The following is a 69,435-nucleotide window of genomic DNA, read 5'->3' as shown; positions in this document are numbered from 1 at the left end:
GAATGTTCTCCTGAAGCTGTTCCACAACTTCTTCTTTAAGAGTGCGTGTGCTCAGATCCCTGAAAAATGCTCCAATGCCTTTTATATTCAAAAAAAAATTAAACACATTGTTAGTCATATATTATTTTGTAAATTATTGTGATATAATACACTACGTACCTGCAAGTGCTTCATGTACGTTTGTTGGAAGTAGCTCCGCAAATGCAAAGGGCAGTAGTCGTTGCATAAATACATGACAATCATGACTCTTCATCCCGGAGAACTTTTGACCCTTTTCAACACATCTAGAGAGATTCGAAACATACCCATCGGGGAACTTCACTTCTGATGCCACCCAGTTGAACAACACCGACTTTTTTTCTGAAGATAATCTGAATATCGGAACGGGAACTTGTCCATTGCTTTTAATATGTAACTCGCTTCTTGAGCAAATATCCGGCAAGTCCAACCTCGATTTTATGTTGTCTTTTGTCTTCCCTGGGACATTCAATATTGTATTCATGATGTTCTCAAAGAAATTCTTCTCTATATGCATCACATCGAGGTTGTGGCGCAGAAGAAGATCCTTCCAATATGGCAACTCCCAAAATATACTCTTCTTGTGCCAGTTGTGATGAACACCGTAAGAATCTGGCATATTACGAGGGACATGCCAATTACCACCCCAACGAACTGTTTCGTTAGCTCCGTAGTAGTCGATTTGCGCTTCAATTTGTTCTCCAGTTAGATATGGAGGAGGAGTGTCTCTCACAACCCTTTTGTGCCTAAACAAATTCTTGTTTCTTCGGTAAGGATGGCCAATGGGAAGAAATCGACGGTGACAATCAAACCAACTTGTCTTCCTACCATTCTTCAGTTGAAACGCATCTGTCGTTCCATTACAATATGGACAAGCTAATCTCCCATGTGTAGTCCATCCAGACAACATCCCATAGGCAGGGAAATCACTTATGGTCCACAAAAGCATCGCTCGCATCGTAAAATTCGTCTTCGTTGAACAGTCATACGTCCTCACCCCTGTTGACCACAAATCCTTCAACTCTTTTATCAGTGGTTGTAGGAAAACATCCAGGGACCTTTTTGGATGGTTCGGACCAGGTATTAATATGGTCAAGAATAGTAACTCCCGTTGCATGCACATCTCCGGTGGCAGGTTGTATGGAGTAAGAAAGACTGGCCACAATGAATATTGTCTCCCTGACATTCCGAACGGACTAAATCCATCTGTGCATAATCCGAGATACACATTTCGGATATTGCTAGCGAAATCTGGATGTACTTTGTTGAAATGTTTCCAGGCTCTTGCATCTGATGGATGAGTCATCTCACCATCCGTCTGAGTATGCTCGGCATGCCATCTCATCTTTCCAGCAGTCTGCTCTGATTGATACAATCTTTTCAATCTGTCTGTAATTGGTAGGTACCACATCCTTTGGTACGGTACCCTATTATGTCCCCGTCCTTGCGGCTTGAATCGTGGCTTCTTGCAGAATCGACATTCTTCTAGCTTCTCATCATCTCCCCAATAGATCATGCAGTTGTCGATGCAAACATCTATCATCTCCGAAGGCAACCCAAGACTATAAACCAGTTTCTGAATCTCATAATAAGAATCAGCAGACACATTGTCTTCCGGCAAATACTCTTTAAACAAGTCCGCCCATTCGTTCATGCAACTTTCAGGTAGATTGTGATCAGTTTTAATATTCATCATTCTAGCAGCTAACGACAATTTAGAGAGACCTTCTCTACAACCACTGTAAAGTGGTTGATTCGCCGCGTTTAACATTTCGTAAAACTTTTTTGCATCTATATTAGGTTCTTCATCTTCATCATGAGCTACGAATGCATCAGCTACCATATCATGAACCCTATCATAATCTACCATCTCCTCCTGATGGTAACTATGTTCATTATGCAAATGATGATCAACCGGTTCTTTTTCCTGAAAATTGCTATTACTACTACTAGCTTCATTCTGATCATAATTAAAACCTTCTCCATGTTGAAACCAGATATAGTAATTTGCCGTGAAATCTCTATTTATTAAATGCTTCCAAACATTTTCACGGTTTGCCAGTTTCGAATTGTTGCATTTCCGACAAGGACAGAACATCTTACCACTTTCTTGGGCGAGCGGTGTTGAATCTGCTTGATGCATAAATGTCTCCAGACCCGCAAGGTATTCTTTCGTCACTCTCCCGTTAGCATCTCTATTCATATACATCCACTTCCGCAACTCGTAAATAGTCTCGGAGCCAGCAATTTTTTTTCTTTCACGTTTTTTGTTGTTGGTGTGTTTAAAATGATGTTCAAACATCCATATTTATAGGAAAATTCGAATCTGGTAGTTGTAATTTTGCTATGAATTTACGACGAAAATTAATTAGGTGGGCAAAAAAAACGTGTAACACCTATGAAGTTGGTGGATTCAAAAATTTCCTCGCTAAATACACGTAAATTATTCTCTCGTAAATACCACGCAAAGTTTACGTCGTATTTACGAGGAAATAGTTTTTCCTCGTAAAATACTCGTAAAATTACATCCACTTTACGACGAAACAGTTTTGTCGTTACGTTACGAGGAAATAACGATGACTTTAGTTTTTCACGTAAATTCGTCGTAAACTCGACGAAAATTTACGAGGATTGTTTTTCCTCTTTAATTTTCGTCGTTAAGCATGTGTTTTCTTGTAGTGTCCATCGGTGAAGTCAAAGACAGGACTAAAAAAAAGGTAACAACTATTTTAAATAACAACGATTTTTGTAGTAATATGATGACTACTTTATAAATACTAATATTATACCTATTTCATTTACTTCTTTGTGTGAATGTATATCTATTAATCTTCTGCTCGTCCGCGCTAAACGTTTGTTTATATGTTACAAAATATTTTTCAGCTCCATTCGAGAAAAACAAATCAAATGAATTCGTTCCACTAAGGTTCATAGTTGAGGACCATCCTGAAGGTAAAAAGTATTTTTGATTTATACATAGCAGAACATTATATTCATGGATCATATGTTTTGACTATGTCATACACTTTTTCACGAAACTTATAATAATCGATATGAAATGGACAGTGAGTCTGAAGATGAAAGTGAAGATGAAAACAATCACACTTACACTACCTATCCAGCTGGAGAGTCTTTCAGAAACCCATCACCACAGCATATCCCACAACCAACTAATCATACAGTTTCTGTGGCCGTTATCATCGGGATACAAAAGAACGGTAATGACCTGAAAATAATAAAATGTCTGTTACAAATAAATAACTACATATTAGTTTTTTTTGTGAAGATATTTCTTACACAGGTTATTACAACGATGGAGATCCAATTTGGAATTGTACGTATTGTGCAGCCTATATGTGGTATGGTGAAAGAATTGGAAAACGTCGTCGTAGTTCCAATCCTGTCTTCACAATGTGTTGTAAACGTGGTAAGGTTGTGCTTCCTCGTCTTGCAAATCCTCCGTTAGAGTTAATGGCTTTGTTATGCAAAGGAGATGAGTTAAGCAACTATTTTTGAGAGTTCATACGAGCTTACAATATGATGTTCTCTTTCACATCTCTTGGGGAGAAGATAGATTATTCTATTAACAATGGCCGTGGACCATTTGTTTTCCGAATGTCTGGTGAGAACTATCACCGTATTGGTGATATAGTCCCCGAGCCTGGACAAGCTCCAAAAATTTTCCAGCTATATATCATTGATACTTTAAATGAGATCAAAAATAGGCTTGACGCTTATGCCAGGTAATTTCTACTACTTTTTAAACTTACTATGTTTATATTATACACACTGCAGTACAAGATATAAGTCTTTTTCAAGTTTTAATTTTTTAAATATTTAACAGTTCTGATAGAGCCAGTGTGCTAAGAAACTAAGAGAAACAGTTGTACAGCTTCTGAAGAATATGCTAGATCAGTGTAATCCTCAGGTTAAGGCATTTAGGTCTGCAAGAGATAGATTTGACGTAAAAGGATCAACAGGTTACAGGATGAGGTTGATTGTCGACAATCTGATGGACGGACCCATAATCTTCCGACTGCAAATGAAGTGGCTGCTTTGATACCTGGAGATTTTGTTTTAAATATGGAGACACGAGATATTGTCCTCGAGAGTACAAGTGGAAAGTTGCAAAGGATATGTGAATTACATCCAGCGTATTTGCCTCTGCAATATCCTCTGTAACAGTGCGTGAGTTCTTTGCGTTTCGGATTTTAGAGAGAAAGGGGGGAGCAAAATTTTTTAACCTATTTTGTATTCGATAAAAAATTTAAATTTATAAATTTTTACATTTATTTGTTTCTTCTATTAACAGATCAATAACAGAGATAAAAGATCGATTGTAGTTAAATACAAAGCAGTTTTCAGACTATTTTGATAATAGTATGTGAATTTAATATTATTTTATGTTCAATAGAATTTAGAAATCTATCGAATTATTTTATAACGTACAATTTCTAACAAAATTTAAATTTTTTTTTGCAGGTTTCTATTGGATTTTTTAATCAAGAATTCTACTTATTAATTTATATTACTTATGGATTATGTTATAACCTTTTATCATATTTTTTTAATGTCACTGTTTTTTTAACAAAAATATGAAAAACATAAATATAATAATTAAACCTAAAATATACAATAACAACATATATACAACACAAATTTCACTTTCTGACAATGTACAATTTGTAACTTCTAAAACTATACACCATTATTGTATATACATATTTTGAATATTTTTATGTCTGCACAGTCACCTAGTGATATTTACAATCTTAGCTGAAAAAAAAATACTTAGAAGCAGCTGTTGTCTGTCCTGTTTATTCAAAACTCCTATTGATAGTTGGCTGAAATATATGAGGCCCAGACGAAATAAATTCGAAAAACTGCTACATGGTACTATTTTTTATGAGAAAACTGTCATTTAAATACTGAACTTTCACGAATTCACCAAAACAAATACATAGTTTACACTGATCCAAATAAATCACAAACTTGGATTGACGGAGCCATATTGGATACACTTTTGGTCAACTATTTTTATTATTAAATATTCTTTTATTGATAACAGAAGTTTCTAATGGTAACTTTTCTAAAAGAGGATTAAAGTCTAGTATACAAAGAAAAGAATGAAGCCGATATGGTAATTAATGCTTTAACTTGATTATCAATAACATATCTACCATTCAACTTGCAATAAAAATGCGAAATATGCGAAATATGCGAAATTTAAATTTAGATCAACTAGCAATAAATATGCAAAATTTAAATCACGTCATGATATAATAAAAACGTTTACTTCTTTATAAGTTATACCTAGATCCTGATCTGCGCGCCAGCGAGGTATAAATTTTCAGTTTTTAATTATTTCTTTTATTAAAAGATGTATTTGTAAAATTCATTCATATTATATTCATTAAGTAATTTTTTTTTTTTGCATCTTAAGCTATCTATTTTTTTACGAATGTGTGATATCATATAAAAAATATTAAAAAATGAGTATACATAGTTAATTAGATAATTGTAAAAACATAAATTTTTCTTTCGTTTGCGATATCATATAAATAATGATCCGCCCAGTTAACAAAAATCATGATTTTTTATGTGTAATTGTTTTTATTTTGACCATTTCCTTAAAACTATATTAAATTTTACATATTTTAATTATAATATTTTTAATATCTTTACCTTTTTATTTGAAATGCAACTCAATATTATTTTTAAAAATTATAACCAAAATATTTAAAAAATATTTTTAGAATTTGTTTGCAAAATATGAAAATTACATTTTAAATTAAAATTATCCTAAAATATGATAAGTTTTGATGTAAGCGAAAACTCAAATTATGTAAAAATAATTATATTCATTGATAATAACAATTTAAATTGACTATTTTTAAAAAAATACATTTACAAAAATATTGTTTGAAAGAAAATTCACCTCTTTCAAATATAAAATGAAAATATTATAATTAAATAATAAAAATATAAATAAAAACCACAAATTTAGCAAATGACAACTGAGTTATATTATGCTAAAATTTTATTTCTAACAATTTAACAAATGACAAATGAGTTATGAGCAAATAATACCATATAATTTTTAAAAACATAGCCATTCTTAAATATTTTTTGAATAAATAAATATTTTTTAATTTAATCAACTGAAAATAATATCCGTACAATTGTGTTAGTCAAATTCTAGTTTTATTGATGCATGTTATATATTAGTATTGTATGTTTTAGGTAACATTTTAATGATGCACGTTTTTTAAAATCTCCATTATTAAAAGTATGCACGTAAGGATAACTCATGAATTTTTTTTTGTTGATTAAATGACATTATGTCCAAATTTATTTAAGGATATTTCATTAAGGTAACTGAAAAAGACAAACAATAAAATAGGAAGGTTAAATTCATTTAAGCATATTTCATTAATGTAACTGAAAAGACAAGTAATAAATTAGACAGTTTTATTCGTTTTATGATATTTCATAAATGCAACTGAAAAAGACAAGCAAAAAAATAGGGAGTTTAATTAATGAAGTAAGAACATTTTCAAATGGGTACTTCTCTTTTAATAATATAGATTAGTGGATATTCTCTCCTTTTCGTCGACTCTTAAGCGCATTTCCAAAAAGATACTTAATTCTAAAACTCTATATTTGAAGTTTAAAAATTTTTTTCTACAAAAAGTAAAATTTCAAATTTAACTTCAAAAATATTTGTATTTTATCTTAGGATCCTTATATTTGTCATAATTAATTTAAATTCATAAATGTTTTGTAAATAACTAAGTACATATATAAAAATATTACAACAATATTAACTAATAAAGTGTTATATTAAAATACAAATTTTAAATAGAAATAAAATAATTAATATTAAACTTCAAGAAAAATATCATATTATTCCATAAAAATATTTTTGTAATGCATATATGATCAACTAGTGTATTTCAAAGTAAAAATGATTCTCTTTATTTTTAATTTGTAGATCACAAACTAAAAGATGTTGAAATCAAGTGATATTAAACTTGTAAAAAACTCAACAAGAAAGTAAAAGGGAAAATAAATATTGCTAAAAGATTAACTTCTATCAGTGATATTAAAACTCAATGAATACATTCGATCTGAATAAAAAGGAATCGTACGAAATAGACATCAAAACAACAACTATCTTCGGTTACACAAAATTTGCTTGAGCATATTTTGGAGATTTTGGAGGTTCTAGATCAAATATACATGACTACTAGTATTTTAATATTAAAATTTGTGTAATATTTATGTCTTCATGTAATTTTTGAAAAAAAAATTGTTTTTAAGTTTCTTTTGTATTGTTGTTGTTTAAATATAGTTTTAAAATATTTTAAATCTTATTTTTAAGTTTTAATTTTATGTGTAAAACTTAAATTTATAAAAAAAATTGAAATTTTTATGAGATATGAATTTTTTTAGGATTAATACGATAAACGAGAAAATATTTAAAACTTATAAATATGATGTATAATTGTAGGGACGAAAATGCAAATAAAAATATGAAACTTTAAATTTGAAATTTTTAAAAGTAAAACTTCAAATATAGAGTTTCACTCCTCAAAAATTTGAAGTTTTGAAAAAAAAAAAACTTCATATTTGAAGTTATAAAGTGTCTTTTGGAGACGTTCTAATAAACGGTTATTGAGGCCCTAATGGAAGTAATTAGGGTCATGGTCGGGACTTAGGAGGACCATAAATTCAGGTTATAGACTAATTCACTTTAGATTATTATGTGGTTTATAAAGTGTTAGTGGAAAAAATGAAATAAGAAAAGGATAATAATAATTGATATATGGTGTTTCTAATACCATTATATGTGTGCTTTGTGTTAATTCTCAATCCTAATTCGTGCTTATTTGATATCATTCTAGGTTTGGAGCAGGTGAAAGAGCAAATAAGAGAGTTCCATGAAGAAAGATGTCATTTTGGAATATCCGACGCAGAACAGCCAGTCAGACCAATCCGAAGGTTGTTCCCGAAGAGAACAAGCGTCTGAATGTTCCCGATCACTAAGGAAACTTCCAAGATTTCGAAAGTTTGCCCTAGATTCGATCTCTTTTCTCTTTACCACCGGCACCTCCATATAAAAAGCCTATCCTATCATTTCTAATTTAGGACGCTAGTTTGGCAAGAAACCTAGAACTATTTTGGCGATTTAGCAACTTGTAAAGGGAGAAGGCTTCATCTCTCATTTTCACGAGAAGATCATCCTGAACCCTTGTCTTTCTATTTTATTTTATATGCAGTATTATTCAGAAATCATGTATGTATCACTTTGCTTTATGATTGAGTAGTCGGCTAAGCTTGCTTAGGGTTTTAGGGTGTCAATCGCATGAGCTAAACGCAAATAAGTGATTTTAACTGTTCTTCATTCATATTGTTCTTACTGCTTGCATTGAATTGATCACTTAATGTTCGATCTCTAGTTTAATCACCTAGCTAACCGCTTAGGAGATAAATTGACATATATTGAATGAGCTTCATATCCCTAATCAACGAGAGTAGATATTAGGGTATTAAGCGAACTAATCGGACCTGATCTCTAAGGCTTGCTATCGCGTCTTGTTCCAAGTGAGAGCTTAGGACTCAAGACCGATCAGCAAAGGGAACAAGTCCACGATAGTGGATTGTTCTAGCCGAGTGATCCGAGTTCTAGACTGCACCTCATTGCACTTGAATAGTTGTTTGGTTCCGCATTGAGACCCGATGAAAAAAACCCTAAGCCGGCTTTCATTTAAATCGAATTTGAATCTCTAGGTATTCTAGTTATTTGCGTCACCATTGATTTTAAAACTCCACTTGTTTCCCAGCTTAATATTGAACTCATAAGAATAAAGAGTAAACTGGTCCTCTAGATTGAATCTCAAATATTACAATTACCACTGTTAACTTGACAGTAGCAAAGATTCATTTTTAGTGTATCAATGATCATAGATCATCAAAAAGTATCACATTCACATTTAAAGGTATGAATGGTAACCAATGAATTACGAGGAATGATACATTTCCTAACGTTCATAAAAAAAATTACCATTCACAAGGAGAATAATTTTTCTTTTTCATTCTCTCTCATTCATTTTTTTAGAAAAATAAAGAACAAAATTATTCTTTGCTAAATTTAATAAGGAACAAACCATTCTTTTTCATTCTTGTTATTTTATTCTTCTACGTTTCTTTCCTATTTGTTAATCTTGTTTTCAGAATGGTCTCTGATCCTAAGTGTTTAGTTTTGTCAATCGACGGTTTAACTCAATCTTAAATGGGACGTTGGTGTGTATGGATGTTACGTCCAAAAATGGTATGGTGGTATGTAGAGGTGGAGATATCAGATATTGTAGTTAGATATCTAGAAGGCAACTTATACTTTTCTATATAAATTATTATCATGAATATTTTGTGAATAGGTTATTTTTACCAACATAAAATATAACTTTACATATTGTTTAATTTTTTAGGATTAGTTTTTTTTTTTTGTAAATGTTGGATAAGCTTGGATCTCAAGTTTCCTTTTTCCTATATGTTTTATGATTATCTATAGTATTAGAAAATATGATTTATACTAATACTATTTGAACTAGGAGTTATCTATTCATATATATGGAGATGCATAATGTGTTGCATAACATATGATTTGTGATTTGTGATTTGAGAACTTGGTGATTGAATAAGAGAAGGACTTCTTATTACTTGTGATTCTATATTTGGTATCAGAGCTTAAAGCAAATAACCATGAGTGATGATAAGAATGAAATCGTGTTACACAAAGATGGTGGACGTGCTTCTATAAAATATCCAATGCTAACTTCTTCAAACTACACCGTTTGGGCCATGAGAATGAAGATAGCACTTAAGGTCAGCGAAGTATGGGAAACGATAGATCCTGGAAGTGAAGACACAAAGAAGAACAATGTGGCTGTTGCACTGTTGTTTCAATCGATTCCGGAAGCCTTGATACTCCAAGTTGGCGAGTTGGACACAGCAAAGGCAGTTTGGGATGCAATAAAGGCGAGACATGTTGGAGCCGAGCGGGTTAAGGAGGCTAGGTTACAAACCTTAATGGCAGAGTTCGATAGACTCAAGATGAAAGATGGAGACACAATTGATATCTTTGCCGGCAAGCTCTCCGAAATCTCTTCAAAATCTGCTTCTTTAGGAGAGATAATAGAAGAACCTAAACTTGTGAAGAAATTCTTGAAAAGTCTACCAAGAAAGAAATTTATTCACATGGTTGCATCCCTTGAACAGATGCTTGACCATAAGACAACAAGCTTTGAGGATATTGTCGGGAGATTAAAGGCGTACGAAGAAAGAGTTGCAGAAGAAGAAGAAGATTCGCAAGATGAAACCGGAAAACTAATGTATGCTGACTCAAACTCTGAAAGTTACGGTCGAGGTTGAGGACGTGGAGGTAGATCAAGCTGGAGAGGAAGAGGACGCAGTCGCGGGACTTTCCAACAACAAAGAGAAGAATATCGACAAGGTCGAGGTGGAGATGCATCTCATATCACTTGTTTCAAGTGTGATAAGCTTGGACATTACGCGACCGACTGTCCCGATAAACATCTAAAGCTTCAAGAGGCTGTCGAGAAGAAAGAAGAAGATACTACTGAAGCCGATACCCTCATGATGCATGAAGTCGTCTACTTGAATGAGAGAAAAGTAGATCCTAAGAAGTTTGAGGCAGATTCAGACTCTATTGACGTATGGTACCTTGATAACGGCGCTAGTAACCACATAAGTGGTAACCGTATGTTCTTCTATGAGCTTGATGATACGGTCACTGGAAAAGTGAGGTTCGGAGACGACTCAAAGATCGACATAATGGGCAAAGGATCAATTAGATTCATTGCCAAAAGTGGAGAGAAGAAGGTGTTGAAAGGTGTTTGTTTACTACATACCGGCGTTACGTAGTAATATTGTCAGTCTAGGACAGGCTACAGAAGTAGGTTGTGAGGTGCATATGAAAGACGACACGCTAAGCCTATATGATCGAGGAGGACAGTTGATGGTAAGGACAACGCGAGAAAAAAAATCGATTGTACAAAGTGACTTTGGTAGTTGATCATGTTCAATGTCTACAAGTTGAGAGTTGTGGAGAAGATAACTTATGGCATGCTCGGTTAGGTCATGTTAACCGAGAAACGATGAGAATGATGGCCAATAAGGAGTTAGTTGTAGGCTTACCTTCTATAAGCCGAAGTACTGAGACCTGCGTGTCTTGTCTGAGAGGAAAATAGACGAGAAAGCCCTTCCCGCAAGCATCTCAACATCGAGCAACGGCACCTCTTGAACTGGTACATACTGATCTTTGTGGTCTCATTACGCCATCAACGCCAGCCCACAAGAGATATATCTTTGTTCTGATCGATGATCACACACGTTACATATGGACAGTACTTTTGAAAACAAAAGGCGAAGCCTTCGAGAAGTTTAAAACCTTCAAAGTACTTGTTGAACAAGAAACACACACTAAGCTGAGAACCTTCAGAACAGACAGAGGAGGCGAGTTCACTTCTCATTACTTCCATGCCTACTGCGAGAAACATGGGATTAAGCGAGACTTTACGGCACCATACTCACCCCAACATAACGGGGTGGTAGAGCGACGAAGCCAGACTCTTTTAGAGATGACTAGGAGTGTTTTAAATCACATGGATATGCCGGATCATCTTTGGGGGGAAGCGATAAGGCATGCTACGTATTTGATAAATAGAGTTGGAACAAGAACGTTGGAAAACATGACTCCATATGAAGCTTTAAGGGGTAGAAAACCAAACCTCTCTCATTTAAAGGTGTTTGGGTGCACGTGCTACGCAAGAACATAGTCGGTTGGAAGAAAGAAACTTGATGATAGGTCTAGAGTTCTGGTCCATCTCGGAACAGAACCGGGATCAAAAGCATACCGACTAGTTGATCCTCTGAGCGAACGTATTGTCGTTAGTCGAGATGTTATATTTGAAGAACATAAAAAGTGGAATTGGAGCAAGAAGAGCGATACAAAGGATCATGAAACAAGTGGATTTGAGTTGAGCCTGAGGCGCATAAGCAACAATGATGGCGATGAAGAAAGCTCTGTTTCAGAAACAGAGCTTAATGATGAGAGTGGCTGTGATGAAAGCGATGGAGATGACGATGGTGACAAATATCTTGGTGACTCCCAGCCACTTCCTAGGCGATCCACGAGAACATCAACCCTGCCTTCCTACCTCGATGACTATGTGCTTCTATCTGAAGTCGAAGGTGAGAGATTGCTGATGATTATAAACAATGAACCATGGAGCTTTGAAGATGCTAAGGAACTGAAAGTGTGGGTTGAAGCTTGCAAGGATGAAATATTCTCAATAGAGAAGAATGACACATGGGATCTTGTTGAACTCCCTGCAGGTATCAAACCTATTGGACTCAAGTGGGTGTTCAAAATGCCGACGGTACCATAAGTAAATACAAAGCGAGGTTGGTAGCTAAAGGATACGTTCAGCGACATGGCATAGATTATGATGAAGTGTTCGCTCCGGTGGCTCGCATTGAGACAATCAGATTGATTATTGCGTTAGCAGCCTCTCATGGGTGGGAAATACACCACCTTGACGTCAAGACAGCTTTTCTTCATGGAGAATTAAAGGAGGACGTCTACGTTACTCAACCGGAATTCATAGTCGCTGGAGAAGAACATAAAGTCTACAAGCTTAAAAGGGCCCTTTATGGCCTACGTCAGGCACCAAGGGCCTGGAACTTAAAGCTTAATCAAATACTGCGAGGCTTAAAGTTCCAACGATGCTCAAAGGAACCCTCTCTCTACCTGAAGGAAGGGAATAAAAAAATCGTTCTTGTGGTGGTTTAGGTAGATGATTTGTTGGTTACAGGGTCCTCTCTTAACGCCATACTTGAGTTTAAGGCAGAGATGGCATCCAAATTCGAGATGAGCGATCTTGGAAAGCTAACATACTACTTGGGAATAGAGGTTGTGCAGCACGAAGGCGGAATTGTGCTCAAGCAAGACAGGTACGCACGCAGGATACTTGAAGAGACCGAAATGGATCTGTGCAACCTAACTCATGTACCAATGGAGATCAACGCGAAGTTCTCTATTGCGCCTGATGAAGAGAAGATCGATGAGAAAGAGTATCGCCGGTCTATAGGATGTCTTCGTTACTTGATCCACACGCGACCAGACCTGTCGTTCTCTGTTGGGGTCCTTAGTAGGTACATGTAAGAGCCAAAGGCTTCTCACGTCGCATCCTTGGAACAGATACTAAGGTATCTTCGAGGTACCTGCACACTCGGTCTTCATTACTCGCGTGGAAAAGAAGCAAGGTTGATGGGGTATAGCGATAGCTCCCATCCCATAATGTTGACATAGACGATGACAAGAGCACTTCAGGTCATATATTTTACTGCGGTGAGAGTCCTGTGACGTGGAGTTCAACGAAACAATAAATAGTACCTCTATCGTCTTGTGAAGCCGAGTTTATGGCCGCAACAGAAGCTGCGAAACAGGCCATTTGGTTGCAGGAATTGTTAGGCGAGGCACTTGGGGAAGAAAGCAAATGTGTGGTACTTAAAGTCGAAAACAAATATGCAATCGCACTTACAAGAAATCCAGTGTTTCATGGCAGAAGTAAGCACATCCACAGGAGGTTTCATTTTATACGAGAATGTGTCAAAAACGAACAAATCAAAGTTGAGCACGTCCCGGGAAGTGAACAGAAGGAAAACATTCTTACGAAGTCACTTGGGAGAATTAAGTTCAGAGAAATGAGAGAGCTTATCAGAGTCCAAGAAGTGTGTGAAGATAAGTTCAAGATTAAGGGGGAAATTGTTGGATAAGCTTGGATCTCAAGTTTCATTTTTCCTATATGTTTTATGATTATCTCTAGGATTAGGAAATATGATTTATACTAATATTATTTGAACTAGGAGTTATCTACTCATATATATGGAGATGCATAATGTGTTGCATAACATATGATTTGTGATTTGTGATTTGAGAACTTGGTGATTGAATAAGAGAATGACTTCTTATTACTTGTGATTCTATAGTAAAATGACATAATTTTTAGGATTAGTTCTTTTAGGTAAATTCGTAAAAGCAAAGTTATTTGGTATACTAAGAAAAACTGGTTAGGTTCGGTATTTGTTTTTATTGTAACAGTTGCAATGTCTTTATAATTTTATAAGTTTACCATGTTCTAATAATATACAACGAAATTTACATGATCTTAAAGTAGTATTATAAGTAATGTTTTAGAAAAAAAGATTAATAAGTACGTAATGTTTGACATAGAGGAACATCATTGTCGTGTTGGGATAAGATAATTTGAAGCAAATTAAGGCTTCATAGGAGTACTTAATAAACCGGACCTATGATCTCAATGAAAACATTACGCGATAATTTAATTATAGCTAGCGAATATCAAATATCGAAACACTATAACACACTAAGTAAGGGTTATTGGTTGTTGTATTTTAATGGATTTGAAAATCCGACCAAAATCTAGTGTTATTGGTTCTATGATTTTCAAATCTGTATTAAAATCATGTGTTATTGGTTTAATGATTCATAAATTCTGTATCAAATCAAGTGTTATTCAATCGTACGGATTTACTAATATATTTGATTTTATAATGGATTTGAATGGATTTGTTTGGATTTTTTAGTTAAAAATACAAAGACTCAAATCCGAGGAAAAACCTCCGGATTTGCATATTTTACTTGGATTTATAAATACTATATGGATTTCTAAATCAATCAAAATATATAAACCAATAACACCCCCTAATATATTTGTATAGTGGTGCAAATGATTGGATTCATAAACGAAGAGCTGACAATCCAAATGATTAGGAAATTGAGAAAGATTCCTTTTATTTCACCTTGGCATGCCTTTATACCAACCTGCACATCTAAACGGAATCCTAATCCATTAATCAATTTCTAATTAGTTTTTTCAACTGTTAGTTTAATCGTTGATGGTTACCTTTGTTATTTCTATTTTGAATTTTAATATTAATATTGATTTGGTAAAATTGCAAAATGTGAAATCGTTCTACACAAAGGTGATGATTCCATAAAATTTTGAAACACAAAGGTGATGATTGCATAAAAATTTTGAGGTGACATACTTGATTAGTTATTACTAATTTATTCCTTCTTCTGTTTCATAATAAATGTCATTATAACATTTTTTTTTTTACATAAAATATGTCATTTTAGAAGTCCAATGTAAATTATATTTATTTCCATCTGAAAATTAATTGCATACTGTATTGATTTTATAAATAATTTTATTTATCTCAAATACTATTGGTCAAATAGGTGTAATTAATAAAAATTTAAATATATTTTATTCACTTAATTAATATGTGTGGAAAATGTCAAAGTGACACTTAATAAAAATTGGATAGAGTATATTTTAATTAACATCCATTCGTTTCAAAATTATTTTGTTGAAAATATAAGTTCTAAGCAAATTAAAGCCTTAGTAAATTTGTAAAATGATTAAATGGCCAGAAAAGTTTTAGTTTTGTATAATTATATAATGTTTTGTTAAAAATTAACAAATCATGTAAGAATTCGATCATTCATGGGTTATCCATCTGTAGTCAAAAGTATTGAATCGGCTTAAGTTAGTTAAATTCTAAAAGAGCAAATTACATTCAAATACGTGGGTGCATGAATACAATTAATATTTTATGGGTTCAGATAGTTGGATCGGCTGGAGCGGTAAACCAAAAATTAGAGGTCACAATCATCATCTTCTAAGGATTCTAAGCGATTAGTTGATTACTGTTTTCATGCCATACCCGTAAATTATACAAATGAGTTTTATATGGACCGCGATGGTCATTGCTGATGAAGTTTGCTTGTCTCCGCTTCTAACCCAAAACAATTATACTATAATAGGGACTAATATATTTATACATATTAAAGTTGGATGCCTTAATTTTTATTTTTTTAATTCGTCCCTTTATAATACGAAAGATATAACCAATTTGTTTATTTAAAGTCAGAGGCGATATATATATATATTTTTTTTTAATTTTTTTTGTAACTTAATATATATATATTGCAGTTTTGTACAACTACACTTAATATATATATGCTCCAGATGTCTGGAGAAAGGGAGAAAATAAGAAGATATAGGAAAGAGAGGGAGAGGAGATGAAGAGAAAGAGATACGATATGGAGAAGAAGAAGACGGAACTTCAAACGGCCATAGAAGAGCTCTCTCTCTTTATAATAACTAAACCTGTAGATAACACTGAAACCACACATATTCCCTTGAGGCCTCTTCTCTCCTTCTGCAACTTAATCATTCAAGTGCTTGGTATCATATTTTATTTTATTGGAGACTATTCTTCATTAATTATTTCATTTTTAAAGTTCCCAAACGAATCTGGATTGTCTCTAATGTTCATATTGAGCATAACACGATGAGTTTCCTGAGATGTTTGTGTTTTGGTGTTTGCAGATAAGATAGGACCGACAATGGCTGTTCTTAGACAAGACATCGATCAAAATATAGAGGTAACTAAAGATAATGTTGTTAACAAAAAAAACTAAAGATAATGTAACTTCAATACTGCATGCATATAAAGACAAGACAAGACCCTTTACATTATTTTAATTTCTCTCTTCTTTATTGATTGAAAAACTCATCAACATCATGTGTACGTAATTACGTATGTATGAATGGTGGTCTCTTAAAATTTTAATAATCTTTGCAAAAAGACTGTTGAACTTTATGGTGATAAGAACACCCAATCGTTTCATAAAAGATATCTTCAATAATTCAATTTCAGCCTTGTAGTTCCTTTTTGGTTGCTTTCAAGAGGACTTTAGTCAATTTTGAAATGACTTTCTATAAAATGGCTAATCTTGTATCCCTCCTTTTCTTGCACTTCAAAATATCAATTACTTATGTTTTTATTATTTGTTGATCTGTGTGTGTAGAGATTAGAGAAGGTTTGTGAAACAGATCCTTGTGTTTACTCCAACTTGGTTGAGATTCTTAAGAAAGAAAGGAACGAGGGGACATACAAGATGGTTGCTAGTTGCAGTAGAGCTCTTCTTTGGCTCACTAGGTATTCTCCTTAAATGAATTATTTTATAATTTCATCAACCAACTATAGAATCACGTTACAAATAATAGCCATGCACATCATAATTGTAGTCTAACTCTTTGTACTATATACAATATAATACTTAATTCGTCCTTCCTGCGTATCCCCTCTCTTATTACTACTTACAAGTTTGGACTCATAAAGTTAGAAAAATATATGGTCTTGTTGTTGTCCTTAACAACATGCATCTTTGTAAAAAATATGTATCAAGTGTGTCTTACATATGTTTCCGTACCCAAGTAGTCATCTCAATATTTATTGAAGAAAATAAACTGATGCGTTTATCAAATTATTGTTTATCAAACTATTGTTATTATCCTTTTATTAGCAAAAAAAAAAACTATTGTTATTATCCAATTTCTACCTATATCTTTGAAAAATTTCTTAGGATATCAATTTTTAATTTATTTTCATAAAAATAGCTCTCAAAGAAAAAAATAACCAAAAAAATATTTATTAAAGAAGAAAAATACATTTATATCCTATGATTAACTAATCTAGATTTATAGTTTAGAGTTACGAGGTACGGTTTTGAGAATAGAGTTTCAAATTTAAAAAATAAAAAAAAAAATATTAAAAATTTCAAAATAAAAAGAAACTATTTTGGTCATTTTTTTCATTGAGAAATATTTTGTGACAAAAACTTAAAAATGGCTATATGAGAAAATTGCTCTATATGTTTTATAAAATTAATTAATATATTCTTTAGTAAATAGACTTATACTCTTTGTTACTATCCTCTACTACATAGGACAATGGATTTTACTGCGGGTTTACTACGACTGTTGTCAAAAGAGATGTCGTCAAAAATGGAAGAACTTGTAGAAGAAACCTACTTGGCGACTTTAAAACTGCATCATGGATGGATCGCTTCTGCTGCTTTCAGAGTATACAGCATGATTACTCTCGTTCTAGCTAAATCATACTTAAAACATCATTTTAGTATATATCCCACAAAAATTTATTAGTTTTTCTTGGGTTTATAGGTTTTGATATTGTGTTGAAATGTAATAATGAAGGTGTGCTTGAAGCTAGTGCCTGACAATAAAACTTTTATGGACGCGATCGGTGGACGAGACGAGAGCTATGAGACCCTTAGAGAAGATATTGAGACATTAAGCTCATTGTTGACACCTATTCTAAAAGAGATTTTCATTGTTCTGGTAATTACCGTTATTATAGATTTATCTTATTATTCACAACTTGTCTGATATCACTCAGTAAAAATAGTCTTATTCACGTTTTCAATTTATTTAGTTGATAATTATTGATTATGTGTATGGTGCTTCACTTTTTCTTTCAGGAACAATTCGGATTGAACAGGTTAAGATCGATGTAAAAATGGATTCAGAAGTAATCTAATTATTTGATGTTTTCGGTGAACTTAAAATTTTATATCATGAAAATGAATATATCTTTATATGTATATATCAGTTCTTATACAATTTCTCTTTTTTATTTAAGAATCCAAAATTAAAATTATTTCTCCCTTTTAAATAGGAATGTACTCATTGCATTCACATGTCAAATTAATATGAATAAAATTTCTTCTGTATATCGGAGGTGTTTTAATTTTTTCAATGACTACTACGATATATTCTATCTGTTTCTGAATAAGTGTCACTTTAACATTTTTTTCTTGTTATATAAAAAATATCATTCTACAATACCAATGCAATTTATAATCACGTTCAGCTAAATATTAATTGTAAAATGCATTGATCTTATAAATAAATTTGTTTATCTCAAATACTATTAGTTAATTTGTTATAATTAATAAAAACATAAATACATCTTAATCATCTTTTTTAATATGTGTGAAAAATGTCTAAGTGACACTCTTTATAAAACGGAGGGAGTAATACAATACATTGCACAATAAAACTACTAAATCTTTTATCAGATAATAATTTTTCCGGCAAATCAAAGAAATGGTTAATTTGATCAATATCAACAACTAAAATAACATAAATCTAAGTAAGAGTTAATTTGATCAATATCCATATTGAAACAAAAAATAATAATATAGTCATAACCAAAATAATCTAACAGATTAAAATATACATATGAAAAAATATACATATTCTTCAATCACTCGATTATCACTTATCAAACATAGTTTTTACATTTGCAAAAATAATAAAAAGAAGCAAAAATGTAGGGAAGAAAAGTTAAAGACAAAACTATGATAAGATACCAAAGAAGAAGAAAATAAATAACAAATTCCCACGTTGGAAAACGAAGGAATAACAAATGATTTATAAGTGTGAACATTGGGCTTTTAAGAATGAGTTTTACCTTTGGGCTTTTGAAAATCGGAATGAAGTTCTCCGTGGTATGATCATCACCTCTGATCATCTTCTTCGTGGTTTGATCATCACCTCTGATCATCTTCTGCACCGTCGCGATGAACGATCGATCCAAACGTCACCGCACCAATTTGATAAGAACCTAACTCCAATCACACACGAACAACAAGATCATTGACCGCTCACGAGCATATCACCTCTCTCAAACGAACCATAACCGATGACCTCTCACGAGCTATCACCCAGTCACTCTCTCAGATGCTCTCTAATTGCATACCGAAGAAGATGATACAACTCTTCTATTTATATGAATTTTTAACCGGTTCAACACTGTTAAGAGTCTTAGGGGAAAAATATTTTTTTTTATCCTATAAAATTATACGTAGATAATGTCTAAAATGTTTTTAAAATTAATCAGTAATATTTTGTAATGAAAATAAAACTATATACATATCAAATAATTTGGCTCTTTTTCAATTTTATTTATTATATTTATAATTTTTTATATATAAAAATATAGATTTTTAAAAAAAATTAGGCCCCTTAATTAGTATTATACGGGGTGACACGAGCTTAGGCCCGAGGCGGTTGTACCGCTTGTTCCCCTAATAAGCTGGCCTTGTCTTTAACCTGTAACAGCAAACCCTCTGAACCATTCAGAAGGTCCTTTTCACTTAGTCCATTCCATTCCTCTATCACGTCAACGGCTTCATCCATATCAGTGCCTATCAAAGTATTAAAAGTAAATATGATATGTTGTTTCATTAAAATATGAAGATTTTGATTCATGACCCAAATGAATCCAATAAAAAAAATTATCAACAAAATAACATAAATTGATATAAATAAGAGTTGATTGGCCAATTTCCACATTGAAAAGTGAAGAATATAGTCATAACCAATAGTATCTAACAAATAAATATTATTTGGAAAGAAATATTCATATGAAAAATAAACATCTTCTTTAACCTTACGTTTATCACTAACATAGTTCTTACATTTTCAACTAAAATCAAAGAAAAGCAAAACTCTACCGAAGAAGAATTTAAACTATTAAAAGTAATTAGAGTTAGTTCTTTCTTTTAAATATGTATTAAGATTTAGGTTTATAAGAACCAGCTCAATCAAATAAAATAAAATTATCAACTAAAAGTAAATAAATAAATATAAGTAAGAGTTGATTTGCCTAATACCCAATTAAAAATGATGAATATAGTGATAACTAAAAGAATCTAAAAAATTAACATTTTTAGACAAAAATATCCATATGAAGAAATAAACATCTTCTTCAATTATTTATTTATCACTTATCAAACATAGTTTTTACATTTTCAACTAAAAACTCTAATGAAGAAGTATTAAAGAAAAAACTATTAAAATTGAATAGGTTAGGTTGCATCATTAAAGAAGCATTTAAGATTTGGGTTCATAAGACCCAACTGAATTCAATAAAACAAAATTATCAACAAAATAACCTAAATCGATATAAGAGTTAATTTTCTCAACATCCATATTGAAAGAATCAATAATATAGTCATACCTAAAAGAATATAGAAAATTAACATTAGCTAGACAGATATATTCATATGAAAAAATAACATCGTCTTTAAAAACTCGTTTATCACTTATAGAACGTAATATTTACATTTTCAACAAAAAAACTAAAAAACAAAACTCTATTGAAGAAGAGTTAAAGAAAAAATTGTTAAAAATAAATAGGGTATGTTGTTTCATTAAAGTATGTGCTAAAATTTGGGTTCATATTTTCCAACTGAATTGAATAAAGTGAAATTATCTACAAAAAAATAACCTAAATTGATATGAATACGAGTTAATTTGCTCAACAACCATATTGGAAAAATAAAGAATATAGTCATAATCAAAAGAATATAACAAATTAGCATTATTGGACAATAATATCCATATGAAAAAGACATGTCTTCTTCAATCACTTGTTTATCCACTTATCAAGCATAGTTTTTTATATTTTCAACTAATAACAGAGAAAATCAAAGCTCCAATAAAGAAAAGTTATATATGAAACTATTAAATTAAGTAGGATAATTTGTTTCTTTAAAATATGATTTAAGATTAAGGTTCATCCTTCATAAGGTGCAACTGAATCCAATGAAACAAAATTATCAAAAAGAAAAATTAAATCAATATAAGTAAGAGTTAAATTTCTCAATAATCATATTGAAAAATAAAGAATATAGTCGTAACAAGAAGTATCTAACAGATTAATATTATTGAGATAAAATATCTATATGAAAAAATAAACACCATCTTAATCACTCATTTATCACTTTTCAAGCATATCTTGTACATTTTCATCTTAAGAAGAACAAAAAAAACTAAAGAAGAAGAGAAACAAAACTATTAAAATTAAATAGGTTAAGTTGTTTCATTAAAATCAGTAAAAAATTAAGTTCATAAGGCACAACTAAATCCAATAAAACGAAATTATCAACAATTGCAAAAAGTACAATTCAAACTTTGTTCACACTTTAAAATCAATAGTTTCACTTATGCATCGAATTATGTAAACAATGGTTTCACTTAGATATCAAATTATGTAAACAATAGTTTCACTTAGATATCTCTTGGTTTATAGAAAATAAATCTGAATCAATTATACATCACATGTGCATCTAAAAGTGCAACATCTCATGATGAACTTGTGGGGCACTTTCGTGAGCCAAGTTGACTTTTTGGTCAAGTGAAGAAAACGGTGTTAGCTAAAAAAAAAAAAATACTATTTGACAAAATTTCCAACAAAAGGTGTGTCAAACGTGACAAATAAATAATATACATTTTGAGATCAAATACAAAAAAAAAAAAAAAAAGAGTCTATGACTAACGTTAACAATTAACAATGCCTGATGGTGGCTAAAACTATTGGGATTTAGTTAAAAGCTCACGAACTTATAGATTAACCTAATAACATGATAATGACAAGTGGACAACGTAGAATATATGATATGCAGTGCAATTTCGATGTTAATTAAGTAACAAAGTAGACAAGTAAGAGTTGAGAAACTTGATGCTTACTATAGAATAATAAAAGAATCTCGAGTATTCACACGACGGATACAAAAAAAAAACATAGCAAATTGACTTTTCTGATGTTATCTAGCAATATTCATTTACACAAAACGTCATCATGTACGTATCATTACAAAGAAAGTTAGCCTGTTTCGGAAGATTCACTTTGTTATGTATACAAATGTTCTGCTATTTCTATGGTTATAAGATGCTATATTAAACTCTTTAAACTTTAGTGAAAGCAACAAATCTCAGCTTCAAAGATTATCCTACTTGGGAACTCCTCAGCGTCTAATGCATCCAAAGAAGCAGAGAAACTTCAGAATCATTGTACTATTTACAGAGAAACTGTATTAACAAACGATTTACCAATATATTATGAGGTTTCTGTACAATAAAAGGTCTCTATATATTAACTTTTTATTTGAAAGAAAAAGAAACAAAGTGTTCACGCCTCCATGTTCATCAATCAAAGAAAACAATAACACAAATGAAGAGAAAAGAATGGTAAAAAGGAGTATTTATTATTACTAAAGCAACAACTGGGAGCTCTGCCTCAAAAGGGTTTGGAGGAAGAAGAAGAAGAAGAAGATGATTTCCTGTTTTTAGCAAAGTCAACCAAGTCTTTGAAAAGGATATCCTCTGGCTTATCATCTTTCTTTGGTGGTGTAGCAGCAGCAGCAGCAGCAGCAGCAGCAGCAGCAGCAGAGGCGGTTGGATTCAGAGAGAGATTCCGGGACTTTCCCACAAGATCCTCATAAGAGGAATCAGAGCCACTGCTCAAGTGTTGAGGAACATTATTATTATGCTTGGTTCTAACAGACATTGGTGGTGAAAAAACCCTGGTTCCTTCAGGATCCCATGGAGCACGAGGTAACTGCTCAGGGGATTTGCTCCTAGGAGCTGGCTCATCGAAGATAGGAGCAGAAGAGTCTCGATCTGATGAATGGGAAGGCTTTAAACTCTCTGAGGTTGCTTGAGGTTTGTAGACATCACCACTGAGGAAGTCCATAGAACCACCAGATTCAACGTGTACTGGCCTCATTGTAGGTGGAGGAGGAGGAAGGACAGGGTTGAAACTCACTCGTGCACTCTCTCTTTTCGACCTGCAGACATGAGTTCGATTTATTTTCACAGTCCAAGTCTTAGGGGTTCAACTGAAATGAGCAAAAGGATTTACCTGTGGGATAGCTGAGCAAAATCATCATCTGACTCATCATCATCGTCGTCATGGTTGATGCTAACAAGCGGTATTGGAGAGGGAGCTGTTGCAGGAGGAACAGAGTTTCCCTTCGCCTTATCATCATGTTGCTGAAGAACACGCTGCAAGTTATCGTTTAATGCTAATCCTTGACACAGAAGCTCCTCATCTCTGCAAAAAAGAAAAGGAGTCTCTCTCTCTTACCATCAACAAGGAACAGTAGGGTGAGGAACAAAACGAATGAAGCCTTACGATGTAGTGTTGACCAGAGTCATCACACGTCTTTGATAAGTGCGGCATTGCTCTACCAAATCAACTATAAGTTCTTCCTTTAAACCCTGTCACAACATCAACAACAGTGAATCTTTAACAACAGAGACACAGAAGCTAATCAATGTGAAGACCCCTACCTCAGGATGGCTTGGATCAAGAGCACCAAGCATGTCCGTCAAAATATCAACTGATCCCTGAGCGCTTTGAATCTCTTCCACACTGGCAGAACAAAAACAAACATGATTGAGACACAGAATATGGATGTTAATGTCTATCAAACAAGAGAGAGTACCTGAGTGCAGAAGCATCATCACTTTGCAAAGAGGCCTGAATAGCAGCATCTTCATCTGACGCAGCAGCGGCTTGAGCAATAATGGGCTGAGTCTGAGGTGGAGTAAAGAAGGGTACACTGCTCTCCGTTCGAGGTGGGAACTCAACTCCAGCAGACTAAATTTTTCAAAACATGCTATCAAATATTTGATCCATCAAATACATAAAAGGGTGAAGCTATAAATACCCTGAGTTCATTATAAGCATTGTAATACTGAGGAAACCTTCCACCGCTCCCACCAAAAGCTTCTTGCCATGTATCTAATAAACTAAGTATCTTCTCCCTTACACTCAGATCTGGCTGCATAAGTAGTAGACTTCCAGGGTAAGTGACTTTGATAAATATAATTCAAATGAGTGATGGTAAAGTAAAAACCTTTTTCTTCACTATTTTGACCATATCAGGCAAAATACCACGGTCCACGATAAGCTGGAACACGCTCTCTCCACAGTTCTTACTGAGAGTTTCCAATGCCTGAAGCAATGCAAAGATCAGTACAATAAACTGAACCAAACCAAAAGGCAGTGTATCAAAAGAAAGGACTTACATAAAGAGCAAGAATCTGCACTTTGGAGTTTTTACTTGCTAACCGTTTCTTAAGCACCTTCACTGCTTCTTTTGCTTGACTACAGAAACAAAACAAGGTAGCTAGTAGTAAGTAACCCAATGTGATGTTTAAGATCCTTAACAATGTTGTGAGATCAAAGGATGTTGTTACCTAGGATCCAAGTTGATAATGTCACAGAGTTCGATGTTGATAGCCCAATCAGGACCAATCAGCATATCATTTGTTGCCCTTTCCGCACAAGCCGCCGCGTTATTCGCCATTTTTTGCCGACAGATCTCGATCTTTCAAAATCAGATCCTAAAGATAACATCAATTACATAAACTTCATTAAGACAGAACAAGCCAGTTCACATGAAATCACAATTCACTTGTAATCAGACCAGATCAAGTGAAATCTTGAGAAGAAAGCAATCTAATCGCGAGATTTTACCTTGTCTGTGGAGATAAAAACAATTCTTGGAGAAAGATCAAAGCTTTTGTGTTAGAGAGCACGATCGGAGTTTAGTGTGATGGTAATCAGGTCATCGTCAAACCTTAGCCGTCCATTAATCAAATTGCGACTTCTTCTTCTTCTTTGTTCTATTATTATTATTTTTTCTTTTGCAAGATGCAAACTTTTTTGTGTGTTTGGCTTTTGTCTTAATAGGATAAAGTAACGGGCGGTGACAGAAATTATGATTTTTATTTCCATTAATTTGTACTTGAATATAATAAAGTTTAGGTCGAAAGTAATGATCATTAGCAACTAATACACCAAAATAAAATTCATAAATTCTGAATCTCAATTCGATATCGATGTTGACTTTTCCTCCATGAACCAACTTCAAAAAAAAAAAAGTTAACAACAAAACACGTTTCTTTTAAGGCAAAGATGTTGTAGATTTATTAGTTTTAGGCTTTTGATGACTACAGTAATGAAAATTAAGTTTCGATCCTTTGTGATGGGTAAGACCATCTCCAATAAAGAACCTCATTTTGAGGGTGTCATTTTAAGGGTGGAGAATCCTCAGAATGAAGGTCTGAGGGTAGAATGTTCCAAGAAAAAACTTCAAATTTATTTTTGAAATTTTATGTAATTTGCATCTTAGTCTTAAACTTTAATATAAATTATTTATAACTAATAAAATTTATATAAATAAATAATACATACATTTTAAAAATATGAAACAAAATATTTATAAATGCAATTTATTATAACACAGAAATACATAACATAATAATATAAAACTCACATTAATTCATAAAAATAAAAATACAAATTACTCACTATTGTTATTTCCATAGTGTTCCCATATATGATCAATTAACCCATTTCGAAATAAAAAAAATGAGTCTTTTGATTTTTTATCTGAAGATTACGAGTTAAAAACTCTTGAAATCGAGTACTTTCATTTATTGCCATTTCAACGGTTGCTTGTGATGCCGGTCTTGCATCTCTTACCGGTGCGTTGATATCACGTTCATCTTCAATTATCATGTTATGCATTATAATGCATGTTGTCATTATATCATGCAATACCTCTTTCTTCCAGTAACATAATGATCCCGCTACGATTGCAAATTTTGCTTGTAAAACTCCGAAAGCTCGTTCAACATCTTTCTGACATGCTTCTTGTCTTGCTGCAAATAACTTTTTCTTTGGACCTTGGAGATCGCTTATGGTTTGGCCAATGGTTGACCATTTTGGGATAAAATTAGCTCTTAAAGAGATGGACCAAGAAAATAAAATATTACTAACGACTTTAAGCTCCGTCGATGATAGTAATACACGAGAGTTTATACGATCTGAACAAGCAAGAATCATACAGAAAAGGAAATAGCAACAACAACCTCCTACTACGTCAAATTTTTATGGACAATGTTTTGGTGATCTTGGAAGCTCTCGGGACCAAATCTACCTGATTATTAATATCAGTGTATGGATTCTATATGTGTAATATTTATGTGTGTAATCTCTCTTGTAAAATATTTTTGCTTGCATTTTTAATCTTTAATTTGTAATATATTGAGCAATGTAATATAATTTATGTGAGAAATGATTATTCTATGTTAAATAATATTATTTTTATTAGTTTTTATTTTATTTATATATTTATAATTTTATGTATTAATAATATATATATATAAGATTTATTTGAATACTTAAGTGAAATATATTTATAAGGACTAAAGTGATAAGAAAAATAGTATTAGTACAATTATACGTAAGTTACAAATTATAGAGACTAAACTGAAAAGTGAATAGTATTTTGAGGGTCTGAATAGTAAAACCACAAATTTGAGGTTTCACTGTTCATGTCCTCAAAATTTGAGAATTTGAGGGTCTTTTGGAGAGCCAAAAACTTCAAAATTTGAGAGTTTGAAGACTTTTTGGAGATGCTCTAAGTGAAAAGAGTTGTTTAACGATGTATACGATGTTAAGCCAAAGAATCCAGAGGAGAACGAACTTAGTTAAAAGGAATTAGTAGAGAAACTACTCCAAGATTGTCCTCCTGGTTTTTCATGTCTAAATCTAGAGGAAATGTGAAGATAATCTCATTCTTATGTATGGGTAATGATGTATCATGTAATAGGCTTCTTATTGAGGACTATTTACATTGTCAAACTCAGCATTAGGAAAATAGGCATCTAGCTAGGAAAGGTTTCTTTTGCTGTGACTGCTATGTTCTGTAAGAACTCTTTGTGACTATTTAGTGTTCAAGGTAAAATTACTCTTAAAAAGGTACATTACTAGAGATCATAAGACTGTTTTGATCAAAAAAAAAGATCATCAGATTGTAAAATTTCTTTGGTGAGTAAGATGGATCATGGATGCAAATGCAATTATCTTAGAATCGTACAATTTTTGAGGAGCATACTAGAATGTGTCGTTAACTGGGACTTCAATAATGCATGTAAAATTGAGCTAGACAATGAAAAAAGAAAGGTCCTACCGGGAGTCGAACCCAGGTCGCTGGATTCAAAGTCCAGAGTGCTAACCACTACACCATAGAACCATTTTGTTGAACTGATAATATCTAAGTAAAACAAATGAACATATGTCACACAATTTTCAGACACTAGCAAATGACCGACTTCCTTACAATCACTTGCAAACAACCAGAACAAAATTGAAATGAACGCCTATTTTAATTTGAAGCTTCGATTTTACTACTTTCCAAAATTTAATTGATCTTTAAAATATAGTTTTTATTCGTTACATGATTCTTATTTTCTTTTAAAAACAAGCTTTTATCTTGTTGACTGTGGATACTAGCAACAATAATTCACCTAAGGTATATTTTTTACGTAAGAGGGTTCATTAATGAACACTGCTTAACACTTAACAGCTTGGTATGTCAATCTCAGATTTCATGTTTTGGACACAAACCAAAGTCAACAGTAACACTCTGTCCCTTAGCAATTATATCCGTATAATGGCTCTGATTTGACTCGGGATGAGGACGCAGATGGAGATTTGTACAATGAGAGTTCGCGCATCATCGGATTTGGGAGACAAGGTTTGGCTGGTGTTTCAAGAGATGATCTAGTAGGAGGGCTTGTTCAAAAATTGAAAGTCAAGGTTCAATTTTTTTTTGTTTTGAAACTAAGCCGTTTTTGTTATCAAATAGAAATAGAAGTTGCGTAGTGGATAAGAGTGGAACTTGAGAGAGAGAGAGAAGAGAGAAGACTTCCTAACAAGGGTATTGCGATTTGCGAGGATAAGGTTGATAAAGAGTCATTGTCAAATGCTAAGTAATTGAGACATTTGGTGAAATATACACGTTTGAGTGTGAAATTAGCGAAGTAAATTCGTCTACACATTGATTATTCCTGTTGTTTCACCATATTTTAAAATAAACAATTATTTCCGTTGTAAAAAAAAATGAACCAACTGAGATTAGATTGTTGACACATTGATTAACGATCATTACTTGTATGCGTTCAATAGAGTTATTTACTAGAGATTTCACAAATAACATAACTTAAACCTTTTAGTATACATATAACACAATGTTCTACTAGCTTTGAAATTTGAATCAATATAGTATAGTTTCTGGTAACACTAAGTTTACAAAAGTACTTGATCAAAGTTTGACAAAGAAAAAAAGAGCGTTTGAATATTTTCAACAAAATCAACACGCTTAAACAGCACTAACAACAGCATGAAATCGTGAATATTTTATTTTTTAAATCAAATACTCCATCAATTAGTGGAAAGTGGAAACTGTAGTAGGCACCTTCGTCATAGTTCTCATCCATATCCAGCGGTCAGATTTTTTCCTCTCATTTCCGAAACAAAAGTATCAGAAAATCCAATATTACCAAAAAAACAAACAAACCGAGTGACAGTAACTTTGGTCAACAGAAATCAAACCAAAATGGACACGTAACCGCTAATTATCTTTCCAGTGAGATATTTAATCTATTTAACAGTAATTTCATTACAAGAAAACAATAATTCCATATTTCTTTTCAACTAAAACTTCCAAACACCACACGAGTCGTTCGTTGAACGCATCTTAAAACAAAGGCGACAGTCACAGAGAAAAACCAGTACAAGGCGGTTCCTTTTTTATCATTTCTGTCTTCTTCTGTATAGACCAGTAGAGAGACGACCCTTAAAGTTCAAACCTTTAAGACTTTTTCTTTCTCCCTTTGGCTTTTACGACGTTTATATCAGACTTCATCTTTCTCAAATCTCAAGAATCGAAGACCCTTCTGCTCTTGAACCTCTCCTGGTAATTGACTTTTTCTTTTTGGTTTCAGATTTGAGTACACATCTTTAGATTCTTGCTAACTTGTTCTGCAAGTGGTTTATCAGTTATGGTCTTGAGGATTGCATAGGTATCAAAAGGAATAAACTTTACATGATTTGAGTTGGGAATATTGATAACTATTAGTTTTTGGATCATAAAACTCCATGTGTTGGTTTATCTATGATGATGGATTAGTAACAAAGGCTTGATCTTTAAGAATGATATGTTGGTTGATTCAACATTTTAATTGTTAGAATTTCAGTGGCTTGATGTTTTCTTCTGTGTGTGATATATATTGTAGTTGAAGTTGGATGGTGGAACAAACTGCGAGAGTTATGTCACTGGTGAGGTCAGCTGAGCCATCCGCTGCAGCATATAGGAACCCGAAGCTTTACTCGCCGAATGAGAATGGTTACAACAGTGGCGGTGGTGCTTCTGTTGAAATCTTTGATCCAGACAGGTCCAAGAACACTTGCCTGACTCATGATAATTCTTACCCAAGCCAAAGCTACTTTCTTGATTCTCCAACAGAACAACATCCTGTTGCCTGTGGGGCGGCCTCGGTTAGCTCATTTGGCTCTTTGGACTCGTCTCCTTATCAGTCTAGACCGGTTCTTGGATCCTCCATGGAGTTTGATGATGAACAAATGAGATCAAAGATTCAAGAGCTTGAAAGAGCCCTTCTCAGCGATGAAGATGATGATATCATGGAGGGACTAGATCACCTGATGGAGATTGACAACGAATGGTCTTACCAAAACCATTCAAGCAAAGACTCCTCATCTGCTGATTCCAACTCTCAAGCAAGTAGTACCAAAGAAGTGGTCTCACAAGCAAAAACTCCAAAGCAGATCCTGATCTCTTGTGCCCGTGCCTTATCAGAAGGCAAATCAGAGGAAGCATTGTCAATGCTAAACGAGCTGAGACAGATAGTTTCAATCCAAGGAGACCCTTCTCAGAGAATAGCAGCTTACATGGTCGAAGGTCTAGCCGCAAGAATGGCTGCTTCAGGGACGTTCCTCTACAGAGCATTGAAATGCAAAGAGCCTCCTTCTGACGAGAGGCTAGCTGCTATGCAAGTCCTCTTCGAGGCATGCCCTTGCTTCAAATTCGGATTATTAGCTGCTAACGGCGCAATAGTGGAATCAATCAGAGATGAAAAAGAAGTGCACATAATAGATTTCGATATAAACCAAGGAAACCAATACATGACGCTGATCAGAACCATTGCTGAGCTTCCCGGTAAGGGCCCTCGCCTGAGGCTAACCGGTATCGATGACCCTGAATCAGTCCAAAGATCAGTAGGAGGGTTGAGAATCATAGGCCTAAGACTCGAGCAGCTTGCGAAAGACCATGGAGTCTCCTTCAAGTTCAAAGCAGTAGCGTCCAAGACTTCTTTAATCGTCTCTCCATCTACGCTCGGTTGCAAACCAGGAGAGGCTTTGATCGTCAACTTCGCGTTTCAGCTTCACCACATGCCTGACGAGAGCGTCACGATAGTTAACCAGCGCGACGAGCTGCTACACATGGTCAAAGGGTTGAACCCGAAGCTAGTGACAGTCGTTGAGCAAGACGTGAACACAAACACTTCCCCTTTCTTCCCGAGGTTCATGGAGGCTTACGAGTACTACTCTGCGGTTTTCGAGTCTCTCGACGTGACGCTCCCGAGAGAGAGCCAAGAGAGGATGAACGTGGAGAGGCAGTGTCTCGCTAGAGACATTGTCAACGTTGTTGCTTGCGAAGGAGAAGAGCGGATTGAGAGATACGAGGTTGCTGGGAAATGGAGAGCGAGGATGATGATGGCGGGTTTCAGTTCGAGGCCAATGAGTTCTAGAGTGACGAGGAGCATACAGAGCCTCATTAAGGAAGAGTATTGCAGTAAGTACAAGGTTAAAGAGGAGATGGGTGAGCTCCTTTTTTGCTGGGAGGATAAGAGTTTAATCGTTGCTTCAGCTTGGAGGTGAAAAAGATTAGTAACATATGTTCAATAAAAACAATGTTTATGTTTTATTTTTAATCTTTGGTTATATTGTAACTAGTCAAGAAGTCATCTCTATGTATTATTGATTCCGAGAAGCTAACCTAGCTAACGCTATTTGTTTTCACCTCTCTTTATATAAAAGTAGAGTTTTGTTTACAAGTAGACTTTGTTTCCGTGAATATAAATCTTAATCAAAGGTGGCTCATGATCAAGAATCTATTGTAACTTCTTCTGATAGTTTAGAAATTGCAAGGAATTCTCCAAGGGCTCAGCTATGTTTCCCCGCATGATCAGTTTCAGATGCATGTGTTATATAAAATCTGTAGCTTCCTTGCTCGACCTAGAAGATCAAACATGCAGCCGTAATGCTCTCTAGCTATATATACGCGGTTGTATTTGTTACATCTCTTACCATTCAATCAAACATTAACAAAAATAACAGATTTTAACATAATGTTAACACACGTGTATACAAGTTTTAATTTCTTATCATACAATTAAACCTTTTTTACGGCACCATACAATTAATATTTTAAATTACGGCGCCATACAACTAAAATTTTAATGTTTTTTTGGCATATTGTTAAAAAGCTTCAGATTAAAGGAAAAAAACAAGAAAAAGTAAATAAGTTTTTTTTTTCTGGGAGTAAAATAAGCAAATAAGTTGAGTTCAACTGGATATATAAATAACCTAAACCAATATACATTAAAAACTCAATAAATTAATAATGTTTGGACTTAATTTATAGAGTTATTCATTTAAAGAAAATCTATACTTTAGATTTATTTTTAAAAAGTATTTTTTATTTAAAATAATGAAGAATATTTCATTTCATAATATTATATATTAGTTAAAACTTTTTAGATTAGAATTTCATCTATTTTTATGAGATTATTTGATACATTTTATGTATGTTGAAAAGATATGGAAATATACAAATGAGTTCTTATATATAATTTGATAAAGTAACACCAAAATACTGAAATAGAAAAAAATAAAAGTTAAAGATACAATTCATTTTGAAGATTAATAAATTATAAAATGCTTTATTTATGTATATAAAAAATTATATATATATATATATATATATATTATAATTATTAATTTATGATTTCATTGAGACTATATATTTAGCTATGAATTTTCTAAATATTATTATTTTATTATTTTATCGAATTATTTTACACCGGTCCAACTTGGAACTAGAAAAATTCCGTGTTTATTAATTTATAGAGTATTAATTTTTAGAGTTTTTGGAAAAAGAAAAAAAACATATACCGTGGCTGCCCTAAATATTGATCCATAACTTGACGAAGAAGATAATGGCGTCTTTTGGGGTCGACAACAACAAGAAGGAGTATTACCGTGCTTTGGATGCGTACTGACTTCGTGTGAATGAATCCCAGGTATTTAGTTCTTTCATCTTCTTCAATCTGTGTTATCATTATCCCATGAACTGAATTGAATATAATCTAATCTAATACTTTCGTGCCTTTGTGAATCCTGTAGAGTTTTAAGATCAATTTCTAGGTTTCAATCTTGCTTAATTTGAGTAACTGATTAGGTTTCAACTTCGTTTCAGGTTCGAGAAATCTATGAAAAACAATAGATCAACGCAAGAGGATTGTTCACCCGGTGTTCGCTGTGTTCGCTGATCTACTCACCGGGGAGGGAATCGGAATCCCTCAACTGCTTCACTATCAGAGTTCAATTCGAGATTACAAGATCACACAACAACAATGGATCTATACAACAGTATACGAGATAGAGATCGAATAGCTCACTAGCCGTTTCCTCTGTGAGATCGGAAAGTCACCGCCGGAATGGTATGACTAACCGTGTACCGCTTTCGCAACTCCTTCGATCCTCACCCTCGCGACTTGAGCTAAGTCTCTGCTCACTCTCTCTCTCTCGTTCTCTGAAACTCGATTGAATTCTCTCTCTTACGTTAAGAAGACGATGCCAGCTCATTAGTTTGTTATAACAACCTCATCCACTTGCGTATCACTCTGAAACGCTGTGTTTCATTATCTCGAGTGACTTCCTTGGACTGAGACTTGGGCTTGACTCTTTCGTGCAGGTTTCGGAAGCTATTGGGCCGTGGAACATGAAGCCCGTTTGGAGTTTGACTGAACCCAAATCCACAATCTCCACCTTTGAGACATAACACCAAAGTGCTGTCTCTCTCTATCTGCGAAACCCTAGCCTCTTTGTCTCTCTCCCTTCTCTCTAAGGCGATTTTTCGCCTCCGCCTTTTCGCATCGCCGGAAAGCTCTTGGAGATTCTACGAAGCTCCTTCAATGCCTGAGAACCCATAACAACAAGGTACTCTCTGTATCTCTTCTTTCTTCTTCCTGTTATTTTTCCTTCCAGAAAAATTAACTCTTCTTTGGATTTTCCTCCGACTGATCTTTCTCTGTCTGTTCTTGCAGATCCTCGAAGAACCCAACACACCTCCTGATCAAAAACACTCTGCATGACTGAGAAGATGAACCGACGAACCTCGACTGACTTTGCATGTACCAGATCTGAACCAGAACTCAAGAAAACCAACTCACTGTCACCAAAGTTTCAACCTTTCTTCACCACCGAAAGAAACATATAAGTTTTCTCTCCGAATCTTCTCTTTTCCGATGAAACTCTGAAAAATTCTTCTGATGAACTGAAGTTGACTTTAGAAACCCTTTCTAATTCTGATCTCTCTTTTTTTCAGGAAACCCGAAGAGACTCCACCTGAAACTGAACAAACCCAGAGAACTCCACCTCGCTTCCAATACTCGAGTAACGAATTCTTCTTTGGTCTTCATGTTGGTTTGAGAACAATAAAATTTGATAACATTCAATGATTTGTATATGTTATCTAACCTCACTTTCTCCTTTTGTTTTGCGAGGTAACCAACAACGGAGACACATCGTTACCCGAAGCCGCTTCTTGCTTCAGAACAAGTTCACCAGCTCAGAGCAAAGTCTGAACTTCGGACCAGGTAACACTTTAGTTAGGAAATCAGGAGGATTCTTGCTTGTGTGTATCTTTTGTAGAACTATATCACCCTGAGCAACAATATCACGGATGAAGTGATACTTGTTTGCAACATGTTTAGTTCTTTCGTGAATTTACTATGTTCTTTGCTAGAGCTAGGGCACTCTGTGAATCACAATGCATCTTGACAGTGCCTATTTGTAGACCTAGTTCTTCACATATAGCTTTTAACCAAACTGCCTCTTTGGTTGCTATGGAGAGTGCCATATACTCTGCCTCAGTAGTCGATAAAGCTACAACTGACTGTAAATTTGATCTCCCCGAAACTGTATTACCCCAAACTTTAAACACGTAGCCAGTAACTGAACACCGTCTGTCCAAATCAGCTGAGTAATCTGAATCTGAAAAACCTTCAATTGAACACACTGAACTTTTAACAAACGTTAAACTGGTTTTAGATTCACCCTTCAAGTATTTAAGAATCTATTTAACTGCCAGCCAGTGATCCATTCCTGGTTTGGACATGAATCTACTCACAACTCCCACTGCGTGAGCTAAGTCTGGTTGGGAGCCTATCATGGCATACATTAGGCTCCCCATAGCACTCGCGTAAGGAACTCCTTCCATCTTAGTAGCTTGTTCTAATGCCTCTGCCTTGGTTAGACTCTTCAACTTGAATTGAGTCGCCAATGGAGTTGTGACTGGCTTAGAATCTTCCATTCCAAAACTCTTTAGAACTTTCTCAATGTAGGCTTTCTGAGATAGTACAAGTGTTCCTTTCTTTCTGTCTCGGACAATGTCCATTCCAAGAATTCTGGAAGCTCTTCCGAAATCTTTCATTTCAAATTCTCTGCTCAAACTATCTTTCATAATCTGAATCTCCGTCTTTATCTCCTGAAGCTACCAGCATATCATCAACGTACAAAAGTAGATAGATAGCCTTTGGAGTATTCACGTTCCTCATATAGACACATGAATTGTAATCACTCTGTAGAAACTTCTCCTTCTTCATAAATGTGTCAAACCGAAGATTCCACTGTCTAGGAGATGCTGTAGACCATATAGTGATTTCCTTAGAAGACACACCTTGTTCTCATCACCTGGTTTCACATAGCCTTCAGGTTGATCCATTAGAATCTTCTCATCTAGGTTTCCATGTAAAAACGCAGTCTTGACATCCAACTGTTCCAATTTATAATCTCTATTCACCACAATTGAAAGCATCAGTCTTATTGAGCTTGACCACTGGTGAAAAGATTTCGTTGTAGTCAATTCCTTCCTTCTGCGAGAATCCCTTTGCAACTAGCCTGCCCATATGTCGACAAAATTCAACTCCAGGGATACCAGGCTTATACTTGAAAATCCACTTGCAGCCTACGGTCTTTTGACCCTTTGGCCTTTCTATTAAGTCCCAAGTGTGATTTCGGTTTAGAGAATCCATCTCTTCGTCAGCTGCATTATTCCAGTGCTTCCAATCTTTACTCTTTTTAGCTTCTTCAAAAGATTTAGGTTCTTCTTTTTCAATGTCGTCTGCCACTGCTAAAGCATAAGCAACCAAATTTGCATCTTCATATCTCGATGGAGGCCTCACATTCTGTCTTCGAACATGGTCTCTAGCAAGCATGTAGTTATCAATAGAACTTGTCGATTCAGTGTCATCAACAAACGTCAAACCTTCTGTTTCATCATCACTTTCTGATTCACTTGAACTTCCTGAATAATCTGATTCTTGTTGAGATACTGTCGTATTTCCAGGATCAGATGTTTCTCCATGTTCATAGTTAGGACCACTAGGTCCACGTATCAGACTGGGAATGAATGAAACCTTCTTCTTAGAATCTTTAGTTTGCTTGTTTGTTTTAACTGATTCATTCTTTTCATCTGTTCATTTATTTGCTTGCTCATCTTTGTAGAGTTCATCTTCTCTGAACACAACGTTCCTGCTTGTAGTACACTTAAGCTCTTCTGGAATCCACACTCTGTAACCTTTAACCCCAAACGGATAACTCACGAAACTCCTTTTACGGCTCTAGGCTTAGTTTTCTCTTGAGTAACATGAACGTAGGCTGTGCAACCAAACCTTCTCAAGTGTGATAAATCAGGCTTGGTCCCTGACCAAACTTCCTCTGGTATATTGAAGTCTAAGGTTGAATTTGGAGTCATGTTTATCAGATACACTGCAGTAGAAGTAGCTTCTGCCCAAAACTTTTGACCTAATCCAGTTTCCGCAAGCATAATTCTCACTTTATCCATAATGGTGCGGTTCATACGTTCTGAAACCCCATTTTGTTGAGGAGTGTAAGTACAAGTGCGATGTATTTTAATTCCAGATTTCCTTCACAACTCATCAAACTGATTGTTGCAATATTCCAAACCATTGTCATTACGTAGACATTTGATCCTTTTCTCTGTGTGACTTTCAACTGCTTCTTTCCACTCTTTGAACTTAGAGAATGCTTCATCCTTAGCTTGTAGAAAGTAAACCCACACCTTTTTAGAGAAATCATCAATGAAACTTATGAAATAGTTGCAACCTCCCAGACTTCCCGAAGTTGACGGTGAGCCCCAAAGATCTGAATGACATACTCTAGGATGCCTTTACTTGTATGCTTAGCTTTAGGAAAACTTTGCTTGTGTGATTTTCCAAGAACGCAACTCTCACAAAACTCTAGTTTACCCACTTCAGTCTTTGGTATAAGTCCTTCTTTTACAAGCAGCTCCATGTTCTTAGCACTCATGTGACCCAAACGAGAATGTCAAACTTTAGTCTTCATATCAGCAGACTCACTGATATTTGATTCTCCACGAGACACGGTTCCTTGTAAATAGTACAACCCATTCTCATATTTGCCTGAGATCACCTTCTGTCCATCTTTATAGAATGTTATAGTGAAATCTCCACCTTGATAGTTACATCCTGATTTCTCTAACATTCCATAAGAAATTAAGTTTATGCTCATTTCTGGCATATAGCGAACATCCTTGAGAATCACTTCTGTACCGTCTTCATTAATGATTCTGATTTTACCAATGCCTTTTACTTTACATTGCGTGTTGTTCACCATAAGAACTTGACTTCCATCTCCTTCTTGTAGATCAAATAAGACGCTCTTGTCTGGTGTTATGTGAAATGTGCATCATGAATCTAGAACCCACTCTTTTCTTGAATCATGTGTACTCGCTGTAAGAACTAGAGGTTGTCTTATTTCAGTTGCTGTGTTCACTTCTTGTTCACCATTTGTTCTTTGAGCTCTGTTAGGAGTCTCGTTTCCAGTGACCTTCTTTGCTACATGAGAAACAAGTTCCCTTCTTTGCCTTATTTGATCTGCCTCTGGACTTTGATCTATCACTTTGGCTCTTTGATCTGTTGTACTTCTTGTTGTTACCATTATCTGATCGCTTAGATGATCTACCTCTTGCTTTGACATATAACCCTTCAGAAGTAGACTTCTTTTTATTAAGTAATCCCTTTTGTCTAAGCTCTGCTTCTTTTGAATATGCTGAGGTAACAACTTCTGAGACAGTGTGTGTGTCTCTACCCGTACCATACTGAAGAGTGTGAACCAGTTGCTCATACGCAGCAGGGAGACCAGAGAGCAACTGTATAGCTTGATCTTCATCTGTTATGGTAACTTTCAGACTCTCTAGACCAGCTATCAATTTTAAGAACTCGTCCACATTCTCTTCTATTGACTTGTCTTCTTCCATTTTGTAACAGGAGAACTGTCGCTTTAGATATATCCTGTTAGGAAGAGACTTGAGCTGATACAACTTCTCCAGTGACTTCCACATGCCAAGAGCAGTCTGCTCGTGCATGATCTTTCTCAAGATTGAATCACTCAAGCAGGTACAAAGTAAACTTCTGACTCGTAAGTCTTTATCAGACTTCTTCTGATCTACTTTTGGTTTCTCACCTTCTTCTTGTTTTTCTGAAGCTGCGGTAACAACAAAGTCGTCTTGAATCACCGCCAGAAGACCTTGAATCTCAAGCTGAGCCATCATCTTATACTTCCACATCCCGAAGTCTCCCTTTCCATCAAACTTATCCATCTCGAACTTTCCATGAGTTCGTTCCATCCTGAGTAGCAAAGATTTCGAGATTCACTGCACACAGAAGACGTAACCGCAACAGCCACAACAACACAAGCAAGATAATCTCAACCACAACGTGAAAGCAAAAGCCGCAATCACAGATAAGAGCTCTCTCTCCCTTTTCTTATCAGATTTGATCTTACTCTAGACTTAGCACCCAACCTTGTGCTCTGATACCACTTGTAGAGTTTTAAGATCAATTTCTAGGTTTCAATCTTGCTTAATTTGAGTAACTGATTAGGTTTCAACTTCGTTTCAGGTTCGAGAAATCTATGAAAACAATAGATTAACACAAGAGGATTGTTCACCCGGTGTTCGCTGATCTACTCACTGGGGAGGGAATCAGAATCCCTCAACTGCTTCACTATCAGATTTCAATTCGAGATTACAAGATCACACAACAACAATGGATCTATACAACAGTATACGAGATAGAGATCGAATAGCCAACTAGCTGTTTCCTCTGTGAGATGGGAAAGTCACCGCCGAAATGGTATGACTAACCGTGTACCGCTTTCGCAACTCCTTCGATCCTCACCCTCACGACTTGAGCTAAGTCTCTGCTCTCTCTCTCTCTCTCGTTCTCTGAAACTCGATTGGATTCTCTCTCTTCCGTTAAGAAGACGATGCCAGCTCATGAGTTTGTTATAACAACCTCATCCACTTGCGTATCACTCTGAAACGCTGAGTTTCATTATCTCGAGTGACTTCCTTGGGCTGAGACTTGGGCTTGACTCTTTCGTGCAGGTTTCAGAAGCTATTGGGCCGTGGAACACGAACCCCGTTTGGAGTTTGACTGAACCCAAATCCACAAATCCTATCATACTTTTATCTACGTTGTTCATGGCTTTTATGTTTACTTTGTTTTGTTCTTAGGGTTTTGACATTGAAGGTATCGTAGGACCAACGGGAATGGTTATGTCTGGGCAGTTGGTAACCTATGAGTGCGAATTTCTTGAAAACTATAATTATCCCCTTGGTTGGAAGGTTAAGTGCTACGGCAAACTTGGTCTTCATCGTTACAATTTGATTCAGGTATAAAACTAGTTTATATTTCGATAGATCTCTTGACAAGTGCTAACATTCAGTTTTTTTTTCTCAGGGTACATATAAGTTTTAAAGGTTGTATATGATCACACAATAAAGAATCACTCTCTTTATTATCTTGAGAAAATCACTCAAAACTCAAGCACTCAAACACAATCTCTAAAACTCATAAGTTCATGGCACACCTCACCATCTTCTTATATAGAGATAAAGTTCCTAAACACATTCGTAAAACCTATTTTCTTTTTCCTAACTTGATATGGATTAGTGTAACTTATTTCCTAAGTTGACTTCAAGATTATCTACAACATTTTCCCCCTTCAACTCGAAGTTAACATCTTCTATCCCAACAAGATCTCTCATCTCTTTGAACTTGATTCTTCTAAGTGCTTTAGTCAAAATGTCTGTCTATTGCTCACTCCCCGGTATATGTTGAACATCAACCTGATCGTTTTCAATGCACTCTCGAATGAAGTGGTAGCGTTTGTGAATATGCTTGCTTCGTCCATGGAACACTGAATTTTTTGTCAATGCAATAGCGGACTTGTTGTCTAGTCGTTTCACTACCTTGTTCCATGGCTTCTCTGTAACTTCTTCTAAGATCTCCTGTAACCATATGGCTTGCTTCGCAGCCTCGGTAGCGGCCGCTTGTTCTCGGTCGGTACTCGATATCGTACTCGCTCAATTCGACCGCCCATTTGGCCAAACGGCCCGATTGACTAGGGCTATGTAGAATCGCCCGTAGGGGAAAAGTCGTGAGGACGACGATCGTGTGGGATCGGAAATATGGTCTTAGTTTTCGGGCCGATGTTACGACCGCGCATGCTAATTTTTTCATTAGCGGGTATCTAGATTCGGCATCCAGCAAGGTTTTGCTTATATAGAAAATAGGTTTCTGTTTGCCGCGTTCTTCCCTGATCAGCACGCCGCTCACAACTGTTGCCGATACAGCGATGTACAAGAACAAAGGTTCTCCCTCCACGGGTTTTCACATTTTTCCGACCATTCGAATTTTTTATTTCTCCGTAAGACATCGTAGAAGGGCAGGCACTTGTCTGTTGATCGTGAAATAAACCAGTTAAGTGCCGCGACTCTACCGGTCAGCCTTTAGACTTCCCGCTTATTCTTCGGTGAAGCCATCTCGATCAGTGCGTTGTTATGTTTTGGATTAGCTTCGATGCCGCGGAATGTGACTAGGTAGCCGAGGAATTCCCCTGATGCCACGGCAAACCTGCATTTTGTCGGGTTGAGATTCATGTTATGGGAATTTAACTGCGCGAAACATTCCTCGAGATGTGATACGTGATCCTTTGCTTGGAGGGATTTGACGAGCATGTCGTCGATATAAACCTCCATCATTTTACCGAGTTGTTTAGAGAACATACAGTTCACGAGTCGTTGGTAAGTTGTGCCAGCATTTTTGAGGCTGAAAGGCATTACCCTGTAGAAATAGGTTTTGCGATCGGTAATGAACGCAGTCTTCTCGCGATCGTTAGGGTTCATCATAATTTGGTTGTAACCTGAGAAGGCGTCCATGAAAGACAGAAGTTTGTTTCCCGCCGTTGCTTCTACTAATCGATCGATATGTTGCTTCTACTAATCGATCGACCGATCTCGACGCATTGTTCCGGAGATGCTTCGTCGAGACAGACTGTGACCACAGGTTCGCAAGTTGGTTCGCGTTTTTCCTCTAGGGCCGTGATGTTACGAGACTGCCAGAAGAGTTCAGCTGAATCTTGACTTCGCGAATCCTGGTTGGAGACCTTTTTTTCTGTTTTTCTAGGAGTGGTCTCGAGGTCTGGTCTTTTTCATTTTTGTTCTGCGGCGTAACACACCTGTGATACTCTTGGGTTTTCCCATATTACCTCGACTCCGTTAGGGGTTGGAAACTTGAGGCAAAGATGGTACGTTGATGGGATGGCACGCATGGCGTTCCCATGATAACGTTGTAAGATGCGGGACGGTCAACGATTAGAAACTCTCTAACTCTTGTCACGGTTCCGGCTTTGACTGCGAGATTAATCGACCCGTAGGCCATGGTCGTTTCTCCCGAAAGTCCCAGTAGTGGGCTAGGGTATTTCATGATTTCTGATTGATCGATCCCCATTTTCTCGAGAGTATTTTTGAAGATGATATCGGCCGAACTTTCGGTGTCGATTAGCACCCTAGCGACGTCGATATCTCGGATCGTCAGTTCGATAACAAGGAGATCGTTTCGAGGTTTGGCTCGATCGACCGTTGCTCCCCCCTTGAACGAGATGACGTTCGCGCACGTTGAGTCTTGCATATCGTTCCTGATCGTTGAGTGGCTTTTGCGGGTTAGATTGATCCGTACCCCCTCCTTCTAGCGCCAAACTGTGGGAACCGAAATTCGCACTGTCGATTTCCATTTAAATAAGGAAACTAGGAAAATCCTAATTTCTCAGAGGTCCCGGATATCTGCTAATACCAAACACCAAGCAATCAGAACACAAGAATGACAACGATAAAGTATAAGAAATCGAAAAGAGAGCAAAGTAGATCTTATTCCGAATTCGCGTTTGAGCGTTACAACAAGGTAAGAGCCTGGGCTTCGAGAGCTGTCGGCGAGATTCCTAGTTCTAAACCCTAAGACGGCAATAACCTAGTTGAGTCGTAGCTCGAATAACAAAAATGGAAATATGCCTAAATCGCTCTAAGTGCTAAGTTTTCTCTGAAAAAGTCTCTCTCTATGCCTCTCGCCTAGGACTCCTTATATACTGGCTCCTAGGTCGGTTTACGCTTTTCCTCTTCTGCCCTTAAGCCGCCATAGCATAAAAATGGAGATATTCCATTTTTTCCGTTTTTCGTAATTATCTTCAAAATTTCGTATTTTTCCGCGGAAACTTGACATTTATCTTTCCTTGCGAACCAAGCGTAAACCGTCATGCGGCTTACGGGCTGTTGGTTAAGAAATCGTAAGGTGGGCTTCGAGTCATGTCTTAGGTCCCTTTGGGCCGTCTTCTGACTCGAAGCGTTTATTACGGCTTCTTTCGATAAAGAACGAACTTTCCGCGGTTTTTACGGTAAAGTTTGATCGATAACTTAGAATGGCGCGGAACGTGAAATGGGTTTGCTACGGTCTTCGAGAGATAGCATCGAAGGGTAGACGAGAATGCATGGACTAATGTCGTATCGACGTTACGTAGCGACCGAGCTTCGGCTCGAGCTCGGTCGCTATGTAGCGACCGAGCTTTGGCTCGAGCTCGGTCGCTACGTAGCGACCGGGCTTTGCCTCGAGCTCGGTCGCTACGTAGCGATCGAGGGGAACACGCGTTTGGTCGCTGCGTAGCGACCTTTTTTGAGCTTTTGTCCGATGTCTCGTGTTTCCTCCGCAAAGCTTTTCGTAAGGAAGAATCTGTTCCGAAAAAGTATTTGTCGAAGAAGGTTTTTTTTCGTTTTCTTCTTCGGACGTTCTTGAATGTTAACTTCGTCGTAACCGTTTTTGACCCCAACATATATCGTTTCTTTCCAGCAGTGGGTGGTGAAATTGGCCCGCAGAGATCTCCGTGTATGAGTTCAAGTAACTTTCTTGCACGATAGGTTGTTGCTTTCGGAAACGGTGCTCTTGTTTGCTTCCTAAGGAGGCATGAACTACATGTTTCTTTCTCGAGTTTGATCTTACGAAGTCCTGAGACCAAGTATTTTCCTATCATCACCTTCATTACGTTGAACCCAATGTGTCCTAGCCTGGCATGTAGCTTTCCCGAATCGCTTTGAATCTGAAGTTGAAGACACCTCGATTCGTCTATCTCCTTGATCACCTTGTAAAGTCGATTTCTAGCTCTACTTGCTTTGACTATTAAGTTTCCAGACTTGTCATGTAGAGTAAGATAGTTATCTCTCATTCTGACATCGCATCCCGATTCCGTTGCTTGCCCGAGACTGATGGTGTAACTCTTGAGGTCTAGGATGAAGTACACGTGTGCTAGAACCTTTTTCTCTCTGTTTTGAGTTATAAATAATATAGCTCCTTTGCCTTTTATGTATATCCTTGAATCATCTCCAAACCGTACTTTTCCAGTGATAGTTTCATCAATCTCATTGAAGTAACTTCAATTTCCGTCATATGATTTGAAGCTCCGTCACCGAGATACCATATACGATCTCCATTATTTCCTGATTCAATCTCCTTTGGCTGTACATTCTTCTCATTGAGATACACAATCTCATGCATCAATAAGCCGTCGGCCTCATGTGTCTCTTCCTCTTTATTTTCCGTTGTTTCTTGCAGCTTGAGTAGGCGATCAAGACAAACTGATGCGAAGTGTCCATTCTTATCGCATCGAAAACATGTGATTTTGGACATATCCAGCGGTTCCCAATACGATCTCCCACATCCTCTTCCTCGGTTTTGGTATCTTCCTCCACGACCTCTTCCTCTGTAGCCACTATAGTTCTCTATGTTCGATTGATTCTCCATGTTTGCATACATGAGTTTACTTTGATTCTCTTGACTGTCATCTTCTTCCTCCCATACACGCTCTTCATAATTCTTCAAACGACTAATGATGTCTTCAAACGTTGTTGTTTTTAGGTCTAGGAGTTGTTCAAGAGATGCAACTATGTGGATGTATTTCTTTCTTGGTAGGCTTTTGAGGAACTTCTTGACGAGCTTAGATTCCTCGGCTGATTTGGATGAGATTTCCGATAACTTGCCGACGAACTCATCAATGGTGTCGGTTTCCTTCATCTTCAGTCTATCAAAATCAGTCATTAGGGTTTGTAGGCGCGCCTCTCTAACTCGTTCAGCTCCAACATGACGAGTTTTAATGGCAACCCAGACCTGTTTTGCGGTCTCCAGCTCACCGACTTGAAGAATAAGCGTCTCCGGAATGGATTGAAATAACAATGCTGTTGCCATGTCGTTCTTCTCAGGTTCAACTGTTTCATTCTCAACGATTCCCACACCTTATGAACTTTAAGTAAAATATTCATACGAATAGCCCAAACGGTGTAGTTTGTCGTGTTAAGCATCGGACACTTGATTGAGGATGATCATCCTCCATCCTTCTTAATATCAGCCCAAATCTTGTTTTCTTGTCTCCAGTTTGGAGTTTGTAAAAGTGGCTATAGAAACTGATGAGGAGACTCCGCTCAAGGCCAAAAGTTCAGTCCTCTATATAGCTCTTAAAGGATTGGCTTTTGATGGTACTGATGAGTCAGTTGAACGGAGAGCTATAATCAAAAGTGTGTTCAGTGACCTTACAGGATGCTTGGCTCTCAAGGGTAAGTTGTGCAAAGGTGAAGATTATGTGGCTCCTATGAGTGCAGTAGAGTACTGCCGTGCTTCGCCGAAGCATAGGCCTCCCTTAATCAGGCCTTTGATTTTTAAAAAAAATATTTGGTGTGTTTGACTTGTGCGTTTGGATCAGATTAATTTGATTTCCGTGTGGTGTGATAATATAACTACTAGTGTTTGACTTCTGCGTTTGGATTTGAATATAATAATGAACTAGATGATAATCCGCGTAAATGCGCAGAGTGAGTTTTTTATATTAATGTTTATTCATTAAATGGTTTTAACATTTTGCAATACTACAATCTTCATCGATTGTAAAATGACGAATACAAATGTTGGTCTCTTAAATGTATCATCGTTGTTGAAGAGTTAACGTATTACAACTCATTTTATTATTTGTAATACGTCATATGCACAAAAAGAGATTAAATTTGGAACCGACACAAATCACCAAAATCAGATAGGCAACATCGATTGTAAAATAACGAAAGCGGATTAGGTTTTCTGCTCTCAATTTGTTTACTATTGACTTACGATTTCATTTTCTACCTCTATAAAATTGTGCTTTCGTTCTCGTTTTTGTTTCACTGATATGAGTTTTGCTTCTTTTTTAATTTTTTTTTTGTGAATTCGGTGAATTACATAAGTGTCAATTTAAAAAATGGACATCTGTGAAAAATACTTCCATTCCAAATAGATATCTAAGAATCAAAATTTTTTGAAAAAAAATCACCGGCAGACTTTGTTCAAATCTAATATATCAAGCTATTGTAGAATAAAAGTGCATACTCGAAATATAAATGCATGTCTAGTATATATTCACCATTTCGCTCTAAAAATCATCTAATTCTAAAACAACAAAACAAATTACTTATATTATTAACCTACGCTTTTGAGGTTTAGTTATGCAAGAGTATACCGATAAAAAAATATATATATAATACTTTACTATTCTAGTATATGTAAACTATGTATAAACTAAGAAATATTTGTTTAAATATTTCAAATCTCTAATTCTTACAATTATAATAGCTAGATAGGGTATTAAAGAGAAACAAATATTAGACGAATGATCAAATCTCTCATTCTTCGAACAAACTCAAATAGACGTGATTGGAATCTTTTCATGATATTTCATTAAAAACCTTTTAGGAATAATTTCATTAAAAGCTTTTTAGGAATAAAATGAAGACTAAAATATTTACTCTGAATGAAATTATATTATATATAGTACTTCGAATATTAAAAATCACTAAGATTTGAAGAAGTGTATTTCTGGGATTGTCAGGATCAAATAACATATTAGAAACCACCTATTTAAAAAATAGTTTGATACATAAAAATATATACAATAAAGTAAACACATAAATCAAAACCAATACCTTATGTTTATTTCCAATCATGTTTTTGGTAAATAAATCAAAACAATAATTTTATTTACTTTATATGGTATATAATTAAACTTTAGTTATATTGACATAGATTCATATATTAGTATATTTTAATATAAATATTTATTATTCAAACTTACTACTCATATGATTTTATTAACATGTTTATAGTTACTGTAACAAAAATTTAAACCGTTAATCACAAAAATTTTAATGTTGTATTTTTCAAAACAAATTTCAAAATTAAAATACTAAGATCTCAAAAAATTTCAATGCATATTTTGAATTTACCATATTTATATATTTTTATATAGTGTATAATTTCATTTAAATGATATTAATATATATATATATATATGAATATTTATTAACGAGACTTTATATTCAGACGATTTATGATCATTTGTATCTTGATTGAACAAAAAATAAGTTAAACCATTGATTACAAAATTTTCAGTGTGGAACTTTTACAATTTTCGTAATTTATAGTCGTTTTAAAAAATTCAAAATATAACATATCAAAAAATCTATTTTTTTATTTATACGCTTAATGTGATTTTTTAATTTCTTTTAATAATATAAAATTAAACAAAAAAGAGGGAGGATACAAAAATTGTTATTTTTTTTATCAGCTAAGAATCCAAATTTGAAGCTTATATATTTTGGCACCTAAAGCTTATATATTTTGGCACCTAAAGCCCTAGCTTGTTGAGCTTTAGGTCAGGACCGGGCTTGCCTTGTTTCAAATTTGGATTCTTAGCTGCTAACGGTGTAGTAGTCGAAACAATCAGAGATGAAAATGAAGTTCACATAATATATTTCGATATACACCAAAGAAACCAAAACATGAAACTGATCAGAACAATTTGCTGAACTTCCCGGTAAGCGCCCTCGCCTGAGGCTAACCGGTCTTGATGACCCTGAATCAGTCCAACTCGCGAAGGAGATGAACGGATTGTCAGGTACGAGGTTGCTGGTAAATGGAGAGCTAGGATGATGATGGCAGGTTTCAGTTCGAGGCCAATGAGTTCAAGAGTGAGAAGCAGTATAAAGAGCCTCATTAAGGAAGAGTATTGCAGTAAGTACAAGGTTAAAGAGGAAATGGGTGAGCTCCTTTTTTGCTGGGAGGATAAAAGTTTAATTGTTGCTTCTTCTTGGAGGTGAAAAAGATAATAACATAGTGGATATGTTCTATAGAAAACAATGGTTATGTTTTACTTTAAATCTTTGGTTATATTGTAAATGGTTAAGTGATCTCCACGTATTATTACAAGAGATTACAGGAATGATCACAGGTTCTGAAGCTAACCTAACACTATTAGACGCCATTAGATGAACATCATATTTGAACTTATGAAAACCGTTATGACATTTTGGTTGTAATTTGTTCTATCACTAAAGATTAATGTAACTAAAAGTTGATTGAATTGTGGTGCATTGTTCTTTTATTTATATGTAAAAGTTGAGTCGAGTATAAATTTTACTTCTGATTGACTCTGCATACTTCAAATGATTTGATGAATTGTTATTGACCCTCAAATAATGACACCTTTGATAATAGAGAACAATTTTATTTGGTAAGAATGATTTCCACGCAACATCAGTTTCGTTTTTCTCATAATCATTCAATATTAAAGAGTGATATATGCTTGTTTTAACATGTAGTGGAGAGATCGTGGTTGTTGAACACTTATTGATTCATATGTATTTAGAGCTTGCAAATTACTCAAATGATAGCGGATTTCAAATATAAATCACTTGTTTTTCCTTTGTTTTGCATATCAATGCTCATACCATTTAGATTATGGAAAAGGACACAAAATAATCTGAAATGAAATGTTGTGGGCTGTCATGGAAGCTATGGTTGTATTGTACTACACATAAATAAAAAACAATATGCACAGTATTTGTTCATAACATTCATAATTTTGTTAATAATGCCACTACATCGAGGGACCTCAATGCACATTTGGGTTGATGTCATAAAGATCAAATTAGTGCTCAGTCGATGATTTCTGAGAATCCAGATCATATTAGGCTATCAGTTTGGTATCTCTGTCATCATTGCATGCCAGAATTCCTCATCCACCAGCGGTTGAAATTGATTATATGTGTTATTCTCAATATGTTCATACATCCATAGAGTTTGTTGCTGAGCATGGTGCTGTAGTTGAGACCACAATTGAGCTTCAATAGCCATTTTTTGTTGTTATCCGAATTCGTAAAAACTCACTTTTAGACCAGGAATTGTGTCTGCCACACAAATGGAGTCGCTGTGGGAAGCTTTGACTCACCTTCATTGAGGCCCAATTAGTGCAACTCTAGCTGTATTTCCCAAGCTAGCTGAGATCAGAGGAGGAATCTATCTACGTTCTACATCGCAAAAATCTAGCTTATTTCCAGTCATGCAATAAACATGTGTACATTTTCTTAGATGACTACAAAATAATTTAAATAACATAGAGCGAGTTATCTTTAATTGACTAAAAATATTTTATAGGAACTATGATTGAGATGGTTTTCATATTAGTTTCTATAAAAAAATAATTCAAACTTTCTTTACATTTGTATCAGACTACAAAAATAATAAAAATAAATCTATATAAATTTTATTTTTTACTTAAATAACATGACTTTTCAATAAAAAATTCGTAAAAACCGATATTTATTTCTAAAATGTTAAATAATATTTAAAAATAAATATCTTAAGCAAGATAAATATATTAGAAAAAGAAACTAAAATACTTCTTTAATATAAACCTATTTTGATAGAATAATTACAAAAAGCTTTTTAACTAGCACAGCTCTAAATATTTTAATAAAATAAAAGTATTATACTCTACCATATTGAAAAATCTTTGTTTTTGCTTTATGTTTACTTTGGTTTTAGTTTAATTTTTTCTTTATACTTTTACAGTCCAACATGCACATAATAAAAATATCAAGCAAATCTAATTCGTATGTTTAATATTATTTAAAATAAAATTTAACATATTATTGTTATATTAAGTTATACATAATCTTTCTATCTAAAATAACAACCAACCTAAATATAAATAATAATTAATCAAATTTATCTATTTAGAACAAAAAAAATTTATAGTTGAATTCAGAAAAATAGATGCAAATCTAATTAACTCAAATAATAAACAAACCGGCTATATAGTACTCCCTCAGTTCCTTAATGATAGACTTTTTAGAAATTTTTTTTTTGTATTTTTGTATTTTCTATGAAAAAATTGTAAACTTCAAGAAAATTAATTGACTTTATTGAAATACTATTGGTTAAAAGTTATTGAAAATTGAAAATTACAGAAAACAATACATTTATTACGGTAATTTAAAGTGTTTTTTTGTTATAAATCATATTGTGAATGTCAATAACCAGCCTATACTAGAGAGAGAGAGAGCCGGCGGCCATGAGAGAGAGAGAGAGCCGGCGCCTAGAGAGAGAGACAGCAAACCCTAGTTTTCCTTTTCCTTCTTAGATTATGATTTGTACTATTTCCATATTTGTATTTCCTTTTCTAGTCTTTCCATTATTCTATGATGATGTAATTCCCTATATATAAAGGTCTCCTTATGTTTATGATTAATAAGAATACGAAACTATTCTCCTAAGTTTCACAACACGTTATCAGCACGATTACTCTAAAACCCTAAAGCAAAAGTCCCGACCTAAACCCAAACTTATCCCGACGATAATCCTAGACGGCTCGAACCCATCCCGATCGTGAAACCCTAAACCCGATCGTGAACCTTCATCCATACTCAAGGCGTTCCCGATCTAAGCTCAATTCGCGACCCGATAAGCAGCCAGCTCGATACTCAGCACGATCACGACCCGATATCAGCACACAGTTCGGGACCCGTCTCAGCTCGCAACCGACGATCTCAACTCTTCCAGCTCGCGACCCGATCAGTTCCAGCTCGCGACGATCAGCAAGCAATCCGTTCGCGACTCGATCTCAACGTTCAGTTCGCGGCTCTTCTCTAGTTGGTGGTCCATTCAACCCGATTTGAGGTTAAGATGTCGAAAATCAACAACTTGGATTTTGCTGCCCTAAATCTCTCTGGAGATAATTACTTGCAATGGGCACTTGATGCTAAGATCATCCTGAAATCCAAGGGACTCGGTGAATGTATCACTGAGGACAATGATGCTAGTGAGAAAGATAGATACAGAGCCATCTTGATCATTCGCCATCATCTAACTGAGAGTCTCAAAGATCAGTATCTAACCATTGAGAATCCATTAGACCTTTGGACAGAATTGAAAGTGAGATATAATCACCAGAGAACGGTGATCTTACCAAAGGCTATGTATGATTGGAGGAATCTCAGGATCCAGGACTATAAGTCCGTGGACGAGTATAACTCAGCCCTATTTAAGATAGTTTCTAAATTGAAGCTGTGTGGTGAGGATATAACGGATAAGGATATGCTTGAGAAAACCTTTTCCACCTTCCACACAAGCAATGTGTTGTTACAACAATAGTACCGTGAGAAGGGCTTCACGACTTATGCTAATATGATCTCTTGTCTATTGCTCGCTGAGCAAAACAATGAAATGTTGATGAGAAACAGTGAAATAAGACCTCATGGATCAACCCCATTATTCAGGCACATGCGGCTGTAGAGCCTAAGAAAGAATCTAACCACGTCCAGAGTGATAGCCAACACGGCTGTGGCAGTGGGAGATGGCAAGGACGTGGTCGTGGCCGAAATTCTTTTGGTCGAGGACGAGGCAACTATAACTCTTATGGCCGTAGCCAAGGAAACTCGTTTGGCCGAGGTCATGGCCGAGGTCATGGCCGAGGCCGTGGTACTTCTTTTAAGCCACAAAACTCGACCAAATCTATGTGCCATAGATGTGGTATGGGCAATCATTAGGCTAAGACATGTAGGACTCCCAAACATCTCGTTGACCTCTATCAAGAGAGTTTGAAAGGGAAGAATCCTGAAGTCCATATGACCTATCAAGATGGTGAAGATGATTTTAATCATGAACGAGATGATCTTATGGATTATGAAACATCAGATTGTCTAAAAGAATCAAGTTGATTTTGGCCATCTAAGTCCTTTGTGTTCTTTGCTTTTATGTTTTCTATGTTTTGATATTTCTTTGAACTTGTTTTCTTATTATAATTTAATGGATGAAAGTTTTTGATATAAAGTCTCTAAAGTATCATTCTATAATCTTGTTTTGAAGAATGGATATATTTGTGGTAGACAGTGGGTCAAGCCACACGATCTTAAGAGACAAAAGATACTTCTTAAACCTAACTCTTAAAAACGCCAATATAAGTACCATTGCGGGTATAGCCAACCTAATAGAAGGCTACGGCCAGGCTAACATCCTGTTGCCTATGGGTACGCATCTAGAGATATTTGATGCATTGTATTCACCCAGCTCTAAGAGAAGCCTATTGAGTTTTAAAGATATCCGAATGAATGGCTTCCATATTGAGACTAAGGGCGAAGGAAACAAAGATTTCCTTCAGATCATAGAAATCGCCCAAGGCCATAAGAAAGTCTTAGAGACTATACTTGTACTCTCTACTGGCCTTTACTATGCTAAAGTCAGTATGATAGAAGCCAATGCCACATTAAACAGAGTGGCCACCGAGAATTTTATTCTTTGGCACGACCAGCTCGGTCATCCTGGTTCGACCATGATGCGAAAGTTGATACTGAACACTAATGGCCATACATTGAAAGAAAAACGAGTTATTCCTAAGCACCTAACGTGTGTAGCATGTTCACAAGGAAAACTCATCGTTAGGCCATCACCAGTTAAAGTGACTAAGGAAACGATAAACTTTCTGGAAAGAATACAAGGATACATCTGTGGACCAATACACCCACCTTGTGAGACGTTTAGATATTTCATGGTTCTCATTGATGCGTCCACGAGACGGTCGCATATATGTCTTCTGTCGACCCGCAACTTGGCGTTTGCAAGGTTGCTTGCTCAGATAATTCAATTACGAGCTCATTTTCCAGATTTTCCTTTAAAGACTATACGTCTTGATAATGCTGGTGAATTCACGTCTCAAGCGTTTAATGATTACTGTATGTCCATGGGGGTAAGTGTGGAACACTCCGTGGCACATGTACATACACAGAACGGCTTGGCCGAATTTAAACGAATACAGCTAATAGCTAGACCATTGCTTATGAGATCAAAACTCCCGGTCTCAGCTTGGGGACATGCGGTCCTGCATGCGGCCGAACTCATATGCATCAGGCCATCTAGTGAACATAAATATTCCCCATCACAATTGCTTACGGGTCATGAGCTAGACATATCCCATCTTAAGACATTTGGCTGTGCCGTTTATGTTCCAATTGCTCCACCACAGAAAACAAAGATGGGACCTCAAAGGAGGATGGGGATATATGTTGGATATGATTGTCCCACGATTATTAAGTATCTTGAGCCAACTACGGGTGATTTGTTTAAGGCCAGATACGCAGATTGTCATTTTGATGAATCCGAACATCCAACATTAGGGGGATATACAATAAGCTGGTAAAAGAAATTACATGGAATCAAACATCCTTATCTTGGCAAGATACTCGGACTCAAGAATATGATTTAGAAGTCCAAAAGATAATACATTTACAAAAGCTAGCTAATCAATTGCCAAATTCCTTTGCTGACCCGAAAAGAGTAACAAAGTCATATATACCAGCTGCTAATGCACCAATTCGAATTGATGTCTAAGAAGGACACAATCAAGTTGCTACAGAGTCTAGACAACGTTTAAAACGTGGTAGACCAATAGGTTCCAAAGATAAGAACCCTCGGAAAACAAAGAAAGGTGCATCTGAGGCCGAAACCCTAGACACGGCCGCGGCCGATCCTGAAACCCTAGAGATTGCCGTGACCAAACCTAAGGCCTTAGACAGGGCCGAGGAACCTAATGTGACTAATACTGATGCTTGGGACGCCAAGCTTCATGGTACTGAAGGTCCTGATAATAATGAGATCTCAATAAATTATGTCTTGTCTGGGATACAATGGAACAGAAAGAATGTCGACATTGATGATATATTTGCATACAAGGAAGCACTTGAACTTATGGATTTAAACGAGGATCATGAACCCACGTCTATTTATAAGTGCACTCAACGATCAAATTGGATCAAATGGAAAGAAGTTATAAACGTGGAGTTAAATTCTTTAAAGAAAAGAGGTGTCTTCGGTTCTATAATCCGGACACCCTATGATGTCAAACCAGTTGGATACAAATGGGTCTTTGTGAGGAAAAGAAATGAACATGGTGAAGTCGTGAGATATAAAGCACGGCTTGTTGCACAAGGATTCTCACAGAGACCATGAATAGACTATGAGGAGACATACTCTCCTGTGGTGGATGCTACTACTTTTAGATTCCTGATAAGTCTGGCTATAAGAGAAAACTTAGACTTGCGGTTAATGGATGTAGTAACTGCATACTTATATGGTCCACTGGATAATGAGATATATATGAAAGTCCCAGAGGGTATTGAATTGAAAAACAAATCGAGTTCTCGAGAACAACATTGAATAAAGTTGAACAAATCACTTTATGGATTGAAACAATCAGGTCGAATGTGGTACAATAGACTAAGTGAGTACCTAGTGAAAGAGGGCTATAAGAATGACCCGATCAGTCCATGTATTTTTATTAAAAAAATCGACAATAAGGGATTTGTGATCATAGCAGTGTATGTTGATGATCTGAATATCCTAGGAACCTCTGGAGAGATTTCCCAAACAGTTGAATATCTTAAAAAAGAATTCGAGATGAAAGATCTAGGAAAGACAAAGTTCTGTTTGGGATTACAGCTTGAGTACATTAAAGATGGAATCCTTATGCATCAAATGGCATATACAGAAAAGGTACTCAAGTGATTCAATATGACTGAGTCTCACCCATTATCTAGCCCCATGGTCGTGAGGTCTCTCAGCCTGGACACTGATCCGTTCCGTCCTAAGATGGACGATGAAGATGTCATTGGTCCCGAAGTGTCATATCTCAGTGTCATAGGAGCTTTGATGTATCTGGCTAGTCACACACGACCAGATATATGTTTTGCCGTGAATCTATTGTCTAGATTTAGCTCTTGTTCGACCAAAAGGCACTAGAATGGGATTAAACATGTTCTTCGTTACCTGCAAGGAACAAAAGACTTGGGTCTATTTTATACTAACCAAAACAAAGAAGGATTAAATGGTTTTGCTGATGCAGGTTATCTTTCGGATCCACACAATGTCACAGACAGGCTATGTGTTTACACATGGTAGAACGGCCATATCATGGCGTTCCATGAAGCAGACGACCGCGGCCACATCTTCAAACCATTTGGAGATCTTGGCAATACATGAGGCCAGCCGCGAGTGTGTTTGGTTGAGGTCCATGACCCAACATGTTCGAGTTGATTGTGGGATGTCTGAAGGCAAGGACGCACCAACCGTGATGTATGAGGGTAATGCAGCATGCATTGCTCCGCTCAAGGATGGCTACATAAAAGGAGACCGGACGAAGCACATCTTACCAAAGTTCTTCTTCACGCACGAGCTACAGAAAGCCGACGAGGTCCAAGTAGTCCAAGTGCATTCCAGCGACAACTCAGCCGACCTGTTCACCAAATCACTTCCGACTTGCACGTTCAGGAAGCTCACGCATCAGATTGGGATGCGTAGACTGAAAGACCTTCAGTGATGTTGGGGGAGTAATACGTGTTGTACTCTTTTTCCTTCACCATGGTTTTGTCCCACTGGGTTTTCCTGGTAAAGTTTTAATGAGGCAACATCCAAAGCGTATTACAAACTCTATATGGTTATGACATCCAAGGGGGAGTATTATAAATTATATTGTGGATGTCCATAACCAGCTCATACTAGAAAGAGAGAGCCGGCGGCCATGAGAGAGAGAGAGAGAGAGAGAGAGAGAGCCGACGCCTAGAGAGAGAGACAGCAAACCCTAGTTTTCCTTTTCCTTCCTAGATTATGATATGTACTCTTTCCATATTTGTATTTCCTTCTTTTCATTATTCTATGACGATGTAATTTCCTATATATAAAGGGCTCTTTGTGTTTATGATTAATAAGAATAAGAAACTATTCTCCTAAGTTTCACAACATTTTTTTAATATGTGTGAAAATATTAAAAAATCTATCTTTGTGGAACAAGAGAGAGTATATATTTAAAATCATATGTGTAATCAAAATAAAATTATAAAGTTATTTTGGATTGTATCCTGAGTATGTGTCTGTTCGACAAGATGAGAAGATGGAATTGGCAAAAGTGTTGGATTGTGTCCCGTTTCTGTTCATTGAAACTCTGGAGGAGGCCAATGCCAAGATTTTGCTACATGCGTATATTTCACAGCGAAAGCTTGAGGGTCTTCCTTTGTCATCACACATGGTTTACACAACTCAGGTTTGTTCCTGCTTCTATGATTTCTGATACTCTTGTGGCCCAAAGACCTTCCACTCTTTACAAGTACAAGAAGAGGAATTACAAGGCCAGCCAAGGAACGATTCAAGAAGCTGGGAATGGGGGACGTGAAGAAGAATAACTTCTAGAAAGCGTGACTTTGGACAACTGATCCCAGAGACAACATACGGTGGAGTGCACTGGAAACATCCAGGCCATGATTAACGAAGCCATTTGATGCGGTCACAGTGTGATATTTCACAGCTACATTATTATCGAGATGAAGTCTAGTTCAAGGTTGGGGTGTGGCAGACCTTCTTGTTGGTGTCTCCAACAAGGATGACGCCTTCAAGACCTATCCGATCGATTAACTTGTTGAACCATGTACTTTGTTTGACAGATATTTCAATTTTATCAAATCTATGATGATTTCAGAACTAAATTACTGATGGATCTGGTACCACATAGTCACCAGAATAATAAATTAAAGTACAGTAGTGCGAATTAACATGATAGGATAAAATTTGGTAGAGAAGATAAATAGAAAGGTTTAGACCATTTTGCTTGGATACTATTGATCAGAAGCAGAAGGAGGAGTTTGTTCAGCTTCAACAACAACAGGAGCAGCAGAAGGAGTTGGCTCATCTTTAACAACAACAGAAACAGAAGAAGGATTTGGCTCATCTTTTAAAACAACAGGAGCAGAAGGAGAAGATGAAGATGGTTTTTCTTCATCAACAACAGATTTGCCTCTCTCTCTAAGTTTAGCCATGGAGGCCTTCATTGCCTCTTTACGCTTCTTACTCGCTAATACCTTAGCCTGAACTCCACTCACATTCAGATCTTTCTTCTCAACTGCTGGTGGTGGAGGCGGCCGTCTTGCTGCCGCCATTGCCTCCTCCTTACCGTTCAGAGCGTTCCAACTCAATAACGAACCACCTAATCCCACCACAATTGCCCTGCATATTATACCATTATTTTGTTACAAATTTTCACATTGCATAATTAGAAAGAAAACTAATTTTCCCTATCTAGTGTCAGTCGGATTTCAGATAAAAGACGAACATAAACGATTACCTGCGATTAATTTGTGGGACTTGAAGGATGATGGGAGGAGTCTGCGGCTGTGACCGCGGTGATGGAGAGCAGAGGCTGCCGGCGTGAGCAGCCGGTAAGAGAGGAGAGAGTGAATGTGTCATAGCTAATCCAAGAATGCGTAAAGGCAAGTAACAAAAAATTGGTAGACACTAATAAAAGATAGAATGGGATAGTGTTGTAGTATTGCAATTTATATCTGAATGCTCATTGGTTGGATTTGGATAAGACATCAATATAGATTTTTTGTTTGTCAACCAAGAAGAAAGAAGTCTTTTATGACTCCAAAACGCTGCGTTTTTTTTCAAAATCTTTTATATATTAATTGATAAATATTACAATCTATTATATACTAATTGATAAACATTATAAATTTTGCTGGTGTCCTCATGTCAACTTTCTTAGAATTCTTAGGAAAATAGGTTGGTCCATCTAAACATATATTATGTTTTGTATTAAACTATCTATCAAATTGAGTAGCAGTGTACAAAAAAATATTTTTCATTATTTCCTTAAATGATAGATATGGAATTACCTAATACAATTAAAATATATATAACAATTAATTACTATGAATAACAAAGATTTGATAAGAATTTTGTATTCTCCCTCATTTTTGTTTAATTTTATATTATTAATATAAATTAAACAATCACATTAATCATATAATGAAAAATTAGTTTTTTTCTCATATGTTATATTTTGAAATTTTACAAAAGACTATAAATTATTAAAAATGTTAAAAGTTTCACACTAGTAATTTTGTAATAAATGGGTTAACATTTTTTGTTCTAATAATATATAAATGATCATAAAATCGTATGAAATCTCATTTAATAGATATATATATATATATAATATGAATATCGTTTAAATTAAACTATATATCATATAAAATACATAAATATGTTAATTTTTAAATTTGCATTGAAGAAGTATTTAGAGCTTAATATTTTAATTTTCAAATATGTATCGAAAAAATCTCACATTGAATTTTTTGGTGAGTAATGGTTTGAATTTTTTGTTACAACAATTATACAAATTTTAATAAAATCATATGAGTAAAAAATCTAAATAATAATAATATATATATATATATATTAAAATATACTATGCATGTATTTCAATATCATTGAAATTTAATTATATACCATATAAAATAAATAAAATGATTGTTTTAATTTATGTACTTACTCTAACTTAATTATATAATACGTAAATGAACACAAAATAAAAACTATTAATAGATCTTGACCCGCACGACCGTGCGAGTTTTATTTATAAAATATTTTATATTATGCAATATAATATATCAATAAATTAATATAATTTAGTGTTAAATATTATCTAGCTTTATAATAATATTTGTGTGGTGTATAATATTATTACTATAAATTTTATTTTTGTAACAAAATTTATTTAGAAAACATTATTATGTAACAATACTGATTTACATAAATTTTGTTTTAATTCTAAATTTGAAATATATGTGGAAATTAAATTAAGTTGAACCTACATAATAGAGAATTTGGTATATAGTGATTAATTAAACCAATTAAGTATAGGTGTTTAAATAATAAACCAAATTAGTTTATAAAACTTTAGTTTAGTGTTATTAAAGTTCGTGTAAATTAATAAAGATCAAATGTTTCCTTTATGATGGAAAGTGTAAATTAACTTTATTATATGGCAAAAGCATTTAAAGGTATGACTTCTAAGTGATCTAAATTAAAACAAAATCACATATGAAATAAGTCATAATTTATGAGCTAAATAGATAAGATATGTTTATTTTTAAATTAGAAATATAAATGGATATTTTTTAAACCATCTCTTAAAATATTTCTTAAATTTAATTTTGAAAATAAATTCCATTTGAAATTATTATTAGAGAAATTCTCTAAGATAGTCATTTTTAGTTTATTTCACAAAAATAGCACTCAATGAAGAAAATGACTAAAATAAGTTTTATTACAGGGTAAAAATACAGTTTTATCCAATGGTAAACTAATCTAAACTTACGGTTTAGAGTTAATGAATGAAATTTGGGGGATAGGATTTCAAATTTAAAAAAAAAACTCAAAATTTTAAAATAAAAAGTGGGTTATTTTGGTCATTGTCTTCTTCGATGGCTATTTTTGTGACAAAAAATTAACAAAAGGCTATTTGAGAGAATTGTCCTCATTATTATAATTAAAATATTATTAAATGTGTTTTTTTATCATTATTTATTTTTGTTTACAATCAAAACTAAACTAAAATTTAGTTTGTAATTATACTTTGTGATAATTAAAATTTTAAATAACTATTTTCAAAAATATATTTTAAAAAAGAATCTAAAGATATTTGTAGATTTTGTTAGACATTTCTTTAAGATATTTATTAGTATTTCAAATAAAAATAAAGATATTGTAAGATATGATAATTAAGTTATGTAAAATTTAATAAATTTTCTAAGGATGGTCCAAACAAAAAAATCACACATGAAAAAAATCATGACTTCTATTTTAATAGTACGGATGTAACAATTATTTGTATACATAATTAATGTTCATTAGCGCAAGACGAGGGTCTTAACATATCTTATATATTAAAACAGAAGTCACAACCTTGATTCATGTGTGATTTTTTTTAAAATGGATCTAATGGACATATTCCTACAAAGTCATGTTACATTTAATCTCTAATCTTATCATTTAAATTTTGGACCTACGAGAAATTTTTATTGGGCTATCAATAATTGGATTTAAACAATAGATATAATTTAATATTGTAATATTATACCTCCATGTGTTAAATATTTAAATATTTGTCGATGTTAACTTTTGAAATTATAAAAAAAAAATTTAAATAACAAAAATCATATTATCTAACAATGATTAATTTTTACTACCTTAAACCAATGAAAACAAATTTTAAACTATATAATTTATTTTAAAAATTAAACAAAAACTAAATATTTAATTATTTACTCGATAATATAAATCTCTGAAACGAAAAGTTTATTTTTTAAAAAACTTTCTAAATTTGTGAAATGTTACAATATATTTTAATATGACAATAAAACAATATTTTACTAATTTTTATATATATAGTTACGATTTTAATAATGAAATAATAATCTGAAAATATATATATAGAAGAAGATACAAATACATGTAAATATTTGAAAAAATCTATTCAATGAAAAAATATACCGTAAACTTACTATGTTTTAAAAATTGATAGACACATATATTATAATATATACTAATTTAGAATTGAAAACAAAATATTTATATAAAAATAAATGAAAAAAAAATTTCGCGGTTGCGCGGTCGAGATCTAGTTATTATTAAAAGACATGGCAATTATAAGTCCCTTAAGTTGTATTCAGTCCAAAGTCCAAACTATTCAAATGCATTACATATAGAAATCGATTTACCAAAAACATTTTCAACAAAAAAAAATAAAAAATAATAATAATTAATCCTTACATAAGGATGAAGCAATCCAAATCAATTAAAGGATTGTCAATTTCTTCAAATATTGGAACCACCGGTTCCTTGTGGTTTACAATTACTTCGTTGATAGCTGTTTCGTCCATCTTAGATTTTATAAGATGAATCCTAGTCTCTGATCTGTTGTTCTTAAGAAAGTTTTTGGGACCAGATAGATCTATACTCTCTCTCTCTCTCTCTCTCTGTACGAGGGAAACATTACTGTCAGATATATACTCTCTTTCTTTACGAAACTTTATTGTCAAGTCAGCAGCCGCTATACCAAATATTCTGCTCAGAGATGACGATTTGAAGAAAGTTCCTTCAAATCTCCTGCTTGAAGAAATGCCCGGCCCAAAGGGTAGGCTACATAAACAGTTGACTAGGGCACATAACTGCCTTTCTAATTTTACTTTACAAATTTTCATTTATTTATATTTTCTATATTAGGTTAAGGCCTTAAGCAAAATTTTAATTTTTTTGGCCGGGACTGTTTAGAGATGGCAATTTAAGGAACTTTTCCTTGGTTAAAGAACTTGATGAAGACATAATAACCATGTCTTGATCTCGACGAAAACTCTTTTCTTGTGTCAATAATGGTGGTTTGACGATGACTCTTGGTAGGCCTGGGTGTTCGGGTACCTGTTGGCGTTCGGATCAGGTTTTTTGGATTTCGGTTCTCTTTTTTAACACCTTCTAGGTCTCATTCTAGTAAATTTGTAAGTACGGATCGGGTTCGGATATAACACATCGGGTTCAGGTCGGTTTTGTATCACATCATAGAACCCATAAAGTAATCATATATAATTCGGATTCGGGTTATATCGGATCGGTTCGGATATACCCGAAATAAAATCTAAAATTTAAAAGTAAAACATAAGAAATATATATTTATTTATATATAATTAAGTATTTAAGGTAGTTATTTAAATTTTAAATACTTATTGTTAGATAACATATCAAAATAAATATGAAATTGAATATTTGAAGTATATATTCATGTTTCATATAATTATATTGTATATTATTTTGGACATTCGGATCGGTTTCTTCGGATATTTTTTCGGATTTTTCAGTTTTTTCGGTTTTTCGGGTTACCCGTTTGGGTTTGGTCAATAACACTTCGGGTTCGGATATGTTTTGTACCACCTTACAAGATCCATTCGGATATTTTTTACATTTCAGACCGGATATGGATCGGGTTTTTCGGTTCGGATTCATTTCAGATTACGAATATTATGCCCATGCCTAACTCTTGGGTTCTCCAATAGCCATTGGTTCCACTTCCTAGGTTTTCATTTGCTATGTTTGATTTTGTTGAATACCGGTGTCTTAACCGTAGATTTACACTGGCTAGTAGGTCTAGGAAAATAAACCGAATCCAAAAATCTGAAACCGATCCTATAAAAATGAATCTGAACTTATCTGAACCCGATATAAATATTGAATGAATCTGGTTCTACGGTATGTTGGGTTATAGGTTATACCCGAACTGATTCCGAATCCAAATGGATATCTTAAAAATCCAAAAAAAAAAATATTCTAAAAAATATTCGTACCAAACATGATCTCAATCCCTAATATGTATCCAAAATACACTAAGATATTATTGTGTACATAAAATAATCATCTATTACATGAATAACCTACTCAAATACTTAGTTTAATATATATTTTTAGTATTTAGTCAGTATTGATGTTTCTATGTTTTGACAATTGCATTTGAAATTTAATTATGAATATGTTTGCTTTTAAATTTTAAACAATGTTGTTTTATTTTAAAATTCAAATAGTGTTTCTTACGTTTAGAAAGTTTCTAGTTGTTAATTTTCGTTTGTTTACATTTTATTATGTATGATTATCGTTAGTACAAGGATTTGGTATGTCATGATATGTCTGATGTTGTCATGCATTGTTCAAGAACAGTCTCGTATGTTGATATGCGAGTCTGCCAAAGTTATTTTGAAACACGACAATATGGTTTAAGGAAGCCACATACACATACTTATTGGATATATTGAGTTTAATCAAGTATAAATTTATGTTTTTGAAACCAATGACCAGATTAATATCCAAAACCGAAACTATTTTGGGTTTAACCGGATCTTGGACATGTTACTAAACCTGAGCCAAACCCTACTAAACCCGAACCGAATCTGATCCGGACTTTTATAATACCCGAATGGAGTTGTAATTCATGAACTCGAAACCCGAATCAACCCGAACCAAAACTTTATTCTGATGATGATTGCTCATCCCTACTGTTCGGATCTAGTAGGCATGACTACAAACCCGGTGGATTGGCCAACTTTCGCGACGGAGATCGAAGTGTTCTATATATTACAGGAGGATTTCAAGGATGTGTGTCTATCTCATATTTTTTTAGTAGGAATGGTCGGACTGACGCGTTGGCAAAAGAAGCAAGGAGTAGAAACGTTTTTTTTTATATAGATCAGATCCGGCCAGACGAATGTGCTAATCAAAGTACATGTTCGTCTCGTCGTCACTTGACCTAATCTAAATGGATAGCTGACAAAAAAAAAATATTCAACATATGAATTGAAAATATTGACCTTATCCCGTAAATAAATCACCCATCTTAACTTCATATTAAGAATAAGACATAAGATTTAGATCTTCGCGTCTGATTTTCAATTATCTAACGGAGCTGGGTGCATTAAGTACTCGACGTTTTTCCTGTTACAATAAAAGAATGCTAAGAAAACTTAATTCAGATGCTTATTGATGATAATGTAAAATAATTCAAGTCAATTGGTGATTCCAGACTCACACAAGGCAGGCTTGTTATTTGCTTCCCAACAAGACTCAATCCCATTAAAAATAGTCCTTCATCTTTTATTTAACCGACGAATTTGTTTGCTTTTTCTTTTTCTTTTTAATTTTTACAGCACACTGAATCTAAGGATGGGCAAGGAGCCGATAATACAAATTTTCAGTATTTGTAATTTGCTTCGTATTTTACCAAAATTTAATTTTCTGAGTTGCTTTGCTTAAAATTACTAATATCTCATTCATTTTATTAAATAAATCTTTTTTTTTCAAAAATATATTTTACATAATATTAAATAAAAAAAGTAAAAAAATAGTGAAACTATATGTTTTATAAATTTTATAAAAGATAAAATTTTAGAAAAATGTAGTTTTTCAAAAGATTTTCTATTTCTTTCTTAATTTAATACTTTATGAATAATTTTATATATGAAATTATTAAAATTATATTTAAAATAGTAATTATTATGTAAATTTTTATCTACAACTCTCTATTTAATTGTGAATATACTTTTATTTATATAAAACATGAACGGAGCGGATATCCGACTCTGAAATTTTTAGTATTTGTGGTTTGTTTCTTTTTAACGGATATTAATTTTTAATATTTGTTTTGTTCTGTAGACTTAAAGATGTCCAAATTTTTCGGATCGAATGGAAACAAATAACTAAATCTGATGAAGTATTTGATGAAGATGTATCCTCGATTTTGAGAAATTATTTACCGAACAAAATCTAAAGAAAGTTTGGCTATTTATAGAAGGAATATTCCTGTCCAATTAAAATCTGAGTCAGTGACCAGCACTGACGAACTTGTGAGACGTCATTAGTGACGACAACCTTCCTACTCTGACAGGTCCCATTGTCTCCCAATTGGTAAACACACGTTGGCTCTCTTAATTTTTATTTATTATCAGTTTTATTGGCTAAAAATTTTGTTTGTTTTAATTAATTACACTTGTTGATTTTTTTATTTCCTATCTTATTTTTAACTTGACATAGTAATAACTTTATTACCAATGAGAGTTATAGGTAAGTTAGAGAACTAAAACCCTATCATTTTACAGTCTGTAATCTCTACTTTCTTTCTTTATCTTATCTTTTTTTGTACTATCATTATTACAAAATTTATTAATTAATTTCGAGACAGCACATTTGCATATAATATCCGAAACTACATCGTATGATCATAACACCAATCTATCATCACCTTAAAAACAGAGTATGCTTTAAAGACTATCGTACCATAACGAATCACAACGCCTCATGCTCATCATATATGAATGGGTTTTACACAAGAAGAGGACTAAACATATTAATTCATCATTCATGAAATATTTCCCTTTATCGAGACGGAGAAACCAAACCTCGAATATAAAGAAACAGATAGTCTTCAACAAGGCTAATTAAGCTTCCTTCTACTTAAATATACTATAACAAATGAAACAGAGGAGATGAACCCATAAAAGATCATGATAGTAACTATCTTCAACTCCACGGTAAACGAGCGGTCATTGGCGAGTGGGATACACGCGCTTTCTGGCACCGTCACCCGTAGCCTCAGAACTTTTTTTGCTGTCAGAGCGACGGAAGAAAGAGAGAATGGCTTTGAGGATTTTTGTCTTCACCAACTCTCTCTTCTTGGGGATCACAGTCCCTTCTTTCTTCTTAAACGGCTTTAGCCCCTCGGAGCTCATGATCTTCTTAAGACTATAAGAAATAGATGTATGAGTGTATATGAATTTATGTGTGTTTGTCTGCATATATAGAGAAGATATCTTCCTACGGGGGAATAAATAGAGAATGGGACATGCTCTAGTCGATCTTTAAAAAAAGGGAAGAAAGTAATAAAATTGTCATCAAGTTGCTATATGTTCACACTTAATACCACGTGGCCGCAGCACAATTGCAGTAATAATTTCTATTAACAACAACTTCTACTTAATGTTTTGAAGTCTCTATAGGGAAAAGATAAAGTGAAAGTGGCATCTCTAATAGCATCATTATTGGAGGGTTCTTAAGATGAGGCTCTTAACAGAATATAAGAACATGTCTCTTAATTTTTAACTAAAAACTAAGAATCGGCTTTTAAATAAAAGTTTTAAGAGATAGTTCTTAGCTTTTTTAATTAAAAGTTCAGAAACAGATTATTATATTCGGCTAAGAACCACACCCTAAAAACCTCCCAATAATCACGCTCTTACGTTCATATAAAATGTGAATCTTCGTAAATGTACATATTAGTTAAAATGTATGAACTTGTACTACGGTTCACTCAACCATCGGTGCAATATTAATAAGTTGATAGATAAGTTTATATTTTTGGGAGCGGGCATTTGGATCCAGTGGTCGTGGACACGCCTTGGATGCAAACACATTCGGGATTTGATTCTCCTGCTACGGAAACTAAGTCACATTGTTATGCTCACCACGGCTGCGGATACGTCCGTATGAAAACCCGGGAGAAGGTCTGTCGTGGACAGCACCTTCTACCAGGAGATTAGATCTATGTCTTTAATAGACCCGGATTTAACATTTTTCTTTAACCATAAAAAAGTTTGTATTTTTGTTCACTATTTGAAATTTGATCGACAATAATTGAAGTCCGAGGCAGAGCTGGTCATAAGTATAGCAAGATGAAATATTTGTCTATGATCTACTAAATATTGGTGGTTTAATATATATATGTATATATGTGTATATATATATATATATATATATATATATATATATCATTTGGTCCCTAATTAATTAAGCTAAATATATCTCTTGTATATTAAAAGAGAAATATTTGCAATAAATGTTTTCACACACGCATTGACACGTGTCAGTTTCACAATCATTTAACAATTAATGTGTTTACACATTAATTTTTTTAACTCTATCTTATACATTTTAATGTGTTTAACACTAATTGTTTTTAATCAGCTCATTTTTAGTTTTAGTATTTTTAACATTTGTATGAGTGAATTGAAGTTCTCTCTGGGCAAGTACTGAATAATATCATTGTTGAAATAAATAAATTACAAAATCATTAAGATTCACATCAATTAAAATGTCGGAATGTGAATGTTTTAAAAATTGATAGTTTCGTATCTTGCCGAACTTGATGATGGTTGAGGTTTATGCATACGAAAACAACAAATAATTGTGATTGGTTATGAATTAAGGAAACTAAGGCGAAAAACGCCACACACAAAGTTGAATCTTTAGTTTAGCCAAGTATTATTTTTCTTTACAGAGTTCATATTAAACCAAGAATTAGAAAAATAATCAGATTGTTAGATAAAATACGAAATCATAAAAGTTTTAAAAGAAAGAAAATTCGTGAAATCGATTGAAAAACATAATTCATGTACCGAATGAAGAGATCACATTATCTTTGACGCAATTCTAACTCCTTTCACTCGATCTTTTTTTTTTGTTAAAGGGTTTTCATTAATCAATAAAATAGCAATTACAAAAGGCAAGCAAGCACCAGATTACATAATATAAGAAGGGGAGAGAAGGATCAGGTACATCACTGATAAGAAATAGATTTGAGGAGCCACAACATACATGACAGATGATTATGAAGGGTCAAACCAGAATCGAGCAAGGCGAGGACTTGAAGGATGACTTAGGGAAAGTAAAGCGGAGCTTTTGTCCCTAAGAGATGTGATGATGAATCTCATGATACGAATTGGCGGCATCGTCAGCCCATCGTGTAACCGCCTATTCCGCTCTTTCCAAAGCTCATAGATTGCTGCCTGTCACAGTTGGAGTATTGCTAGTCGAACCATGGGATCCGTGTGAGGATTAGGGAGCCAGTGTAAAATATCAGCACACATAAGAGGGACAGAAGAAAGATGAAACTGCTGCATAAGTGATCTCCACACCATAGAGGAAAAGGAGCAATCAAAGTAAAGATGATTGCGAGATTCATCTCCTTCTCCACATAACAAACAAATGGGGTCTAGATCAACACACCAAGAGACCATGCGATCAAAGGTTGGGTTTCTGTTCAGAATGAATAACCAAGTAGTAGTAGCGTGCCTAGGAATGATTGCCATATGCCAAACCAACAGAGCCCAACTTTTCTGCGGCAATGACCTTCTAATGGCCTTGAAAATCTGATGTGATGAGAACTTTTTGCTTTTAGAACCATTCACAAACCAGAGCGCAGTGTCACAACCATTTCACTCGATTGTATCGTGTTTTTATCACATTTACCAAAAAAATTTATAGAAGGTACACGTTATTGGTTATAGAATACGTCAAATTTTTAACATGTCCAACAATATTGACACGACGTCCAACCATTTCTATTGGTATTCTTAAAGTATGGTCCAATAATTATGTATGCAAAACAAGTCTAACATATTACTCTTACATTTATTTATTTTCTTTATATATGTAGAAGACAGTAAATTTGAGTAAAATATTTGGATCCGAAGAATCAAACCGAACTTGATTTGAAAGTAATACTAAACACAAACTAAAACTGATTAAGTACTCAAATGGATCTAAAAGTTTAATATCTGGATAACAAGACCCGAATCCGATCCAAACTGAAATATTTTGGATACCAAAAATATCTAAAACACAATTATATACTTAAATATATTAGTTATTTTAAATTTTATATCTATTAGATATTAATTAATATAAAATATCTAAAATAACAAAATATGTTCAAAATACTGAAATATATTTTTTCTCCATCTAAATATTTAAATTGAAATATTTTTATGTAAATTTTATATTATTTTTATTTTCAGATTTTGAAGATTAAGTATATTTGGATTTTTGGTAAAAATTACATAATTAAAATAGGTACCTGAACTCGAACCTGAACCAAGCATGCAATGATTCAAACTAAATTCAATCCAAATTCAAACCGGAATTTGTAAATATCCGAATCATATTTAAATTTCTAACTCTAAAAATCAAAATCCAAATGGATCAACTGAATCCTAACGGATATCTAAATGTCCATCCATTTAAAAAGCTATATGACAAATTTTTTATTTCAACGTAAAATAAATAATCTAATCAATTATTTTATTCCGCGAACATCACGGATTATTAGCTAGTGTATTGATTATTTGGTAATTGTTTCAAAAGTTATGAATTGGTTATGATCCAGAAACAATAAAAAATTGTATACTGAACAAATTAAAAGTTAACGTGACTACGCTTTCCTTTTAATTTTAGCTTTTTGGCATTTAACATCAATCCTCAATGTTTTTTTATTCCTTGCTAGTACTACTGCCGGATCCAGTTTATCTTTCAGGATACGGATACGAATTCATTACTGGCTTTAGCAGAGATTCATAGCAGGGATTTTTAACTTATGATTTAACACTTTTTGTTTTGTTTTGTTTTTTTTTACATTTTTCGGCTAAGAGACAGCTCTTATATCTCTTATTTAAGACACTGTTTTTTTACACTCGTATCCTGAAATAAGAGATATAAAAGACACCTCTTATATCTCTTATTTCAGGATACGGATACGAAAATATGGGAATTTTAAAAAATAATAATCAAAATATTTAAAAATATTTAAAATTTTAATTATAAATATATTATTTATATTATATTTTACAAAAATTAAATTAAATAAATATTTTTTAAAATAAAAATATAACCCGCGGATCCCGCGGGTTATCCGCAAAATTAAGCGGGACGGGTGCGGATACAAATTTATTTGTTCGCGGGTTGTGCGGGTCGGATTTTTTGACAAAAAAAAACTTTGTAACCCGCGGATTGGCGGGTCAGCGGGGCGGGTTTGACCCGCAACCCAGCCCTATCTAAACCTCTCTTCGTGGCTTGTTTTGCTAGTCCAGCCAGTCCCGGGAAGCAATTTAATCGTATTGCTTAAATGTACTAGTATTACTTAAATGTTTACTAGTATGAGTGCGAGTGTAAAACTATAACTAACGGAGATGATTCTTTTTTGAAAAAAGCCACTATTAATTTTGAAAGATTCTTATTTACCTTATTGTGAAACAGCTGTAGAGTCAAAGGACTTGGCTTTTAATATACAGGTTAAGACATGACTTTCTTGGTTTCTTTTTGATGTAAAGACCGAATTAATGCGAATTGCGTGCACCAAAATTGTTTATATTCGATAGATTTGAAAACTGATCAATGTATTTTACTATTGACAGTGAAGACTAAAGATCTACCGAACAAAACTTGGGTTCAAAACTTGGGTTCACCCCCTATACTGAACTCTCAAATTCACCTCTATTATTAACAC

At 34.4% G+C, this 69,435-nt stretch overlaps 5 protein-coding genes and 1 non-coding gene across 6 annotated transcripts; 2 read left to right on the top strand and 4 right to left on the bottom strand.

The window, feature by feature from the left end:
• The first annotated feature begins 15,814 nt into the window (after window positions 1-15,814).
• On the top strand, window positions 15,815-18,733 carry LOC106348610 (glycolipid transfer protein 2-like). The gene is made up of 6 exons (XM_048762293.1): window positions 15,815-16,382; window positions 16,527-16,582; window positions 17,009-17,139; window positions 17,930-18,065; window positions 18,198-18,341; window positions 18,482-18,733. Exons 1-6 carry the CDS (start codon window positions 16,217-16,219, stop codon window positions 18,515-18,517), a joined length of 669 nt encoding a protein of 222 aa, XP_048618250.1. The 5' UTR covers window positions 15,815-16,216; the 3' UTR covers window positions 18,518-18,733.
• A 4,199-nt stretch (window positions 18,734-22,932) lies between these two features.
• On the bottom strand, window positions 22,933-25,536 carry LOC106348609 (TOM1-like protein 3). Its single transcript, XM_013788374.3, has 10 exons — window positions 25,336-25,536; window positions 25,056-25,202; window positions 24,885-24,963; window positions 24,713-24,811; window positions 24,524-24,637; window positions 24,299-24,453; window positions 24,144-24,225; window positions 23,986-24,071; window positions 23,713-23,904; window positions 22,933-23,638 (listed from the first exon to the last, which is right to left on the bottom strand). The coding sequence occupies exons 2-10, from the start codon at window positions 25,163-25,165 to the stop codon at window positions 23,089-23,091; spliced, it is 1,467 nt and encodes a 488-aa protein (XP_013643828.1). The 5' UTR covers window positions 25,166-25,202; window positions 25,336-25,536; the 3' UTR covers window positions 22,933-23,088.
• A 2,293-nt stretch (window positions 25,537-27,829) lies between these two features.
• On the bottom strand, window positions 27,830-27,901 carry TRNAQ-UUG. Its single transcript has one exon. It is a non-coding gene; the product is annotated as a tRNA-Gln (tRNA).
• Window positions 27,902-29,346: 1,445 nt separating this feature from the next.
• On the top strand, window positions 29,347-31,784 carry LOC106348605 (scarecrow-like protein 1). Its single transcript, XM_013788371.3, has 2 exons — window positions 29,347-29,626; window positions 29,946-31,784. Exon 2 carries the CDS (start codon window positions 29,956-29,958, stop codon window positions 31,606-31,608), a length of 1,653 nt encoding a protein of 550 aa, XP_013643825.1. The 5' UTR covers window positions 29,347-29,626; window positions 29,946-29,955; the 3' UTR covers window positions 31,609-31,784.
• A 24,469-nt stretch (window positions 31,785-56,253) lies between these two features.
• On the bottom strand, window positions 56,254-57,166 carry BNAC07G14470D. The gene is made up of 2 exons (XM_013788370.3): window positions 56,905-57,166; window positions 56,254-56,786 (listed from the first exon to the last, which is right to left on the bottom strand). Exons 1-2 carry the CDS (start codon window positions 57,024-57,026, stop codon window positions 56,399-56,401), a joined length of 510 nt encoding a protein of 169 aa, XP_013643824.1. The 5' UTR covers window positions 57,027-57,166; the 3' UTR covers window positions 56,254-56,398.
• A 7,272-nt stretch (window positions 57,167-64,438) lies between these two features.
• On the bottom strand, window positions 64,439-65,630 carry BNAC07G14460D. The gene has a single exon (XM_013791823.3). It carries the CDS (start codon window positions 64,952-64,954, stop codon window positions 64,703-64,705), a length of 252 nt encoding a protein of 83 aa, XP_013647277.2. The 5' UTR covers window positions 64,955-65,630; the 3' UTR covers window positions 64,439-64,702.
• Between the last annotated feature and the right edge of the window lie 3,805 nt (window positions 65,631-69,435).

Source organism: Brassica napus, chromosome C7 (assembly GCF_020379485.1).
Source record: "Brassica napus cultivar Da-Ae chromosome C7, Da-Ae, whole genome shotgun sequence".
Taxonomy (NCBI): domain Eukaryota; kingdom Viridiplantae; phylum Streptophyta; class Magnoliopsida; order Brassicales; family Brassicaceae; genus Brassica; species Brassica napus.
Note: the sequence above shows the minus strand (reverse complement) of the source record. Positions and strands in the feature narration are given on the sequence as shown.

Coding starts and splice junctions, on each gene's coding strand:
- BNAC07G14470D (XM_013788370.3), bottom strand. CDS start 57,026: ATGACACATTCACTCTCTCCTCTCTTACCGGCTGCTCACGCCGGCAGC. Junction 56,787..56,904: donor GTCCCACAAATTAATCGCAG/GTAATCGTTTAT, acceptor TATAATATGCAG/GGCAATTGTGGTGGGATTAG.
- LOC106348610 (XM_048762293.1), top strand. CDS start 16,217: ATGAAGAGAAAGAGATACGATATGGAGAAGAAGAAGACGGAACTTCAA. Junction 16,383..16,526: donor CTTAATCATTCAAGTGCTTG/GTATCATATTTT, acceptor TGGTGTTTGCAG/ATAAGATAGGACCGACAATG. Junction 17,140..17,929: donor GCTCTTCTTTGGCTCACTAG/GTATTCTCCTTA, acceptor TCTACTACATAG/GACAATGGATTTTACTGCGG.
- LOC106348605 (XM_013788371.3), top strand. CDS start 29,956: ATGGTGGAACAAACTGCGAGAGTTATGTCACTGGTGAGGTCAGCTGAG.
- LOC106348609 (XM_013788374.3), bottom strand. CDS start 25,165: ATGGCGAATAACGCGGCGGCTTGTGCGGAAAGGGCAACAAATGATATG. Junction 24,964..25,055: donor ATTATCAACTTGGATCCTAG/GTAACAACATCC, acceptor TTGTTTCTGTAG/TCAAGCAAAAGAAGCAGTGA. Junction 23,905..23,985: donor ACTCTGGTCAACACTACATC/GTAAGGCTTCAT, acceptor TCTTTTTTGCAG/AGATGAGGAGCTTCTGTGTC.
- BNAC07G14460D (XM_013791823.3), bottom strand. CDS start 64,954: ATGCAGACAAACACACATAAATTCATATACACTCATACATCTATTTCT.